We start from the raw sequence: 63,627 nt of genomic DNA on the forward strand, positions 1-63,627 counted from the left end.
ATCAGGACTTCAGGACTATAGACTCTACTGTGACAATATACTGTATGGTATTATTATTTGCTCAATTTAGCAAATTCATGTTGATTTTATACTTAACCAACAACATAAGTAGTTGTGCTTCGGCAAAAAATGCACTAGGAAAGTTGTTGATGGATCATGGCTAGCTATAGCTATACACTGATGTATAGCATTTAAGTATATATTTATTTATTTATTTATTTAGAATATACTATAGGAAATGTTTTGCTCATGTAGCTACTTATGCTTTCCAAGTGAAATAAATGTCTCATTAGCTATGCCAGGAAAGTATTACTATGACTTATAGCTAAGTTGTTCAAATGATCATGATACACAATGAAATTTAACTTCTATTTTCACATCAGAAATTCTTCATTCAAATGTAAAGTCTTAGCCCACTAGCTATGTGTTTCCAGCCTTCTATTCAGTAACCTTGAGAAAAGTAACTGTCAAAGTTTTGAGTCATTGCATGAGTGCTTCAGACTACTGTTTTTTAGTGATCATCTGGGAATGTTTAAACTATAAGGGTTTCTACTTGCCAATCTAATTTTAGTTATGGAAAAGTTTAAGTTTAAGCTCACCGAATGTTGCCGGCTTTCCATACCCCTGTAGTGTTCAGTGATAAGGAATTTGAAGTTACTAGACTAGTCATTAGAGGACTACATTTGAATTATAAAGTTAAAGCTATGGCCCATCTGCATGGACTATAGTAGTTAATGCTACTGAAATTACTTTGGTTACAGAAGCATTAGTAACAGTTATAATCTGAACAGCTATATAATCAAGGACAAAACTAGCTATAGTTAGAAACATTTTATTAGTGTGGCATATATACCTAATATATACCTAATATTAGAGTTAAGAGTAGTGTGACTGCTCTATTGGAATCCCTGAATGCTCTATTAGAGTATATCGATCTTTTGCAGTAAAAAATAAGTGTCTTGCTGGGACACGTGCACTTAAGCACCTGTAATATTAATAATAGTCCTCATAAACTAGGGTTTCAGGTTTACCATGCGGGCGGGTGACCAGAAACTAAGGTTTGACTTGGTGTGGCCTAAATAAACAATACAAGAAAACATTAAACTGACATATGCCACGCTCTTTACAATAAGCTTACAGTTACATATAAAATACAAGTAAACAATTTTGTCTTGTGTAGCTGGCATGGCGAACTTTCTTTGTGTTGGTGTCAGGCAATTCAATACTTTTTGCCTTCACCTGGCATAGCTACTAGGCTCTAGTGGCTTGGCTATCTTCCTTTATCTGGTTCATCTGGCTTGCATACGCCTACAGCATTGTGTAGCTATCTCCTGAAAGTTGTGTATGCATAACTATAGTGTGTCACCCATCACTGTGCCATTGCTACATCACTGATGAACCTTACTTAGCTCTAGTTGATGTTGATATGCATTGCTGTATATTGGCTAATAATTTTTATCTGCATGGTGATGTTGCCTATAATGTATTGCTGCATACAATACTGCAATAATGTATAGTTCTCTCCTGTATGTTTTGTATACATATACTTTGTACACATCACTGTGCCATTTATACCACACCAATGATGTACTGGCACTTAGCTACTGGTGGCCTTTAGTTACGATGCCACTATTGTGTTATATCTGTCACTACTGTGACATATTGAGTTGATTTGGGGATAATGCATTCACCACCTAATAGCCTCACCGGGGGGCTGTCACGTTGGTGTATGTACTTGGTTGTATGTGACGCGGTCCTAGATAAATAATAATAATAATAGCCTTCACTCGCGTACCTCACAAATGTCTGACAAGCAACGGTTGTTAAGCATTTTACGAAATACGCCATAACGCATCACGCGTGCAATCCCTCTATAGGCAAGTCGTTCACAGAATCAACAACGCGGTGTTGGGTGTTGGGTGTTGATTGGGGCCACGTCCTCCCAATGGTCACTACGTCATTGGCCTACCCGTTTGAATGCCGTATATGGATAAATTGTTAATGTCAGATGACGTACCTATGATCAGTACTCCAAGTGTTGACGAAGGTGCTGAGGACGACTTGCCTATACGAACTGGACCAGACCCTTTTCTGCGCGGGCGCTTATAATCTCTAATCGATAAGCCCCTGCGCTGAAATAGCGGTCTGGCCACACGAGACTATATATCTATAATCTTGGATACTGTAAATTTTTTTAACAGAACAGAAGTAATATACTGGGAATAAACACAAAATACAGCTATAATGCAAACTACTCTACAACTAAACTACAAACACAATCACAACAGGGGTTTGGAGAAAGGAAAATCAGAGTCCTCACACTGCAAACCGACTGTAAATTGAACGATTCAAACAACTAGCTAAGCTTCCTGGCTGTGGTCACTTAGCATACATAGCTACTGACTAATTATTCAGACCCTTGCATGTATGGGAATAGCAATCTCATTGTGCTTATTCTATAGACGATATGCACACTTTATTACTCGAACGAAAAATGATCAATTAAGCGTAGACGGCACAAAACTCAACGGTAACTTAAAAGCGGAAGTCCAAAAGAAGTGTATGGCAAGCGAGATGGCCTGTCCTTAGCTCGAGTGGTGAGTTATTGCTCGAGCCGCATTTGCTTCCCATACTTTTGTATGGGACTTCCGCTTTTAAGTTACCATTGAGTTTTGCGCCGTCTACGCTTAATTGATCATTTTTCGTTCGAGTAATAAAGTGTGCATATCGTCAATTCATACAATCTGAGTAGCGATTAACACTTTATACTCAAGACTATCATCAAACCTAGCTCTTACATTGATATCGATATTAGGGCTGAAACAAATACTAATATTCGGAGAGTACTCATTAAGGATTTGGTATACTCGGATAGTAAAATTGGTACTCGAGTACTCGTTAAGATCACGTGACCCAGCTCACATGATGTATTTGTCATCAGGGAGTGACACAATGAAGGCTGTAGAGTTTTGATTAGCATTTTTTTTGTCAAGGACACTAGTATCAATACTTTAATACAGTGTGTGTATCATTGTTGTTACTTGAAAAGCTGTGAACTGGTTGGTACAAAACATGTCAAATGGGTATGACTAAAAATAGCTAGTATTCGTGAGTACTCAATCGTTAATTCTATAGAGAGTACTCGAATACTAAAAAACCATGATCGTTTCAGCCCTAATCAATATACTACAAAGCTGTATGTTCCTGCAGCTGATTGTTTAATTGCTTGATTATTATTTTTTTGCCTATGTGGTAACATGCACCCATGCTTTGGATGTGAGTCATGTGAGTAGCTAATTATAGCACTATAGGCTTGAGTCATTGCCGCAACTTTACAAAGTTAATTAATGTATAAAATATATAGCAATAATTATTTCCAGATAACATGTATTGCACATTTAAGTAACATCGGCATTAGTGGTACTGTTCATCATAACGTCAAGAGTTGATAATGTTTAAGTGGTTGTTTAGAATTAAAAAATTCAGACCAGTACATTTAGACTTCCCGATATTTCAAGAAGTTAAGCATTTAATTTTTATAGCCTAGCAATAGCTGTACAACCAACATCAAATATTTTATTGTTTCCAATTAGCTAGAAGAGTTTCTAACATGCAATTACACTGTAAAGTAGCTAGTTGTCAAAGCTTGCGCTCCATCAAGTCTGATATCATTTCCAGATAGATCCAATTAGTGTTGAGTTTATTTGAAGAGCCACTTAATACCACTTTCACCAAGGCTGTTGTCTTTTAGTAAAATGTCAGTTTGGGAAAGTAGCAGAATCAATTGCTCAGATGTGGCAATGTATTTTGAAATTGTGGGGGTTAATTCTCCTGTCTGGGGCCATTTGCAGTTGAACAAATTTCCACTGGCTAATTTTGTAAGTAAATTTTCTCTTTTATTTCCAATGTCTTGTGGAAGGAGCAAGCAAAGAAGTCATTTGAAAGAGACGATAGAATATTATTTGACTTTAGGAGGATGTCCTTTTATGCCTGTGGTTGCCTTATTATATTGGTCTTTGGTGCTCATTCATATCCAAAAAATGGACAGACTAATAAGACTATGATTTTGATTCTATGATGGGTGACTACCATTAAATAAGGACTAGTTGATTTGAACTTTGAACTATACAACCTTCTTAAAATGATGTTGGCAATAGGAACATCTGAATTAAATGTTAAGGAACTGCAGGTAAATTGAGCAAATCCATACAATTTAGTTTACTAGCAAAAAGTTTGCCAGAACTGCAAATACATGCATGTGCTACACTGAGAAATGCATTTTGCTGCCATAAATTCCTGCATGGTTAGGTGCAAAAGGCTGAATGAATTCAGCAAATTTCTCAGCTTCAAACTATACCCAGGCTATGTTGAATATCTAATGACTTTGGTGGACCTTTTAGTTGGGTTGTCTGTGATAGTTAGTATAGTGTGTCAGCAAGGTGTGAGTAATCTTTTGGCAATTTTCCAAAGTACGGTGGGACATTTCAGAAGACTATGTGCTAAGTAACTATTTCAGCTTCTTTCATTGTTCACTCCATATTAGAAGTATTGTTCCATTTCCCTTACTAATTTTCCAATGTCACAGTATACCCACAAACTTTTCAGCAATAAGTACACCAGTATATATGAACCTTTCAAAGTTGCCACATGTAGCAGGGTTGCTGCCTGCACAAACTTTCCTTGTACCCAGTGTGTTGTCAAACTGAGCAACAATTCTCCAGTTGTGCGTCAAGCAACAGTAATAAAACTGTAAGCCATTACATAAGGCGGGTGTATTTTTTCCATTTTCATCCGTCGTGTATCTTTGGTATTAAAAATTGTTTGAAAAATACTTTCTTATAGGAATGACATACTGTGGCACAAGTGCCTTCACAAAATCCTCCACTACTGTAAACAGCTGACAATCCGATGTGATCATGCATTCTTCCTAACTTGTTACACAACAAAACTGCTTTGTATCATTTAAATCCCACTGCCAGTGCTTCCACCATGAAGTGTTAATTGATGCAAACCACCATTGCTTGTGGCTGTACTTCCCTCTATTCTAGCTATTTCCTTTCATTCACTTCTGTTTAGGAAGCTTAAAGTGTTCGTCGGGATGCTGTGACCTCAAATATAAAACTAAATTTGAGGTATTGCATGATTTCATACTTCCACCACCTTGAGATACTTATTACACACAGCATACTTTGTCCTCTAATAAAAAAAATTGAAATGTCATACTGGTGATCTCCACATATGGGTCTCAGTCGATTGATTCATGGAGCAAAAATGTTTGACAAAGTTGACACGTCTGCATTACTGGGTATAGTAGAAGTGGAAGACCTAGAGGTGTCATAATGTAACGGTGGTGTCATAGGGTGTAGTATCTATGGTGGTGTTAAGGACTCTGAAGACAAAGATGACAAATGAAGCCATAATCACAATAAATTATTGTCAAGTGTAGAAACACACTGACGTGATACGTGCTGATAGTATCGGTTTAATCATCAACTTCCAACTGATAACCAGTATTGCTTAATGGTTAATATTTTTGGCTAATATTTCTGTCGATCCAGTTATCAGTATGTCCCTAGTTGGTTAGTACCAGGGTTGCAACATAGATTGTATATTGGTACGAAGAATATACGATCTATGCTGTAACGAATCTAATATTACATAATATTATTACAAGAAGTAACAACGTTACTAATCTCGTTAGTAATCCACTAAGTAACACCTAGCCACAATGAAGTAATGAAGCCTACAAAATATGCACATTGTCCAACAACGCAATCATATCACGTGATAAGGTGATAGTTTCACACGTGATAGTTTCACACGTGACAGCTTAAGGCTGTGGACACAAGGTAATATGTAATATTATTATAGTTACTTTATGTAACTGTAACATAATAACTAAATAGTTCAGTAATATGTAACTAGTTACTTTTAACTTGCCCAACACTGAGCATTACTAACCTGAATGACCCACATGCTCTGACCCAGATAATAGTACGGGTCAGACTCTGATCTGACCCGAATTAGAGATGTATGCTATAACAGACATTCTAAAAACTTTTGTAAGAGCAACGCATAAAACCCAGTTGGGCAACTTGTAGCATTTTATACACTGCATAAATGAATGAGTGATCACTCAACAATGTATATCAACATAGGTGATATAATAGTGGTTATCCACTCTATACTTTTAAGGTGTGTGGTATCCAACCACCAACAATACTGTTGCAACAAGTTAAATGCTCTAGTTGAACAGACAATGCATTTATAGAGCAGTCATGTAACTCAAGTCAAAACTGCTCCCTTTTTCAGTATATGTGACCGAATTTTGGAAAATCACCCATATGGGTGCATTTGACACCTAAAATATTTAATTATCAAACAACAAACTTTATAGTGCAAATCTACTTGTTAATGGTTGTAAGCCATTCTCAATACCTTAAATTACAAGAAAATTATTTAAAACTGTGTCCTGCCGGCTTCTAGTAGTAACCCACTAAACATGAAACTTCTAATTATTTCACGCACGCCCACATTGGTGATTTCCCAAAATTCAGTCACATATATGCCCATACACTGGCAATTATCCATTTCTGGGGGTTTATGCTTCCATGAGTTCCATCATCACCAACAAGCAAGATGCCACAATCTATGCACACAGTCATATATATATATACATTATAATCCAGATTGACAAAATGTGACCTAGCTGACCAAACCCATGCAGACCCTGGTTGGTGCCTGAATCTACATTTAAAAGCATATACAGCTTTGCAATGCGAGTTTCACCTGCATGGCTAGTATTATTGGCCAATCTTTGGTAGGATATATGGTAGCTCACAGCAGGACAGAACCCTAGCTCACCTCATAGCTACTCACCAAAAACTTACCTTCGTGCAACTTGTGTGTTTGATAATAGAGTTACGATGGGTGACTGCTTGACAGTAATAAAAAAATTTCTTGTTGCTGGACGGATAGATGGATCATAGTATCATCCTAGTTTCAGGACCTAGTAGGAAACTTTGGCAGTATAAAACATTGGCGAACTTAGCTAGTTGCCATTTAATGGAGCATTTGCATTTCCTTGGTAACACAATTGGTCACCATACTCTTGTACCAAACTGGAGATGGTATCAATTGACTTTAGTCAGAAACTTGGCAAATACATGAGCAATGTAGGCAAGAATAAGATATTTAAATAAGATATTGTATCCCAGCAGAGCAGTTCTGTATTGCCAACTAAATCCATCAAAGTCTGGTGGTGTCATCCCTGAGTATTCTCGTAGAAGTTAAGGATGGTCTTCTTAGTATTTGTTGTCTAAGAAATCTTTAGAGGAAGGTCAATTACCCACCGCATGGAAAGAAGCTGACGTGACACCAATATTCAAGAAAGGGTCTAGATCTCTTCCCACAAATTATCAAATGGTTAATTTAACATCCATTGTGTAAAATGTTGGAGCCAGTTATTAAAGATGCAGTGAAAGATACATTCTACAGAATTAATAACAACTTATTTAGTACAAGCCAGCATGGATTTTGACCTGGACGTTCCTGTGTCACCCAACTGCTGAATGTGATGGAGGACTGGACTAGTGTTATGGAATCAGGTGGGTCAGTTGACGTAATCTATTTTGACTTTCAAAAAGCTTTTGATCGAGTTCCTCATGGTAGATTATTATCTAAATTGATGGTTTAGAAGAAAAGTTGGTGGATTGGATAAATAACAGAAAGTAAAGAGTTATATAATATCCAGGATTCTATTCTACTGGGACTTATTCTTTTTGTTATATTTGTTAATGACCTTCCAGATGTGGTGTTGAATTTGTTATTTCTGAATGCGGATGACACAAAATTATAACAACTTATTATAAGTTTTGACAACCGTCTAATTTTGCAACGAGACATGGATAACCTTCTTGATTAATTGGAGTGAGAGATAGCAGTTGTTCTTTAGTTTTCCGAAATGCTTTGCTATGTCTATAGGGCATTCCGACACTTCAATGACTACTGGAGATAGTGTTGTCCCTGACATATGGGGAACTAAATTTAAGTGTTTTTTTTTACACCTGATTTAAAGTTTATAAACATATCTCTAATATTGTTCAAAAGACTAATGCTTTTACTGGAATCTTAAAGAGATCACATGAATATCTTGACTGTACCATGCTTCGACAGTTTAATCCATCCTCACCTAGACTATGCCTCAGTGATTTGGAACCCTTACCAGTTGGGTGATATACATCTGTTAGAGCAGGTACAGAGATGAGCAACATGACTAGTCTTGCAACTCAAGAATGCCCCATATAGAGAAAGATTGAGCACTCTTGATCTACCAAGTTTGTTATATATACAGAAGATGCAGACTGAACATGATAATGGTGCATAAGATGGTGCAAGGCATAAGTGGATATCCCTTTGAGAATTTCTTTGCCATCAATAATGACTGTATATCTACAAGAAACAATGGGGTTTAAACTATATAAACAGTATAGTCATCTCAACACCAGGAAATAGTATTATAGCTTTTCTCAAAGAGTGGTCAATGATTGGAACAGCCTCCCAAGAGATGTAGTACAATCACCAAATGTTTTTCTAGTTAAGAAAAACCATTATGAACATTGGCAACAGTTTTGTTTTGTCTTTATCATTTGTACAATGTTTTACCAAAATAATTATATACATGGCTAAACACTGATTTTACCTGCCAAAGTATGCCAACTGTGCTAATGTTTTACCTATTACATTTTAACCTAGCTCAGCCCTATAACTCTACTGAACATTTCATATACCTGTAACTTCCTGTAGGGTTAATTCAAATTGTAAAATTGTGACCAGATCTTGGAAAACCTACCTTTTGGGCACAAGCAAACTTTTTGGGAAAACTCAAATGAAACTTTCGACACTCAAATGAAACTTTCGACACTTTTTTTAAAATTCATTTTTTTTGCACATTTGGATAAAGCAACTATTAAACCTTCTTGCTGTGAAGTTTCACACCCATAGCTTCTTTTTCCTAGGAGATATGGATGATTATATCAGACCATGTAGTAATTTCATATGCGTGGGATAACAAATAACTTACAAATTAGGTGATTTGTTCAGCTGCTGGAATGGCAAAAACTTAGTCTTAGACAGTGATACATGGCATTTAATTGCAGAAAAGTACCAAGAATACTTCATTAATCTATCAGAAATGTCTTTTAAAGTATTTTAGATGGTAAGAATGGAATTATTGGTAAACAAAGTGATTTGTCACCATTAGTCATCCTTAATCACTCACAGAACTCAATACATTACCATTAAAGTTAGTTTGTAATGTACAGGACAGAAAATTGGCTATATCTCAGGAATGCTTAAAGATATTAAGCTGAAATTTTAACACAAGATAGATAAGCACCCAGTACTGTACCTCATTTAAGGTGGCGCTGAAGTAATTATGTGAAGCCGTACAATGCCCATTTGTCACAATTAAAATTAGCCCACGCGCTTAATTAGCTATTTTAGGATGGTGGAGAACTCCGGTTGTGAACCATGTAGTCCAAGTTTAAAGGGTGCTTATGATAGCCTGTAATGTTGTAGCGTAGCATGCCAAGTTCCGTGAAATCACCCGCTTTAATTTCGTGGCTATTAAACTCTGAACTTACGAGCCGATTTTAAAAATAACTCACCCCAGAAACAACCTAGCGCTAAGCCGCCTTGGCTCTTATGGTTTCTCACCTTGGAGAACAACTCTATGGAATCCTTTTTAACGATAACAACGTGGAAACTGGTTAAAATGCAAACCCGCATTTTTCAACAAGTGATATCACGCCCGTCAACAGCGAATCGCGAAAAATCTTTCCATAGCCCTGTAAAGAAACGCTTCACCAGTGCCTCTGCCACATTTTGAGGGTCTATGGTACATAAATATGGAGTTATTTCACGAATTGTAAGACAGTGTAACTGGCCAGGGCACGCTCCGTAAAGCAGTAATCACGCGATGACAGCTGGTGTTGTTCACCGTGAAGTTACCAGAGTTTTGACAAGGTGATGAAGTTAGTACGTGAATATCGTTACTTGTATCAGCAATAGTAGCCTGACAGTCTAATAGAGTTGGTTTTTTCAATATTTCGAAGCGCTTTGCTTTGTTCTACTAGTTTTCCGTGTTTTTTCGCGCATGGCCACAAACATGATGTCCCATTAGCCTTGTAAGGCTTCATTTGATTACTTCAGCGCCACCGCTATAAAACAGAAAATTGACCAATGTGCCAAAAAGGTAGGTTTTCCAAGATCAGAATAGTGCATGTAGTAGTGTTGTTTTAGAATTAAAACTAAAATAGTTTTAGTTAGGCATTTTCAATTTTAGTTTACTAATTATAACTAAAACTAGCATTGAAATACTAATCAAAACTATAACTAAAATAATTTTCAATTACGGAAACTAATTGAAACTATAACTAAAACTACGTATATAGCAAAAATAATATTAGTTTACACTTGTAAAAGCTTCATTGTGACTGAGCCTGACAAAATGGGGCTTATAGCCGGAAAATACATGTGTTTGCTTAACAATGTGTATCTCCATTTCCGTGTAAGCTATAACAATTCTGTAAGTTTCAGTAAATCTTCATAATTTTCTACATAAGTGATGAAAAGTTGTAACTATGATAGTTATCTTGTCCACAGAAAAAGTTTAAAAAAATTCAAACTTTGAAATAAATATTGCGGTCAAAATTTGACGGGGCTGTAAGCCTCATTTTGTCAGACCGGGTCACACATTACAGTCCATAGCATGATTATTAGCATCGTGTGATATCAAAACAAAGTTTGTGTGTCAGTATTCTCAGCATCCCTTACATACAAATACTTTTTGGCACTTGCTTTTTTGCTCTACTGCAAGCTAGCTGGATGTAGGAAGTTGTTTGTTGCAAACCTATAAATTCAGGAGCATTGGGGTTCTGCTCAGCTGGACACAAACACTGTATGCAAGAAGGACCACCTGCATCCAAATGATTCAAGCATCTTTATGCACTGCCATTTACGAAGCGTCTATAGGAAGAAGGAACTACATCTAAGAGTTGTACTGGTCAATTGATAAACCAGTATTTTATATTTTAACACCTGTGAAGTAATGCAAGACGATGACATTTACTGGTTACAGCAAAAAGAATTGTATGGCTATATTGGTGTTGGATATTTTATCAATACCAGCATCATTTGTGCCAGTGGAACGTGTATTTTCTACTGCAGGAGAATGTATTACTACAAAGAGAAACAGACTCACTAATCTGAACTTGGAAACTGAAGTGTTAATAAAAGACAACTGACATTACTTTGTATTGTAATAAAATAGAGAAGTACTAAAACTAAAACTAAACTATAACTAAAACCTCAGTATTTATAGTAAACTAATTAAAACTAAAACTAAATATCTCCAAGATAACTAAAACTAAAAGTAAGTAAGCTCAGCTAAACTAATCAAAACTAAAACTAAAATATTTTTCTATACTAAAGCAACATTAGCATGTAGGTAAATATCACATAGGGGTGGAAGGTGGGGGATGTGATGGGGTGGGGTGGGAATCATGCAGCCATGTTTAAAATAGACAAGGATGACAACCATGCATGACAACTGGAGATTAGATAATCTTTGATGAAAATTTCATATTATGTTCTAACCCTCAGAAATAATTATTCTTAACAGGCGAGACTCTTTAAGCACTATTAGGGTCGGGTTAACCTTTGAACTTTTTCTTCATATGGATGCGTGTAGTACTTATATAAGTTTCTTCTTGGTTTACATTTATAATTAGGTAGAAATTAAGATAGACAGGTACCTGGCAGCAATTAGCATAGTAGTCCAGATCTTATGGCAACCCAAGATCAATTTTCCTGGCATTTGTAGCCTTTAAATTTTATTTTAATAAACACACAACTGCATACATGGCAATAACAGTGTTGCCATAATTTTATTGTGAATAAAGTTCATAGGATTTAGGATTTTTTTTGCCTGGTTTGTGAACCTGAAATGATCTATGAACAATATCAGCTTCTGCATTTCATATATTCAGTTTACACAGATAAGGCAGTACCCATACCTTCTGTGTGGGAGGATAGCACAGTACGAGAATGATTTAGGCAGTATATGTTAGAGCAAGACTGAGGACCTGCTAATGGGGTTAGCTATGCCACAACTAGGCTTACTGTAGAAATCAGAAGGCTAGGCAAGCCAAAGCTGGGAGAACTCAGACAAGACCATACTGCCAGTTATTTCTATGTGTGGATGAAAGAGTATTAATTTAACAAGCTGTAATGCTACAATTTGTTTGTTATGCACCAGTCATGTGACGTATATAATAGTTCAAAGTGAAGATATCTGCTGTCAAGGTATTTGCTAGCAAGCAAGTATACAGCTAATGAAGCAAGCTGCAATGAACAACATAATCATAGATATGCACTTCCATAACACTTTAAAGTCATGAAAGTGGGTTCGTTCATACCTAACACGTATAATTGTCAACTGGCCACAACTATCCTACAGTTTCACCCTAGACTACAAGGGTCTGGTACCATGCAATGCAAAAGTTTGGCTGCAACCAAGGTCACCAATCAGACTCAAGAACACTTCTGACATCAGGTATTCTATATACGTACTTTGTGTGACTATAACTCACTTCGTTCCTTTCATTATCTCTTTTACTGGTCAACAACTTCGATGTTTGTTTACAGCAATGATACTAGCTTAGGAAGTGCTCCATTGTCAATGTCATACATCATGATTATGTGTTATATAAATGTTATAATTATCACATCTCTTGCAAGACAACAACCCTACATTTGAGAGTACCCAGATGCAAAGTACTCGTACCACAATGTTTTAATACCATCTGTGTATAGACATCGTGAGACGCAGAAGAGGGAGTATGGCGATTGTGTCTGTGAGGTGGAATCAGCATCTCTCACTCCATTGGTTTTTGTAACATCTGTGAACAGAAGCAACCACATTCTATCACTCTCCTTTCTACACGCAGTGCCTCAGCAGTTTGGCATGGCTTTGCTGTACCCCTATATAGTGAAAATGTGTATCCAAAGAAATCATTACATCTCTTTTTTAGATGTTTCCCTAGAAATGGGCCTCACAAGTAGCCCTATAGGGACTACTAGTTATCCCTTTTTGTTCAGATACTTGCTATTTGTGCTGATCACTCCTGAAGAATAAGCAACAAATGTAAAAGATTTTAAGAAGAGAATATTGAAATATTGTTGTATTGACCCAGGTACTAGTAGCTAGCTACTCAGCATCACTGCTGTTTTCTTTATCTACTTTACCAGTTAGGCACTGGGAGCAAAGCCTGTACACAACATTGTCTCTTAAAATCACCAAATGATAGCTAACCTCTGGATCACTGAACTTAATATGCCCACGGTAATAGCAGTGGGTTTTGGCATAAGTCACTCTTAACCTGTGTAGGGAGTGTCACTAAAAGGAGGAATAGAAAATCAGATGGAAAATAAATCAAATCAGCAATTTCCTACTTATAGGGCTATATATAGTTGTTTATGAACCAATCTGAAGTGATCTACTGATCACTCCTGAAGAATAAGCAACAAATGTAAAAGATTTTAAGAAGAGAATATTGAAATATTGTTGTATATTGACCCATGGCCAGCTATTGTATAAATTGTGTAATTGTCTGTATCTAGCTGAGCATAAATACTCCATTTTGGAGGTTTGCACAATCTATAAATAAATAAAATGAGGTGGAAAAATTGACATTTGGCTTTGTACATGTATTTAGCAATAGAACACTTAAAGAGCTTCAGTCTTGTTCATTGTCACTAGTACTCTCCTCCTAGCAAAGTTGCATTGACTGTCTGTTTCATAAACACTTAGCACTATTGATTGTGGATTCAAATTCAAGTTCCAGCAAAGTTGGCATATTTAGTGACCTTAACTGAAAACCTTGTTCATTTACCCTTCACCAACATCTTCACCTGCTAGCAAATATCAACAATGCAGAAAATATACGCACTATAGAGAAATGCTCTATATCCCATTTCCTATACCTCCTTTTATATAATAAATCCCATGCACAGTGGAGCATGCCATTATTCTTGGCTGCATGACACATACCATGCACGTGCCTTGATTTTTATATACAGAGAATGTTCAATGTGACATCAAACAGATACCCTCAATAGTATTAATTGCAGAAGCAAATGTCAACTTATTTGAAAAGTTGCTGCTCAAATTTATTTTGGGTTGGTTGGTAGGCAAAATAAAAATGCTAGTTTCCAAGATCAGTATAGGACAAAACATTACACTGTGTCAAATACCTTCTAGTTACAAGCCACAACTATTATAAATGGATATAAACAATAAACACAGCTAGTAGTTACAGTAGTTGATACATAGCTCAATTATAGCTATAGACGGCAGTGAAATTTTGGTGTAATTTATTAGCTATTAGGTCTGCAAATAACATTACTACTTTTGAGATCAAAATTGTACCCACTGACTGCTCTATTAGAGTATTCCGATCATTTTGCAACAATTACAAATTTATTTCTATGCATTTTTTCCTTTTCTTAATTAAATTCTGGGCAAAATTTGGTTGGTCAACAACTTCTCTAATAGGCATGGCCTTACCCATAATGCTCAGCTTAATTGATTAATTGTAAAATATAAAATACAGAATTTCTGGAATGAAAAGATTCTATTAACATAAAACGAAAACACCAATCACTTCTGTATAAATCTATAGTCTTAATTAATTATGATCAACGCTTTCTTGACAGTAGTTGATCAGGACCATAACAGCTCATTGCAGGAAAATGGAATAAGCCACTTAAGGCAGTATGTGAACTTGGAATACTACAAGAAAACGATTGTTTACTATGTTGCTTTATTACTGGTACCCACTTTAGATCAACTGTAAGATCATCAAGAACTGAGTTATAATTAAAAATTTCTGCCAGTACTTTTGCTCCAACTTCTGTTATATTGTTTTTGGACACATTGAGAATTTTAAGAGTTTCATTCATTTTCAAGCATTCAGCAATTTCTGTCACTCCAGCGTCTAGAATTCCATTAAAATCGATATAAAGTAATTCCGAAGTATTGTTGCGACACAAAGCAGTGGCTAGTGCTAGCACACCACTAGTTCCTATTGCATTGTGTGTTAAAAATAACTTCTTCAGTGTTGAATTCCCTTCAATTGCTTTGGAAATTTCATGTGCACCACTGTCACCAAGTTTGTTGCAAGTCAAGTTCAATTCAACTGACATACCTTCTTGGATAATATCACGAACAAACCTACTTAATTGTGATGTTAAGAGGCACTTTTTTTGCTTCAAATGATTCGATGCAAGTTAATTTTTCCTTATTTTAAGCAAAAAAATTGATAAAATTTCCATCCCAACATCATCCAAGCTGGCTGTTTGAAATAAATAATATTTCCACTGTTCAAGACATTTAGATATAAACAAACACAGGGTTGCTAGGAGCAGTGTATGTGTAGTGCAGAAAAAAAGAATAGTCTGGTTTTTGAAACAAGAAATGGTATGTAGTTCTTTACTCCTCCCTTCTATAAGACACTGGAAATGGTAAAGGAACTGCAAGCAGTACTCAAATTTACTGAGTGAGTAATCACATTCAGTAATAAACTGCAACCGTGCATCAGAATCCACTCCCACAATTCCCAAATATACCTGCCACATTAAAGCACCTGATGTATCAAAGAGTGGTGTGACATTCATAGGTAAAAATGACTGTTTAAGCAGCTCTACCTGCATTGTAGTGGGACATTGAGAAATGTGCAGTGCTGCTAAAAGTTACAGACAAATTGCTATACACAAAAATAATCATCTTGTTATGATATTATTAGCTCAGTATAATGTACAGTGCAAGTTATAATTGTATACATACCATGCAGGACTACTGGTTTGGACTGCTGCTTTTTGCTTACTCACTGGCAATTAAATTGTTTTCAACACACTTGTCTGTGCTAAATGTGAGTGCAACATGTCATAGCTAAGGAACTTTTCTGCTTACTGCAAAATGAGTTTTATCTAGAAACTGTGTTATCTCTCAGAAATGCCATGGTATCCTATTGTACAGATAAGATAATAGCTATATGTATCATATGTAGCTTCAACAATATGTACATAGACACAACAGTGGTACAACACATAGTCCAGTAACATAGCTCACTGCTAACTAGTATTCATTACATATACAGGTGTGTTTATTGCATGTTTGCCACATTGTGCTTCAACACTGAACCTAACTATTCATGATCAACAGAACATATCACTTCACACTACTCAGTTAAATCATGAACATTACTATGTACTCTATCAATATGTACATGGTGAAGTGAAAAATCATTTAATTTAACACATGTATAAAATTCTTACAAGTCAAAATAAATACATGCTACTTTGTACGCTCATCTGTGACTGTACAAGTGCTTGAATACTGGCAACATTTTTGTATAAACAGTGTGTCATTGAGGCATTGACACATGAACACGACACAGCAATCAGTACAACAGTCCAGTATTAATGAAGCTGTCTCCATGTTATAAACTTCATTTGTAGGAGAAAGTAACCTTCATGAAGTTATGCAGATTGTAGCAATGGGTATTTAGAGTGGCATAGAATATGTGGTGATATTTTTAAAATGCTTGTAGACAGTACCAGTGCTGTTGAAATGTTTGGGGTATACACTCGTTGGATCAAGAACTCTAATGAAAAATATATCTCTGTAATCAAATCATGTATTCATGTTGCCAGTGACACACTTGATATGATATACATATCAACATTTTATGATATGGTACTATAATTTCACTAAAAACCACATTTGTGACCTGATCTTGGAAAACCTACCTTTTTGGCACATTGGTCAATTTTCTGTTTTATAGCTTAAATGAGGTACTGGGTGCTTATCTATCTTGTGTTAAAATTTCAGCTTATAGCCAATTTTCTGTCCTGTACATTACAAACTAACTTTAATGGTAATGCATTGAGTTCTGTGAGTGATTAAGGATGACTAATGGTGACAAATCACTTTGTTTACCAATAATTCCATTCTTACCATCTAAAATACTTTAAAAGACATTTCTGATAGATTAATGAAGTATTCTTGGTACTTTTCTGCAATTAAATGCCATGTATCACTGTCTAAGACTAAGTTTTTGCCATTCCAGCAGCTGAACAAATCACCTAATTTGTAAGTTATTTGTTATCCCACGCATGTGAAATTACTACATGGTCTGATATAATCATCCATATCTCCTAGGAAAAAGATGCTATGGGTGTGAAACTTCACAGCAAGAAGGTTTAATAGTTGCTTTATCTAAATGTGCAAAAAAAAATGAATTTTAAAAAAAAGTGTCGAAAGTTTCATTTGAGTTTTCCCAAAAAGTTTGCTTGTGCCCAAAAGGTAGGTTTTCCAAGATCTGGTCACATTTAAGTTGTTATACAGAAAATATACCTATATGACTTATACTTATTACTGTTAGAGTTTCACTTATACACTGGTAACTGCCATCAGTGTGGCTTATCTCCAAGTAAATACAAAACATACATATCTCTTAACACAATACCAGCTATTGCTATAGTGATCAACCCAACAACATTTGTGAAATAGATATATTTGCCTATTACAAGCACAAAGATGGAAAGATCAGTGAACATGATCTGTACAATGAGTAAACATATATTAGTGTCATAGCTAGTTGTTTTACCATGCGTTCAGGCAGTATACAATATAGCTAGCTACAATGAAAGTTGCAAAATTCATTACTTCAAGTTTATACATGCACCAGTTGGAGAATTTCTCTTAAATAAGATGCATTATACAATATGCCTAATGCATGCCTCTGGAGGAAAATCATTATACACAAAAACATCATCTTGTTATAATATTAGTATAATGTACAGCGCAAGTTATATAATTGGATACATACCATGCAGGACTACTGGTTTGGACTGCTGCTTTTTGCTTTCTCACTGACAGTTAAATTTTTTCAACACACTTGTCTGTGCTAAATGTGAGTGCAACATGTCATAGCTAAGGAACTTTTCTGCTTACTGCAAAATGAGTTTTATCTAGAAGACTGTGTTATCTCTCAGAAATGCCATGGTATCCTATTGTACAGATAAGATAGCTATACAGTGGCGTATCTAGGATATTTAAAGGGGGTTTCTGAAAGTTGCAATTGGTATAGCTGAATAAGGCATCTGGTGACATTTCTCTGGAAAATTTTTAGATTTTAGAATCTCTGTGATCAGATCTTAGGCTATTTTTAGTTACAATTACAATAATCAAGTTCCAATGCTTTAAACTGTAAATACTATAGCTAACTATAGGGAAAATATGGTGACTACAAGCTGTAGCTTTGATTGCTCTATTGGAGTAGTTACATGACTGCTCTATTAGAGTATCTCGATCGTTTTTAATGCAGTGGAAGATGAAAAGTGAAGTGTTGTTGAGGGTTTAATAGCTATAAATGGTGTTAGTTAACTACAATTGCATGCATGCTACTGAAATACAGTGGTATATAGTTGTTTGTTATGACAAATTGTCAGTGCAACAATGTTTATGTATTTAGACTGCCACTGAGCTAAATTTAAAAGGGGGTTTCTGTCGAAACCCCAGAAACCCATCTGGATCCGCCATTGCTATATGTACAGTATCATATGTAGCTTCAACAATATGTAGCTACATAGGCACAGTATAGTGGTACAACACATAGTCCAGTAACATAGTTCACTGCTAACTAGTTTCCATTACATATACAGGTGTGTTTATTGCATGTTTGCCACATTGTACTTCAACACTGAACCTCACGATCAACAGAACATATCACTTCACACTACTCAGTTAAATCATGAAAATTACTATATGTACTCTATCAATATTATGTACACGGTGAAGTGTTCAACTTTAATAAACAGGCATATCACAATTTGTTCGAGGTATTATAAATGTGTTGGTCTTACACTGATTGTTACAAATTGTTTGAACTGTCTTTACATTTTAATTAAAATCATTTAATTTAACACGTGTATAAAATTCTTACAAGTCAAAAAATATTTAATAAATACATGCTACCTTGTACACTCATCTGTGACTGTACAAGTGCCTGAACACTGGCAACATTTTTGGCATAAACAGTGTCCATTGACACATGAACACAATACAGCAAACAGTACTACAGTCCAGTATTAATGAAGCTGTCTCCATGTTATAAACTTCATTTGTAGGAGAAAGTAACCTTGATAAAGTTATGCAGATTGTAGCAATGGGTACAGTGGCATAGAAAAATATGGTGATATTTTTAGCATCATTAAAATGCTTGTAGACAATACCGGTGCTGTTGGAATGCTTGGGGTACACTCGTCGGATCAAGAAGACTAGTAAACACAACATTACAGCCATCAGAAAATGTGGCACATAAAATAAACCAATGAGATTAGGTGGTAGACAATATACTACCTTTTGACGGTACTGACCTTCCACCAGCAACAATTTCTCCTTTGCAATGTTATTGTTATGGGCAAGTGTGAACACCACGTGATACATTGTGTTGATAAATATCCACCCAATGGATATAGCTATAAAACTATTGTCGGAAATCAACTTTCCAGGTGTTCGTCTAAACGAATGAAATATCCGGTACAGCCTCCAACTCTTCAATAATGTCGTATTGAGAACTAGCAGTAGTCCAAGATCAAACAACCATTGTGTTGTCTCACACAGAGTTGAGAATATCACCATGTCATGTTCTGCAATTGTTCTAACTACAAGTAGGATTCCACCTAACAGTAACAAATTGTTGCCAGAAAAAATGACGTAATTTAGCTGAGGGCTTGATGCTTTAATTGAGTAAAAACTTTGATAACGAAAGTTGACTAACAAGGAGAAGCCGTTCCACAGAAATCCTATTACTAAAAATACTAACATCAATATACCAGCCCATCTTTGAGCTAATAGTAATTCTGTCACAAATACATCTGAAGGTGGATTGTTCGCCGACCACAATAAGACACTATCATTAAGGTCTAGAACACCCAGCATTGAATTATTTCTTGAAGGATGGTAGAGACCAATTCTTTTCAGTACTCCATTTTGTACTTGATCAATTGTTATAGTAAAAGGTCGTTTATGAGCTTCATCAAATGACACATTACCAGAAGCACCAGCAAACTTTATTTTTGATAACTCTTCAATTATTGTTTTAGAAATATTCTGATTTCCCAATGAAAAGTTAGCTAAAGTTGAATTGAATTGTGACAATATTTCCTCAGCTTTGTGCAGTGCCAGCCCCAATGTCCACATGGAATCATAAGCAATTGTAGCCCAACTATTAAGCAAAGAGTCATTATAAATTTCTCTTTTCTCACTGGCGTATTTTTCAGATTCCTTGATATACGATTGATAGTACTGCTCAAATGTTTTGTTAGTAACATCAATTATGTCATTATCATAGCTAGTCCTTAGTGGATAGTTAAAGTGAATCATTCCATGAGTGGCTTGATGTATTTCTTCAACTGTACAGTTATCTGTTGAAGTGTTGTACCAATTGCCTCTATTGTTTTGCACTATCCAGACTACATTTGGATAAGTTAATTTGTGCTGGTACAAATAACAAATCATTTGACCAATGAATCCCCTGACCCCATACAACATACCAATTCGCATGCCACTAGAATGAATATCTTCTCTAAAAGCACGCTGATCCTCAAAGCTACCCATATCACGGTTAGTGCCACCAAAGTACACTTCTTTGGAGTCCTTAATGTGAAACTGTATGCCGATACGGAGTGTAGTGACTGCAACCTCATTCAAGATAGTACCAATAGCAGCATTGTGTATGCCGTAACGTTTCCACTTGAACCTTTTCACTAAACTGATTATTGCTAGGGAAGTAGACTCATCAGTAGGTACTGTCCGATAGAAATAAGGATATGAACTAGTCAACGATAAAAAAGGTGAAGTTGCTCCATAGGACAATTGGGGAAGGCGAATATCGTCTCTTCCAGCAATGGACGCGATGGGAATGGTAGAGCTAGAACAACCAGCTCCTAGAATGGCCACTGGTTGAGGGTGGTCGCTGTGTATAGCATTTCTCACAAACTCCCTGACTCCACTGTCGCGTGCACAACCTGAGTCGGCTTCCATCAACTCCAATCTGTACCCAGGTAAAACACTATTATTGCGGTTAACCTCGTCTCTTGCCAATCTCGCAGCTGGTATGACATATTCTCCATTCCAAAGCGATGATTCTCCGTAGGGAAACAATCCAAGCACTCGTAACACAGGTAGCGCGGCAGTCGTTCCACTCGAGGCTCCATTGTTGTTTCTACATGACCCTTGGCATAAGTACAGCCCTAGTATTGTCACTAGTAGCAATGGTCTCTCAAGCGCAAACGTGAAGTTACGCATTCCTAGCTAGATACTTACGATTTGAATGATTGAAATGAGCACGTGAGCACACCCATAATCTGTCGCGCAAGGCAACCGCTGAAAGATGATGCCGGCGCTACAATTGCACCATAAATACTAGAATACATAATCTAGTATCTATTACACGTTGAGTTATTTTTTGTCATTGGTCTCTTAGCAACCAACCTATCCGTGGGCATATAGTATTACTATACTATCCGGCTATGAAATAATCTATCGTGTGGGCAGTACTGAGTTATTGTATGAATGGGCACAACCTCTTAGCTATCATCAAATGCGTCTTTTCAATCAGCTATATAGTATAATCATAAAATGCTTTGCACATAGCTACACTTGACTAGTCTCGCGTGGCCAGACCGCTTTTTTCCGTATATTGGCTGGGGAAAAAACTGAGGGTCTGGTGCAACTCCAACAACTGTTTACTTCTGAGCCGTCCCCAGACACTGGGGACGCTAATTGAAGAGCTAGCATATAAACAATTTGTCTTGCCTATTTTAGAGTATTGTTCCCCAATATGGGATCCATATCACCAAACCAAGTAGAGATGGTCCAACATAGAGCTGCTCGTTTTGTCACAGGTCAACCATGGAGACGAAATAATAGAGACAGCATCACTAACATCCTTGAAAACTTGCAATGGCCTACACTACAAGAACGTCGCAAATCAGCTAGACTAGTTTTACTATATAAAGTACTACATGATTTATTAATTATACCGAACTGTTATCTCCCATTTAAATCTATTGTATTACGGACCCGACACTCACACAACTTTAAACTAGTACCTTACCAACCAAGAATTGATGTATATAAATATTCCTTCCTCCCAAGAACTGTACCAGAATGGAATAGATTAGATGCTGAGATTATTGAGACTGACTGTGTTGAAGAATTTAAGCAAAAATTAGCCCCTTTTATGTATATAGTTAAGTAACTTATCGTAATTGTATATATTTTTATAGTTTATTATTGTAATTGTACATATGTATATAATTAAGTAACTTGTCGTAATTGTACATACTTATATAGTTAAGTAACTAATTGAAATTGTACACATGTAATTGCACATCAGCATTATACCCCTGGAGGGTCCTGCTGATTAACAATAAATAATAATAACATTGGCCGCAAAGGAGGCGCCGATGACGTCAGTAAGTAAACTCGATATCTGTTTATCCTTTAAACGTATCTTAATTAGTTGCTCCGATCAGTGTCTCTTTTATAGCGTCTTGAAAGTTCATCCTCATCGTGTAACAAGACTCACAACCGGAGCAGGAGTGTAGGAATACTTCATAGTTTTACTGACGTCATGGCACATCCTTTGTGACCCGGCAATGTTATTCAATTAGCTATAGCGTCCCCGGAATCTGGGGACGGCTCAGAAGTAAACAGCTATTGGAGTTGCACCAGACCCTTTTTTCCCCACCCAATACACGGAAAAAAGCGGTCTGGCCACGCGAGACTAACACTTGACTTAGTCTCGCCCCAAGGTCTGGGGGCGAGACTAACTACACTTGACCATAGATTAGGCCACTCCAATTTGTTTTTATGTTTCTGGTCATCTGAAGTTTAGTTTTAGATGCGGGCGGGCGGAATTCAGCAACAAAGCAATAATGAAGTGACTGCTCAATTAGAGTATTTTTGTGATTTTCTGACTGTTTTATTAGAGTATATCGATCCGTACTAAGCACTATATGCTCATTTCTTGCAGGTTTTCACTGACAAAAGACATATAGTGACACGTAAGCAGTTAGATTTAGCATATTTGTAGCAGCCCAATATTTGTTTCTGAAATCCAGCTTTTTCAAAAATCTGATGCGGGCATATTCCCCATGTATTTCTGAAATTTCACTTTCTGTAAAGAAGGATGCGGGCGGTGGACCAGAAACATAATTACCAATTGGAGTGGCCTTATAGGTAGGGAATATTATTATTAATGTTTTACAGCACATAGGTACTGAAAGCCAATGGAAAGTACTGCCATATATAATCTATGACTTGACTAGTACGCATTCCAGCCCAATTTTTAAATTTTGGTATTTTATATGCTTTAGGCGGCGGAAGAGGGGGTGCTCCAGCACCCCCAACTTAAAGCTGTATTGCGCAATAGTCATCACGCGAACTCCTGCAAGGTTTCCAGAACCTGGTCAATCACAATCGAGATACTCTAATAGAGCAGTCACCCCAATAGAGCAGTTACCCTAATACAACAGTCAAGCATGTATTGAAATAGATACCATTATTATTGACAGCTAAATCCACCAAAAACGCCTCCAAATTCAATCTCCTGATACCTAATTTTCAAAATTTTCTCGGGGGGCATGCCCCCGAATTAGCATGCTTTGCACACTTACTACTACCAACAAAAATTTTGGGCACCCCCAACTCTAGCACCCTTCCGCCTCCTATGATGTCTGTTACAGACAATAGATAGAGTATTGATTGCTGATCTCAGAAATATATAGTTTGTAGGGTTGGAATTAGCTACTTTGGCATGCACATGCAGTGCTTAAAAACGTTTAAAAAGGTACATTTTTTCTCTGGGGCTCCCCATACATTTTAAAGGGAAAAATGGTACAATTGAATCAGGAAGCCATCTAGCAATCTGGACTGTCTTGGCACTCTTGCAAACTGTTCAAGCAATTTGCTTTTAGAGAGGTTCGACAGAATTATTTTTCTCACTGTGTAGTGAATAACTGGAACTCCCTTCCCAGTGGTATTGTGGAGGCTCAATCAACTGATGAATTCAAGAAGTTGTTTGACAACCTGAACAATGACATTATGTTTAGCATAGATTTATTGTAACATAGGATCAGGATTTACAGGCTTTGCCTTTTTTAATTCCTGTATAATAATAATAATCTTGAAACTGCAGTTGCTTCTAGCTGTACATGTAATGAGAGTGACTTCAGGTGTTATTGGATCTCAGCGATCTTGGTATGCTCTGTGGTGAGCAAATAATATGTTTCACCTACTGTACACTTCTCAATACAATGGTGTATACTCATGGCAAGTGGCTATCTCAAGTTAGTAAAAACATCAAGTTAACAATTTATAAAGGTAAACAACTAAAGTGGAGGCGCCACGATGATGCAACAATACCTAAGGTGGAGTTGTGGTTTTAATTATGGCATTGTTATGCTGACTTTGAAGTGGTTTAAACTTTTGAGCTGATGACACAGCCATCAGAAAATTGCTCTGGAGTTGAAAATCGCTAACCCAAGCAAAGTAACTATGCACCTTAAAGTAAGCACCAGTGACTACCTTCCACCAAACAGTACATTTTTAAAAGTATTCTACATACATTACAGGGCTTGAAAAGATTACAAAACAATGCAAAACTTACTTATATGTAACACACACATGCACGATAAAACTAAGATTTTCATGATGATCAGCATGTGGACAAGCCCCTCTGCAATTTTCATCCTCTTTGGATTTCAGAAGATGGAGCAATCCCAAGTTAAACTTTATTTTGTGCCAGGGGTCTATTGAGGAATATACGGAGAATTTTTATATTAAAAAATCTCGGATACTGGAATGCCTATGACCAGTGTGGCACTAATGTGAATTTCCTGTATGTTGTGTATATATATATATATATATAAATGGATCCTTGTCTGTAGGCTTCTTGTGCAAGAGTAAACATGGAGACTGGTGTTTGGCCCCACTTTATTGTTTGCCTTGTATGTGAATGAATAGCCAGTTTCCAGCTCCCTTTTGATGTTTGCTGATGATATTGAACTATTCGTTCACCTGAGGACTGTTTGCAATTAGCTACAGCACAAGATATTCTTGGCGCAATGGTCTAAAATGGCTTTTGTTGTTTAATTTGACAAAGTGTAAAATCCTACATATTGGCAATGGTATACTACTATATAACTGTAACCATATTGTATATACCCTACATGCATGGAGTTATGCTTGGGCTCATGGAGTGTGATTTGGGAATTTGCATGGATTCTAAATTAAAATTCCACATCTAGATGGATTTTAAAGCTAATTAGGTTTATATGATTGTGGGACTTGTATCACGATAGTTATGATATATTAAATACGTTAATGTTTTCACAGGACAAGTTTTATTCAGTCAATTTTGCTTATAACAATGATATGACAAAGTTTCATTACCATGCACATGTTTCCAGAGAAATATTCTCATGTTTTGCAAATATCAAGTCACTTTTTACTAAATAATTAATTTTGTGTTTTTGCAGGGGCATAGGAAGATATTAACTTATGGGTGCCCAGTGGTAAAGCTGAAGATCCAATAACAAAACAAAAAAAAGGGTCGCGAGTGTGACTGGTCATTGACTGCTCTATTAGAGTATCTTGATCTTTTCAGTAATATGTAGTACAGTGTGCTGACACCCGTTAGTTACACCACTGGAAATATTTGAGCACCCATGCTTCCTATGCCCCTGTTTTGTATAATATTATGATATATATAGCTTTTTCCTCTATTGTGATTATCATGAAATGTTTCTATCATGATTATCATGATATACGATATTCATGGCATCACTACTATAATGCACTGGTGTTTGGGGATCTTGTGCATTTCAGTGGTGTGGGTTGTGCGGCAGATAAGTTGCTGGTCATTGAGCAGACTGGAGACAATAGGCTAGGGCTGCACAATTTAAATTCAAAAAATTGCTATTGATGTTCAATGTGGGAATGCTGCATCTGAGATGGTGACCAGTCCATCATTGCAGGGTTTGTTTCTTTACCCAAAATGGTAGCTGGCAAGTGACCTACACTATACAGATGTAACAGTTTGGTTGGTTATTGTTGCTATAATGGTCTGATATGATTCAATATTAAACAAATAATTAATAAATAAGGTCTATGTATTAAAATTTCCTTAAAATAATCAATAACTGTAGATGCATGCATAGTTGTTTTTTCAACACTGAGATACAGAGGCTAAATAGTTGTGACCAAAAAGTTAGTTGCAAATTACTTTTGGTTAGATGTAAATGGTGATTTGGCTAGTTGTAAGTCAGACTAAAATAGCAAGCTGCACCACAGAAAGAATAAAGTCAAAATTACATAAATTATTATTATGTGCTGTCTCTTTTAGTCAGGATTTGACAAGAGTACCTCAAGATCATCTTGAGATATCAAAAGTTTTCCATTTGTGATTGCCTTACAATTAAGCTTATAGTTACGTACATATATGGTCTTTTACAGTCCACTATTGATATAAAATAATTGCCTTAAAATCTACTATATATAACAATAGTTTGAATTTGCTTGCTTTGGATGTGAGTACTTATAGCAGCTTGATTCATTGCCACAACTTTATATAAAGTTGTTATACATATACATATAGCACTATACATAGCTTATAATGGCACATTTAAGTAAATAGTTCAGGAAATGACATGTGCATTATAGTGGTGCTGTTGATAATATCTCACCAGGATCATCATAATGTTTAAAATTAGAATTAGAAATTTCAGACCAGGATGGATCTAGATCACAAATTTTTGTCTCTCTATATAACCACAGATAGTCCACCATAGGCGGCGGAAAGGGGGGGGCTAGGGGGCTAAAACCCCCCTTCGGTCTGCTGAGGGGGGGCTTAGCCCCCCCCTCAGAATGATATCACACCGAAATTATCTTTCTTGAAGACCGTGATAAAGATCGAGATACTCTAATAGAGCAGTCACTCTAATAAAGTAGTCAGTGTGTAGCGAGCTATGTAAGGATTTTTATGTAGTTTATCAGCTAGAAATGGTAGCTGGTGAGGTGAAAAACTCTTGTCAGTTGGTTGTGACCTTTTTTTTTTTTTTTTTTTTTTTTTTTTGGTCTCACCTTACCAAACTATAGAAATAAGTCTGGATCAGCCCAGCGGAGCCCCCCCTCATATCAACTACTTCCTCCGCCACTGTAGTCCACCCCTTTTCACTTAAAGCTTTATGCAAAAGGGGTGGGTGCACAGGCATGAAATATACTGCATGCTTTATCACAAGAATACAATCCTTGTTGATCTTCAATGTTTGAAAGTACTAAATAACACCGTAAATGTTCTCCCCGCAAGTGCAGTTACATCATTTTCTGATATGTCAAGAAGATGGAGCATTCTGTTGATCACCAACCAAAGCTTGGACTCCACCAGGTCCAAAATCATTTCCAGATAGGTCCAGATCTCTATTTAAATGTTGAGTTTATATGAAGAGCTGCTCAATTAATGTTTAGTTTCTCAGTTCTATATACCAGATTTTGAAATTTTTTATCTAAGTCTTGCTGCAGGACTGGAGGCTACTATCTTTGCTCTGCAAAGAGCTGAATCCAATTGCAAGAGCTCTACAATATTATAATAGAGCATAAAGAGATTATATTAAGAGTATTTCTAGATTATATTTTATTACAGACGTGGTGACTTAATATTTCTTTTCAAGATGTTGAATGGTTACTTCAATCTGGATCACTCCAACTTTTTCGCTCTTTCCCACAATACACAAAGTAGAGTCCATGCATATAAATTACTTAAGCCTCCTGCCCACCTTTCATGTCGGGTCAACTATTTTGGTACTAGAGTAATTAATGACTGGAACAATCTTACAAGTGATATTGTAGGAAATTCTTTATTAAGTAATTCTAAATCAGCTATGATAATTACTTTTATGACTATAGATTTATATAATTATATTCATAGTTAATTTTTGTTTATTGCATCTAATTTATGTATGTGTATGTATGTAATTGAATGGGTGTACAGGCTTCTAAGCCTCAACCCAAATCACATCATAATCATCATAATCATAATCAAGAATTACCTCGCTTTTAAATGAAGCTTCTAACTGCCATTGTTTGTCATTTACAGTGTGATTAGTGCAAGGGTGTAGACAAAAATTCACTCGAATTCTTGCATGCAAACCGCAAGTAAACGCCTATTCCATTCAACTTAAGCGTACCTTTATAACAACTTTTAAAGACATCATAACCACAAGTCATACCATGTGGTATAGAGCGTGAGGCTTTGAACTGATAGGGTGTCAGTTCAAATCTCCATTGTATTGCTTATTTTCTTTTTCCAAACCTTTTGGTTAGCTACAACTTTTTTTCAACAACCTTTTTTTCTACTACATTTTATTTTTATTTTGGCAGCCTTTTTGGTAACAGGTTTTTCTGTTATGTGTTCTTACATGCTATTTTTCTCACTCTACAGTGAAACCTCAAACCTGTGTATATTAGGGACCGACCAAAAGTGTCCTGATTATCAAGGTTTCCTGAATTTTCAGGTCAGTTACATGCTAAAGGATACTTTAGGAGCATTACCAAGTGTCCAGATTATGCTCATTTTCAGGTGTCCTGATTAACAGGTTCCATTGTATTGGCTGATACTAATTAGTATAGTGTAGTAGCTAATTTTACTGTACAAAGGTGATGACAATAGGTGATAATAGTCAGTAGTAGCTTTCAGTAGTGCTGTAAATGTAGGGATCATGGAGATTGGAGGTGATGACAATAGGTATAGGTTGTAGTGTAGTAAAGGGAACAGGAGGTTGTATTGTTAACATACAAAGCTCAGCCTGCACCATAGGCATGTACATTATGTTTCTTTTTGTTGTCAGTAAGTTAAATGTCATATAATTATATGGCATACATGACAAGTAATATACTAATATCACATAAGCGCCATGTGGTAGACATAGTAGGCATGCAAGCAGTACAATAATTACTGTTGTCTTTGCTTATGTAGCTACACACAGCTCTACTGTTTAATATTATCTGTATGCCCAGTGTACTTGCAGGATGGCCTCATGTTCTTTAAAGTGACATGCAACATAGTTATATGACTTTTAATGCATGGTTTCCATTGCATAATACACAATATGGCAACTTCTGCATTGTAGGGCAGGTACCAATAGATTAACGTCTTTGTGGCCAATCTTTAATCAAATGATGCTACATGTATAGCCTGCATAATAGGACAGGTACTACTAGAACCATCCACATTGTTCACACCTGTGTGTTATAAGCGTACACATTACTACAGTGTAGCTACTGCAGTTCTGCAGGTTCAGGAGTACCTGCATGCTTCCCATGATTTTGGTATACTTTGCAAGATGTTGGTATTAAAAATGATATCACCATGCATACTACAGGACACGAATGGCACTGATGTTTAATGCTTGGTTGTTACTATAATGTGGTCCCTGCACATATAGGGCAGGTACCAATGCTAGTTGAAAATAAAAGAGAAACTCATTCAAAAAATCTTCATATTTCATTTATAACTAATGAAAATTTGATTTAACTGCAAATTGAGGGGAATCAACTCTTACACAATTCCAAAATATATGTCACATCTGCGCAATTGAGTTATTCAGCTATATAGTTCATCTTCTCCATCTATATATGTAAGACCACTCCAATTTGTTTTTATGTTTCTGGTCATCTGAAGTTTAGTTTTAGATGCGGGCAGGCGGAATTCAGCAACAAAGCAACAATGAAGTGACTGCTCAATTAGAGTATTTTTTGTGATATACTGACTGTTCTATTAGAGTATATCGATCCGTACTATGCACTCTGCCCATTTCTTGCAGGTTTTCACTGATAAAAGACATTATAGTGACACGTGAGTTTGTAGCAGCCCAATATTTGTTCCTGAAATCCAGCTTTTTCAAAAATCTGATGCGGGAACATTCCCCATGTATTTAGTGTATTTACGAACTAGATGGGAATTAGCTCAGAAAGGAACCAACAAGAAATATGTCAAACTGAAAGGAAACAACATTTACATCAATAGTAAGCTATTTGGCAGAATCAACAGATCTAGTGGCTCTTCCTATGTGATGACCCCAGCAACACCAGTACCTACCACCTCAACTTGAAACACTTATAATAATGTACATAACTAAGTAGTAAGTAATCTCAACTTTACGTATAGCTATGCATGTAAATATGTAGTGTATGTAGTGTAATGTCGACAGTGGCTGTTGGTACCTGTTACCTTCAGATCCTTGGTGTGTTTACACCATAAAGCTTTAAATAAATAAATAAATAAATAAATAAAATATTGTACTTGTCCTTTGAAAAAAAAAATCAAGTAGGTAACTACAAGTAGCTGCTGCATTCATTATTGCATAAACCAAACACAGTGGGTTGAAAGAACGTAACTGTGCATCAAATTATTGAAAGGTGGCATGTATTGACTGCTAAATCGGTCCTCGTATTTGCTACAATTGTTTTGGCACTTGCTACAGCGGATCATTTTGATTTTAGTACCTTAGTATATTCTGTTGATCTTGCGTTTACCATGTCCATCTTGACACCTTAATTAATTGTCACGCTGTGTATCTTGTATTTTCAGAAACATTTAGTATATGTTTTGCCACAACAAACAAGCAAACTTATTATGTTTTTAAATTTGCAAGTGTGTAATTTTTAGCACTCAATACAGGATGTGCGATAATGAAATTTTTGTTATTGCGATAATGCACCTCATACTTGACTGTACATGTAAGTACTAATTAAATACTGTAAATGTCTCTAATAATTATCACTGTGTCATTCATTATGCAGTTGTGCTTGCTTTATAGCTATATCTGGAAACCAGTATTTTGAGCCAAAAAAATTAAAAGTATTAGTAAGAATTACACCTGGAATTGTAACATTGTCTCATTTCAGGTTGGCCACATGTAGTTTACAGAAGTATCCAGAAATATCCTGTTATCACGATAATGCGATAATGAAAATTTTCTCGAAAATGACTTTTCATTATAATCAATTATTCATAATTATCACTCAATACAATAACACAAACAATTTACCATGTGGTACTTGTCCACCACTGTCTAGCGATGGTGGTTGTTTTAGTAAGTTGTGCAGGATTCCACATTTCTAACATCATTCTACCAATCCTAACAAAACCCTGCACTATCACAACATTTGAGTTGGAGGCAACTCATGGAATTCAACCCCATGAGTCTCGCATGTGGGTGCGTATCCTCCTCCAGCCTGACATGTATTTTTATATTTATTATTTATTAACTTTTGTTTGTTTTATTATTATTGCACTGCTTATATATTCACAATACACATATTTTGAATGTAGTCTCCTAGATCTAGGGGTGGGCTTTGGGTGGGGACAAATTTTTCGATCTTTCCATGTGGCCATCTGTGCACTCTTTTTTGACGCATAATGGAGTTATCCTGATTATAATGATGTTCATTGTTTCCTACCTACTTTGCATTGTGGAACCCAAATGATTTACCTTATTGTATCTACCTGGTCATCAAATACAAGCTGTCAGTAAGTAACGTTATTGCATACCTCCCAACAGTAACATTGTTTAAACTCCATTTAAATACATCAGTGCAACTAACATATAAACTGACTTACATATTTGCATCTAAATCCAATGGGTATAAGTGCAGCAGTGATATTTTTGGCCAGAAAAGACCAAATGATCATATTTAGTACTATGGTATTTGTTTTGAATGGTACCGTATGGATAACTGAAACTAAAACTCTTGAAATCTAAGATCTAAAACTATAACTAAAATGTATTGAAGATGGCAACTAAAACTTTAACTAAAACTATAAAAATCTAACATCTTAAACTAAAACTATAACTAAAATATATTAATGATGGTAACTAAAACTAAAACTTTAACTATCTACAGCTATAACTAAAACTAAAAGTCAAATGCCTTACTAAAACACGGCAACACTACTCAGTAGTATTATTGTCCAATTTTTGGTGGGATGGGTTCCAACCCTAGCTCATGGCAGGATAGGTAGCTATTTGATTCCCTCCAACCCTAGTTACAGTGTGTTTGATAATAGAGTTATGATGGGTGACTGCTGGACAAATAATAAAAAAAACTTAATTGTCTAGATGGATATTTACCATGTTGTGGACAGCCTAAGTTTATAACATTGTTAGTTGCCCTTTAATGGAGCACTTGTATTTCTTTGGTAACATACTCTTGTACCAGGCTGGAGATGACATCAACTGACTGTAGTCAGAAACTTAGCTGGTAAATATGTGAGTAATTTAGATGAAAATAAGACATATCAGGTGGTCATGGCTGAATTACATAATTAGTGTTTTGAAGTACTTAATTTGTGCTATAGTTAAAGTTTCATATTATAATAAAGTTGGAGCGTGTGTCAGTGGAGAGGAGGTTAGTGTACCTTTGCTCATGCAAAGCATAGAATGCAGTGCTCCATGTATAGTTGAGTGTATGCTCCCTCTGAGTCCCTCAGGAAAATGGCTACCACATGAGTTGGTGCTGCACGTTTTCATATTTAGTGGAGAATTGGAATGTACAGTAACTGTTCTATTAAAGTATTTGAGTTTTGACTATTAGAGTATCTTGCAATTGAATCTTGTGTGTAGATTTTTTTTTTTTATTTGGGGGGGGGGGGGCTTCTGTATACTGAGTTATTCATGGTACACTGTAATTATAGCTTTGACTAAACTGGAATGTATTGCAATTTTGATTGTTGATGGACTACAGAAGAGAAAAATAACCACCACAAGATTATGATACTTTAATTTAAATGATAGACTGTATATAATAAATGCACACATGTATGTCGCATAATGCACATAAAAATTCCAACTTTAATTTGACTTTATGGCTTATAATATTCTGCGGACTGCATGGTGCAGCTTGCATACCATTCCAGTCTGACATCTAAAGTTGTACAACTAGCTAGCCCACTGACCACCCACAATTAGCCTGCATGGGTAGTAAAAGTCTTTGTTGCTGGCCATGAATCACATCTTATTTACTGACTGAATACAAACTAATTACTACATGTTCTTGATTGTTTAATTGCTTCATTTTGACTCTAATTCCTGTGGCAATATACCCATGCTTAGGATATGAGTAACTATAGCACTAGGCTTGAGTCATTGCTATTCTCTCTTTGCTGCAACTTTATAAAGTGAATGTGATATCTTTATAACTGCTAAGTAGCTACATTTTGTATCAATAAATCTTATAATGGCACATTTAAGTAAATAGTTCAGGAAATAACACTGGCATTAGTGGTACCATTGATAATATCTCACCAGGATCATCATAACGTTTAAATGGTCGTCTAAAAAACCAACACCTGGGTGAATCTAGATCAATAACATTTGTCTCTCTATAACACCAGAAACGGGCATGAAAAAAAGACAGTTTGCTATACTGCTTTATCACAGGAACACACTCCTTGTTGATCTTCAGCATTTGAAAAGCACTATTACGCACAAATACTGCTGCAAATATTCTCCCTGGAAGTGCAGTTATGTAATTTTCTGATACGTCAAGAAGCTGAAGCATTCTGTTGGTCAACAAAGCTTCACCAATTGCTATACAACCAATATCTAACATTTTATTATTTCCAATTAGAAGACTTTCTAACATGCAATTACACTGTAAAGCAGTTGCCAAAGCTTGAGCTCCATCAGGTCCAATATCATTTCCAGATAGGTCCAGCACTCTAAGTGTTGAATTTATTTGAAGAGCTGCTGATATAGCATTGATACCACTTTCACCAAGGCTGTTGTTTTTTAATATCAACCAAACTAGTTTACCTTCTTGAATGATGTTGCCAATGGCAATAGCTGAATTAGATGTTAAGCCACTGGAGGTAAGATCAAGTGATTCCATACAGTTTAGTTTATCAGTACTCGCTAGCAAAAAGTTTGCTAAAACTGCAAATGAATCGTCAGCCATGCAACTAAAATCAAAATCATAGTCTATCCATTCCTTATTAGATACAGATATGAACGAACACAACAAACCAATATAATAAGGCGACATAACATTAACCACAGGCATAAAAGGACATCCTCCTATCAAAGGCAAATATATTCTATCGTCTCTTTCAAATGGAGAAATAGCATCACATACTTCTTTGCTTGCTCCTTCCACAAGACATTGGAAATAAAAGAGAAATTCAGTTCCAAAAAACTTATAATCAGCCAGCGAAAATTTGTGTTCAACTGTAAATTGGCTCCAGGCAGGGGAATCAACCCCCACAATTCCAAAATACATTTGCCACATTTTAGCAATTGATTCTTTTACTTGTCCAGACTGTTGTTTCACTAAACTAAACAGTAAGTCCTTTTGGATGGTGGTGCTACATTGAGAAATGAACTTTGCTGCCATAAATTCCTGCATGGTTAGGTGCAGAAAGCTGAATGAAATAGATTTTCCAACTTTACCTTTAGGGTAATACTGGACAGCTTGTATTAATCCAAACCCATTAACAGCTCCTGGAATGATATTAATTTCTGGACAGATTTGTTTTACATCATCTAGGGTAAATATAATTCTATCTTTGTACAAACCAATAACAGCTAATTCGGCTAATTTATCAACTATTTTGCAGATGGGCTCGGGCAACTCATCTATTTCTTGAATGGGACTTGATAAATTTTTAGAGGTAGAATTTCCATACTTCTGTAAATGTCGGTATACTGTGTGAAGGACAAAAAGTTTATTTAATTCAGTTAGTGTTTTGGGCATGTAACCTTGCTTAAATAAAAACAGAATGACTGACAAATGAAAAGGAATAAAGATTAGGGCATTTAACAGAGGATTCTGCTTGAAGTACTTGTCAAATGCTGATCTTTTCTCAGGGGATGATTTCAGAGATTCTGTGATGTACTTGTCACAGTCAGCACTGCCAAAACCAAGGACCTCAACTCGTCGGTCAGCTTTGTCATGTAAAGCAAGTGAGGCTATTGGTCGAGATGTTACCACGATGACAGATTTAGACAATATCCTGTGATAAACCAAATCAGTTAAAAAGCAATTTTGTAATGCATCTGGATACTCATCTAAACCATCAATAAGAAAAACTACTCCTTCACCATTTAGTTGTTTCAGGCACTTTCTAACAGCAATAACCTCATCATCTTCTAAGTAGTAAAAGTATTCAACTAATTCTTTGATTGTGCCAACAGACTGAAAATTAATATCTCTAAGATACACAAGAAATAGAATCTTAGCTTCTTTCAATAGGGTCCCATTAGCCCAATAATATGCTATTTCTTTAAGGAGAATTGTTTTTCCTATGCCAGGTGCTCCCTCAATAAGGACAGTTTGTGGAAACTTCACGTCAGATCGATGTTGTGGATCTGTTATAAAAATGTCTGCAATATTTTTGGTAACTAGAGCAGCTTTTGTTATCTTGTCTATAGCAACGGGTCCAGCTTTTTGGCGTTGCTCAGTAAGCATGATATCCTCCTGAATTCCTAACCCTTCATGATGCATCATTGCAAGATTAACATGACATTTAGAATGGTTGGGTGGCCATTCCTGTTCTTCTGGAATATATCTTGTCACGTTATATCTGTCTCGCAAATACTCAACAAAGGAGTCAAACACACTTTGATGTCCTGAGTAAAGCAAAAATCACAACACTTTCAACAGGTATGTATTACCTTGTATGGAGGCTGAAGCTGATGATGGTAAGTCAACATAATCAATGGCACTAAAGAGTTTTTCCCAGGTAGCATCAGAGTCGCATTCTAGCCATTTTTCCCACAACACTTTACAGCTCTTACTGGAATCATTTGGGTAATCAGCCTGTATGATCTGAAGCTGCTCTACTTCCATATCTAAATACAATCCGATATCCTTCCAATAAGCTGCATATATTGGAGTAACATGCTTGTATAAATCCTTCAGCTTTGGCCTGCTCTCTCCTATAATATCATGTGCAAATATAAGGGTAAACAAGCATACTAAATACTATAGTATACAGACTGCAATAACAGTACAGTAGTATACTGTGTAAGTAGGGAACCCACAAAAACAACACACACTATCTAAAACTCTGTCTTTAAAAATCTCCATAGAGACATCTTATGCAACGAAAATCTCCTTTAGGGAATAATATTAGTCCATCTAACATCAAATACAGCATTAACAGAAAACACATATAGGTGGCCAGATGTAAATTTTTTTTAAATTACCAAACCTTGATTTTTCGCCTGCTTGCCAGCCTGCCTGACCAAAGTTGCAAGGCTGGAGACACGCATGGCCACCATTTTACACCACAATAACAAACTCACCAGCGGCATGTGCTGACAAGTGTGTTCCCTCTGTGCCTTGTCTTTCCTTTTCTCTTCAATCAGGCTGTTCATCCTCTTCTTCATGCAGTGAAACCATATCAAGGCGTTAATTTACCATATCAACACTTTCCTTGAGCAGCATATTTAGATGCCACAAAATCATTTAAAGCATTTATGCTTGGTAGACACATGTAATTCACGATTGGGTCAAGTTAACTGATTAATTGCCATCTAACATTCCTATTAATAATCTATTTACATGATCATGATGACTATACCCCCTTACTATTAGTCTATAGTTGTATTTAAAGTTAACACAGTGAAAATATGAAATAGAGACACCCCCTGTAGGTGAAAGGCCTCTAATACAGCAGTCACCCTAATAGAACAGTCATACATGTATAGCTGTATGCTATAACAAAAAAACAAACTATGGTACCGGTTGGCTGATAACACTATACTGTTCCGACATTTGTATTCAATTCCATGTCATTAGTGTGAGAGGATGTGAATATTCAAACCAAAACACTGATGACAATCATGATGGTGGAAAATTCATCAACACCAACACCGAGTGCTTTAGAGGCTTACTAAAAGATATCTACAACTACCTGTACTAGTGTGATTTTTTTTTCTGGTGCTGGTCAGCAACCAAAGCAGTACGCCACAACCTGCACTAGAAGAAAAACTACTCAATTACCCCTTGGGTTGAAAGCTCATAATGTTTACAAGCACACAGTTTGATGTATAAGAGAGAGAGACCTCCCAATTAACTAAAAATTATTAACAATTTAATTATTGAGCTGCAAATTGTTTTTATTCATCAAACTTTATGTATTGTAACTTGATAAATCTGTGCATGTATATACATTATTTTGGTATACAATCATTCCATGCACATCCTGCATGCACCAATGTCTTTCCAGTGTCTTGCTTAATGCTCAAACAAGTGGGATTATCATACCAGGGCAAAATCTTAGAAACATTTTGGTTCAATTGGAGATAAAACATTAATACCTTGTCAGCAACCTCAAGATACTGTAAGACACATGCAGTTAAGACTGGTATGGAACCTTTTGTGGCATAGTCTGCTATGGTAGGGTCCGCAACGTGAAAAATCGATATCTTCCAATCAACTACCTAACTATTGTTATGTGTTAGGCTAAGTGTAACTTAAATAACACCAGCGTGGCACCCAAGTTTGTCACTTTCTTCTGGTAGAAAACGATACAAATGTCTTAAAATCACGTGATTTTTCGTTGTGACAGTTTGTAGGGTTCTTCATATGCCACGATACTCACTCTCAACATTGTTCAAGTAGTCTATCATCAACTCAAAGTATTGGTGGTTTGATTTTATTGGTCAGTTTCTGGTGGCAGCATGATCTTCTGGCGACAGACAAAATGTTTCTTCCTCTGGAGCACAGGACAAGCAGAGCAGCAACTGCGCTGTGGGTCAGCAATGACCAGTACTAGGTAAAGTACCTGCATGCGGAGTATGGTTATAAATGAAGCTTGTTAGCCATCTGGCTGAGCCATCTTATATGCTGGAATTAGGCCAAAATGATGCAATTTTTGCAAACAAATACCAGAATGGTTGATACATCAGTGAGACAGTCTCCAACAGCAAGGATACGAAGCTTATTAACACCTAACAATACGACTATCTCGCCCAGTAAACGCATAGAGCAATCCAATGCATGAAATAGGCCCTCATGTGATCAAAATTCAAATCGCGGAAATACCCATGAAATCACTTTCATTCTGAATAGGAACCATGCAGTGTGCTCCTTTTGTAAATATTTGTGTTAATTGTTCACTCAGGCATGGTCTGGGCCAGTGCAGGTGTGTGATGGCATCATAGGGAGAGTCTTAGACTGCTGGGCTAATCGAGATGCTGAACCTAATGCACACAAACTGATTGTCACTTGATTCCAAGTGATTTTAAGGTCATTGGAATAGATTATGGTTGTGTTTTCTGAGATTTGAATATCGATCATGTGAGTGCCTATTTCATGCATTGGATTGCTCTATGCGTTTACTGGGCGAGATAGCCATATTGTTAGGTGTTTATAAGCTTCGTATCCTTGCTGTTGGAGACTGTCTCACTGATGTATCAACCATTCTGGTATTTGTTAGCAAAAATCGTGTCATTTTGGCCTAATTCCAGCATATAGATGGCTCGGCCAGATGGCTAACAAGCTTCAATTATAACCATACCCCACATGCAGGTACTTTATCTAGTACTGGTCATTGCTGACCCATGGTGCAGTTGCTGCTCTGCTTGTCCTGTGCTCCAGAGGAAGAAACATTTTGTCTGTCGCCAGAAAGCTGCACAGATCATGCTGCCACCAGAAACTGACCAACAAAATCAAACCACCAATACTTTGGGTTGATGATAGACTACTTGAACAATGTTGAGAGTGAATATCATGGCATACGAAGAACCCTACAAACTGCGGCAACGAAAAATCACGTGATTTTAAGACATTTGTATCGTTTTCTACCAGAAGAAAGTGACAAACTTGGGTGCCATGCTGGTGTTATTTAAGTTACACTTAGCCTAACACATGACAATAGTTAGGTAGTTGATTGGAGGATATCAATATTTCGCGTTGCGGACCCTAGCTATGGTGTAATGTATTTCATGAACTGGACTCACGGACTGAGCTGGAAACAGCTTTTAAACAATTATCCAGGCATCATTGATCTTTTACAACACTGGAGACACCACTATTGAGCTATAACCTGCTGGTACTGCTCTTGATGACTAGCGAGTGCACTAATTAATTAGAATACACTTACGATTCTTGCTTACGATACACATATACTAGCAGTGATAAAGCGTGATAGAGGCTTTGTTGTAGCGTAGATGTTTTTCTTTGTTGCTTCAGTACTTAGCGCTAGTGTTACAGCTGTAATGATGAGCCAGTTTATTTGCATAGACCCATCACCTCGCCCAGTGCTACCTCATAGTGCTAAGAATAATTATTGGTTCATCTCTACAGCCCTAACATTAGTGCTAAAGCAACAAAGGAAAACATCTATGCTACAACAATAGCCTCTATCACGCTTTATCACTGCTAGTACACGTGTATTGTAAGTGTACTCTGATTAATTAGTGCACGTGCTAGTGTCATCACTTGTAAGGAAGAGCAGTACCAGCAGTTGTAGCTTGATAGTGGTGTCTCCAGTGTTGCAAGAGATCGATAAGGCCTGGATTAATATTTAAAAGCTGTTTCCAGCTCAGTCAGTTCTGAATCACATCACTTGTCTGCCCTAGATATTTTACTTGGTGGAAGATGATTCTGCTGAAAATAGTCGAAGTGGTGATCATATCTCTGAAATAGTTAGGGCTTATTTATCAGATAACATTCCTTCCCATGAATCTTCTCTACAATGGTGGAAAGTTAGTACTTCACGTTACAGTTTACTCATACCTTTAGTTCAAAAGCAGGGGCAGAGGAAGTAGTTGATATGAGGGGGGGGCTGGGTTGACCCAGACACATCTCTGGTTTGGTAAAGTGAGAACAAAAAAGAAAAAAAAAGGTCACAACCAACTGACAATAGTTTTCCACCTCATCAGCTCAGTACGCATTTATGGCTGATAAACTGCATAAAAATCCTTACATAGCTCGCTACACACTCACTGATTTATTAGAATGACTGCTAGCTCTATTAGAGTATCTCGATCTTTACCACGGTTTTCAGCCCCACTCCACGAAGGATAATTTCGGTGTGATATCATTCTGAGGGGGGCTAGGCCCCCCCCAGCAGACCGAGGGGGGGCTTCAGCCCCCTAGCCCCCACCCCCCTTTTCACCGCCTATGTTCAAAAGTATTACTATTTCAACTCCATTGGAGCACATCTTTTCCTGTGCTAGAATTATAGCTAACCGATTGCGATCAAGTTTAAACCCAGAACATGCCGGTGTTTTTAAACAAAAATAATTACAAATTATTATAAAACATACACAGATTAGATAAGTTATAGTTATATCCCGGTACGAGGGTGATATCATTGTTATTACACGAGTCCGAGGCGGAGCCGAGGACGAGTGTAATAACAATGATATCATCCGAGTATACGGGATATAACTGTTTTATATCCCAGTGCGCGGGAGTGCGCAGAAGTTTACGGATAATAAATTAAGTTCCGGTTTGAGTTCCTGTCACTGTGCTCAAGATTTCGTCCGAATTGTGTGGAGATTCTACTTCGTAGCCACAAGAGAGACCTTACATACTGCCTACAAAACTGTAGCGAAGGGCGGTGTTATGAAGCAGTGGTTCCAGGTACGATTCGCCTTCGTCAGAAATTGGTATAGTGGTATCGCATGGTGTGCAAGAGAAAAATAAAGACCAACAAGTGGCTACCATAGTCCAAGATAGAGCGATGAAGCTAGAGGAAGTTAGTTCTTCACCATAGTGACCGTTGGGAGTGATTGCTGGAGCGAAAATCGTCACGTACTATTCTTGAAATTTGTTAAACTATCGTATTGGTAACTTGTAGTGTTATTGTGTAAAGGATTAACAGTTTTCTTGTAAGATTTAGGTAGTTTTAAGTGCTGTATTGGTGTGTTTTGTATCAATATTTCCTTATTTGGCTCTTTGTTCCATCGGTAAACAATGCCATTCGCGGTTATTATGATGTCACGAAAGAGACTGAGTGGCTCCGCAACAGGGTGATAAGTTAGTTATCACTGGGTGATAACTAATATATCGTACAGTAGCAGCGCCGCTCTGTCTAGCTGTATGGTAGTTATAACCCAGCGCGGCGCTTTGATACTCCCACGCACTGGGGTTTAATATAAGTTTCAGCACAGTGACAGTAGTTACATGTACTTATGCATCAAGCAGTTTTAGTCACATTTGACTTACCATGTATGTGTGCTCAAAATGATTACAAAAAAAACTAAAATATTCTTATGTAAGTGGTTAGATTCTGGTGAATCTGCAACATAGAGTTAATTGGTATGCATAAAAATAGAATATTCAAATATTTGGTAGTTTTGATTAAAGGATATTCAAATAGCAAAAATCACTATTTGTTTGGGTGCAATGTATTTCGCAGACTGGACTCACGGACTTGCAATTGTAACTTCAACAAACAAATGATCAATCATGTAATAGACATTTTGTCTTCACATCTTGAATTATATGTAGTGCATCTTGGTCTGGTGACATTTGTTGCTGATGCTTCTGCAAAGCAGTATTAGCAAGTTCACACTTTTTGAAATACTCAACTAATCTTCGAGCCACACTAACCACTTGCTGAATTTTATTTATTTCCAGGCCAGCCTTAATACATAACAAGTATAAGAAAAAATTTGGAATTTTAAATTAGATTAGGGACAGTGTATAATGCTGCAATAAAAAGTACTGGATCAGAGTAGTATGTAATGTCCAAATACTGTAAAACAATAAGAAGTGAATATCCCTACTGTGCTGCTTTTTTCTTATACTTGTTTGTGAAATTTTTTTGCAAGCTCATGACCATTAAATATCTGCTGAGTTAATCACAGCACGATTATGACCCATATAATAACAACAGATCAGTGGGCGTGGCTCTACATAAGCCTGCAGACAATAATGGACGTGTGGATTCGTGCATGCCTACAGACTGATGAATGGGCGTGGAGTAATTTACGTAAGTGGGCGTGGATCTGTGCATACCTACACACTGATGAATGGACGTGGCTACCATATATCATAGATAATCTATGCATATATTACAGACAGTAATTTACGTAAGTGGGTGTGGCTCACCAAAGAAGCAGAGCTACGCTATGACGTGTAGTAACACATCCACATTTAACTTAGCATGTGGGGTCAGACACAAATAATCTGTAAAGCAGGACCTGGATGACCCAACTCGGTTTAAAATTGTCACAAAATAAACTATATTTATTGACTTACACATTGCTATATAGTTCGCTGTGAGCCTCGAGTTGCTCCCTCTGATCGATATCAACAGCGAGTCACGTACGTGTGTGTTTTTGGTACAACCGGCGACCACATGTATTCGAATGGTTTGATGAAATATACACTGGTATGGAAGCCGTACTGTAGTCTATTAACACTCAGCAGTAGAACCTTGACTGATCGCCATGGTAAGGAAGGATAAAAGGTAAGACAATAGTGCAAGCATTGTATGCTTATCAATATACCAAAGGTTTTTTCTTAAGTGAACTAGAAACGTTTCTGCGAAAGAATTAAGGCTGTAGCTGCAGCCATTTTCTTGCTACGCTTGACTGAAGGTGTCAGGCAGGCAGGCAGGCAGGCAGGCAGGCAGGCAGGCAGGCAGGCAGGCAGGCAGGCAGGCAGGCAGGCAGGCAGGCAGGCAGGCAGGCAGGCAGGCAGGCAGGCAGGCAGGCAGGCAGGCAGGCAGGCAGGCAGGCAGGCAGGCAGGCAGGCAGGCAGGCAGGCAGACAGACAGACAGACAGGCAGGCAGGCAGACAGACAGACAGGCAGGCAGTTCCATCTCAGTCCACGAGTCCAGTCCGCAAATCCAGTCCATGAAATACATTATACCGAACATTTGCATTTGAATATTTCTCCCTCATGTTCTCCAATAACTATCAACCAGTCCAGTGATATATCATCTTATAATTTCAGCAAAGGGGATTATATGAAGCTTAAATCCCTCCTTACTGAAACTGCCTGGACAACAGAAAATACAATATTTACATGTCAGTCTTGGGACTTGGGGGAATTATATACAACATCTTAAGTCTGCTATAGAATGCTCTATCCCGAGGTACCATAAATCTGAATGTAGAAAATAATTATTACTATACAATAATAATCATTAAGTACTGGATCTTAACTATAAGAAGGAAACACTATGGAAAAGGTCCTGTACGTAGAACTGGTAGATCATCTTAGGTTTACTCAAACAAGAATTCTCTTATAAGCCTTACTCGAGACTTAAGATCTAAATTTGAGATGAAGATTGCCAGGAACTTATAAGCACTGAAGGCACACTAAGTGAAGAACAATCCTTGGTAATACGTAAACTCTAAGCAGGGTCAAAGTCAAAGCCTCACTCCCTACCCTGGTTGATGTACCCAAGGAAATCATTCCATCTCTTTTTGGTCATCGATGCTTACCTGGGACTCACTAGTGGTCCTAGGGACTATTCAAGGGCATAGGTAGGGGGGGAGGGGAGTTCGCATGAACCCCCTTTCAGAGACAGAATTTAAAAAAAATTAAACATTACATCAAAATCTTACAGCCCTGGTCCTCTCCAGTCACATTGGTGCTCCTCTGTACTACTATTGAGGGTCGCATTGCATTAATGCTGAACTATTGCAAATCATCGAGATTTATTGCATCACGTGATCAATTGTGCATGTGATGGACTGTTGGTTGGTTGAGACATATTACAAGGCAGCAGCTGCAATGAACTTGAGTGGTCGTGTTATACATGTGTCAGGTTAGCACAAACTTTGATGTATATTTACCTGATGAATGGTTTGTTTATTTGTCACATGTTGCGGGCACGTGATGTCTCGAATATATCGGAGTACAAGCCAAGTCTGAAGTTGCTGACCATCAAAGGTGCTGTTTGTGCATCAAACTAGCTAAAACCTACAATGTTGTTTATGCAGCTTATAGAACTATAAACCTATTGTAATGCTAACTAATCTTCTCAACATACTGACAGCCAACTTCAACTTCCTAGCACACGGATGCCCTCCACACTGGAGTCCCTTAGTTGGAAATACTTTCTTTCAGGTATACATTATTCTTGGCTGCTGATTAATGTTACTGCCTAAGCAAGGGCATAGGCAGGGTGGTTCGGACAAACCCCCCTTTTCAGAGATAGAAATTTTTAAAATGAAAAAATCACACCAAACTCACAGTCTTGGAGCCCTCCAGTAGCTACTTGCATGCAGGCACGGCTCTACGCTAGTCTTAATGGGCAAATCCTGTATTCATCAGATAATGCATCATGTAATCGACCTCGCACGTGATGGCGACGTATAAAATGGAAAAGGCGGGAGGACTGTCGTGTGTTATAAGGGCAGCAGTACCATTGTAATACAATATGAGAGATCGTGTTACCAATGTGTCAGGTATGCACTAACTCAGTGTGAATAGTTGATGTATATTTACATGATAAACACATGTTTGTTTGTCACATGTTGTGCATGTGATGTCTCTCGAATATATTGGAGTACAAGTCAAGCCTGAAGTTACTGACCATCAACAGCAGGACCAAGAAAAATGTTGATTTTTGAAGCCACGGATTCAAGTGTGGAGAGCTTCGGTGTGCCTGGAAATGAAAGTTGGCCGTCAGTATGTTAATTTCAGGTGATGCCTCGAAATACTAGTCAACTCTGAAGTTAGTGGCCATCAAAAGGACATGCAGGACGACCAAGAACAATAATGCTTATCTTCGGATTAAAGTTCTGCAAAATCAAGTGCGGAGGGCCCGGTGTATCAGGAAGTGAACATTGGCACCAGTATGTTATCTGGAAGTAAAGATTAATTAGAAATACAGTAGTTTTATAGTATCTATGAACTGCATAAACAGCAGTGTGTAGGTTTTAGCTAGTTAGATGCACAAACACACTATTGCCTAAGGGCACAATTTGTGTATGCATCATTTTCGTTCAAACATGAAAAACCCAGGTATTCCCCCAAGACATCTTCAAAATCCGAACCCCCTTCCAGATAATCCTGGCTACACCCCTGCCAAGGGCACATTTTGTGTATACGTCATTTTTGTTCAAATGTGGTCTAGGGGGAAGCACCCCAGGCATTCCCCTAATGACATTCCACTTCAAATTCAAAGAAAATCCTGGCTATGCCCCTGCTATTAGTTATCCCTCTTTGTTCACATGTCCAGCACGCTTGCTTTTGTGCTGGGGCAGAGGGGTGTCACGCAAGTATACGCTATAGGTGGATCTGTGACCATGGTCAAAGTCTTGATTTACCGAATTTTGCCTTGACCTGTGAGCCTCTTTGACCGGTGACTTAGCGATGATATTTCAGTACTTTTTGATTGTGGGTTGGAAATTTTTATCCTACTTGGTACGAATCTGATACAATGGCCTTGACTTTTGACTACCGTGGTCGTAGATCTACCTACAGTGAGGAGTACCTGTGTGTGTGTGTCACCCCCTTGTGAAGGTGGCAGGTAAGTGCATTACATCTAGCCCGGGACAAAAACTTGGCTCTGTCTTTACCTTGTATTTTACCATAATCACAACCATGACATAGTTTAAGTTAATAGTTTGCCACGCACTAGCTAGTAGCTACTCACCATCACATTGTCTCTTAAAATCATCAAACGATAACTTCAAGCTTGAACGTTTAGCCATTAAGATCGCCTCTGGATCACTGAACCTGATATGCCTACAGGTTAATAAGAGTGACGTGTACCTGAGAAGGCCGAGGAGAACGCAGGCACGTAAGTAATGCACGTCTCTGCTGAAACCCACAAATATGTCCAACGCTATAGCGCAGGCCCGGCTGGCTCTAGTCTCGCTTTTTTCTTTGTGTGTGGGCGGGAAAACCACACACTGGCAAAGAAAAGTAGTGGTCTGGCTAGCTGCATGCATGGCACGAGACTTGGTCACGCATACCTGTCTCACCTGGACTGAAATGGGTTGGACTCTGGACTGCATATCCTTTCAATGTGTACTGCACTCTCCCACGTTCATCATACTGCACTAGTGAACACTCTAATTGAATGATCAGAATTTGACAGTACAACAGATTTAGAACACCAATAGATTATCATTATAACTTGTGATTATAATATCATTATATGTATGAGTCTGTACATTAAAATACATACCGAGTCTACCACCACGAGTACTATTCATGACTTGCATAAGCATGTTGATATGTTGACGTATAGTGAAACATTGGTATGGGTAATTTCTATAGGTAGCCACTGTAATCTCCTGAACTGTTTGTGATTGTTTTATTAGAGTCTGAGGTAGTTTATTGCTTGCAGCTCAGTATAATGTAGTCTCTCAAAGCCAGATCCTTTTCTTCCTTTTGTCATTACTTTTCTTTGCAACCCAATTAATGCGGACAAAACAAGAAAAGGATCTGTTACCCCACCAAGACCCCTCCACCAATGCTGTACTACTTAGTCATGGTATTCCCTTGGAACCATCAATTAATTAACTTCGGTAATAACTACCAGAAGTACTTTACACAAGTCAAGCAGCACTTTGCCAATCCAATGAAGTTTAACCACATTTCACAAGGTTTAACTTCTTCCGATATCAGGCATCAATTCAGGTGGAACAACCTCCCTTCCCACTTAAATGACTACATTAATATTGTTACTGCCCAATATGAGCAATTTTGTAATGCTTACTGTGTAGTGTGTTGGTGCATGTTTGCAATATACTCTCAGCTGCAGTACATGCAGAGACATTCACATCTCTCAGTCTACTGATCACTCCGCACATTTCCTTGTCTTCATGGTCTGTGGTATAAATCTCCAAGCTGGCATGCTTGAAAAGTATATTATACTTTCAATGATTGATTTCAGACTTCATTATAGAGTTTAGTTCTACATCTTTGAAGTGCTGTTGGCTATGCTGCTTATTACTAGAACACACTCCTTGTTGACCGTCAGTATGTCAAAAAGCAGTCCAGCATTTCTGCTAATTTCTTTGCTTATGTTGTTATACAGATGTGACTCATGATGTTCTTTGAGTGATTTATTACCTTTCAAAGCCTCACCAATAGCCTTGTCTAATATCACATTATCTCTAACATTAAGGATTTTTAATGTGGTCTATACCTGTAGTTATTTACCACATTAATGAAACGAAATCAAATAAAGCCAATCACAAAAAGGTACTGTTAATATGGATAACGTATTTTCTGGTACCGTATAAGATGATGCCATTGGTACTAAGACCATGCACTAATGTAATGCTGATACCATAAATGCTAGAAGCCACAATTTGCTACTTCTGCTTATCTTTCATATGTTTCATTCTAGAACACACTTGAACACATCTCGTGACCTTAGCAATTAATTTGTAGGTATACAGGTGCCCCTTGTCTGTATATTGTCTTTAGTCTCGTCCCCAGCCGCCCACGCGCTTGATCACGCGAAGGTCGTCTGGTGACATCAGTCCAACTTCTTGGCCCAGGAAGTGCGCATTAATAAAGTACAGACATGCCAACTCTCACGCATTAGGCGTGAGTCTCACTCTTTGGCTAGTAATCTCACGCTCTCACGCCTAACCCTTTGTTTCTCACTCTTTCAGCTTAGTTCTCACGCATTTCTCACGCCTGATCTGCTTCGTAATTAGCCCTGTGCTTAAAATTGGGCAGACCTGTGCTTATTTTTGTACTTAGAACATTAGTCTGGCGCCGCCCGCCCCTTCGCATAAAGTAAGGGTCTGGTGAAATACAGATACTAAATCATTTCTAGCGCCCAGATTCGGCGCTAGCCAATTAGTGCATGCCAATGACGTTCACACAGAAATCGCCTTGGCAACACAATGCTTTTGTTCGAATTGAAGTGCAATCATCTGACGTAACAAGCATTACGTGCGCTGTCTAATTGAATTCCTTTTGAAATGATTAGGTATTTGTATTTCACCAGACCCTTACTTTATGCGAAGGGGCGGGCGGCGCCAGACTATTAGAACATGCGACTTTTTTATTTTTTTTTGGTCTTCACTGCCAAAAATCCTGGAGCTGCACTTGAATCTGGTCCACACTGCTGGTAGTGTTTGAGGTCTCACTCCTAAAATTGTTCAGAGGTTGGCATCTCTGAAAGTATACGCCTGAAAAACTAGCTTAGTAGTGGTCTAAAGGTCTTCTTCGCCGTTGATTGTTGTTCTAAGTCGAATGTTAAGAAGGTTTTCGTACATAAAGTTTAATCGGCATTCATTAGTCACTCCAGCAATTTTTATAAAGTAACACTCCTGTAAGTGAATGAAAAGTTTATTCATCAAGTTTGAATGTAAGCATGAATGATCACAAGAAACATGTTTGTAGCAATATTCCACTAGGGCCAAGAAAGTGGGCCAAAGTCACCAGACGACCTTCGTGTGATTGAGCACGTGGGCGGCTGGGGACGAGACAACATTACACAGCTTCTACAGTCTATTTCAGGTTGGTTGTCCACGTTAGCCAAATGCGAAAATATCACGTGAATAGAAATAACCAATGAAATTTCACACCAGACGGACAGCGCTAGTTTAAACTGAAGGCTGCTGATCTCATTGGCTACTTTCAAGCACGTGACTTTTAACACTTTGTTTTTCTGTAGTCAACCAACCGGAAATAGACTGTAATAGTTCTTGCGCGACAACAAAAACAAGCGAAATCACGTGCATAGAATTTCGACCAATCAAATCGATTTATTTTTGAACTTCAAACTATAATTACCACACGTGGCTTCCGCTTTAAATTTGTCGACGCGCAAGAACTATTAGAACCTGTGTATCTTCAGGTTTCTAAAATGTGTAGAAACTTTGTCAACACATAATTATAACTTGGAAGCTTTGTATACAGTATAATTATGTATTTTCAAGGGGATTTTATACCTGCATAAGTACTTTTCTGAAGAGAGTATGCTCTCAGTGGCACTAACTCTTTTCAGAGTGAATTTTGCTTTCAAAGTAATGCACTTTCCCCGGGATGTTAAATCCTCTAGGTTATAGGAAAATTCAGATTGCATCGTGGTTACTTTTACCAGTGTATGTAGTATTAACGGAAAATGGCTATACCAAAGTTGTTTTGGTTTTGGTAGCTAGCATACCAAAACACCACTGATAGGAAGACATTACAAATGACCAGTTGCACACACAACACACACACACAACACACCAGTATAGATGTGGTATGCATACATAGTATCAGAAACTCAATCACAACGTGCATGGTGCTAATTAGCATTGATTTATTATACTAATATGTACATGCATATTCGTATATCAGTAAAAGCATTCAAGCAACAACAATTAATGCTAGCAATATACCTTTATATAAACGTACAAGATTTTTTTATTATCTACAATTAAACTTGTGGATTATATCTAAGAAATATTTGAGCTCTAAATCTTGTAACGTTCTTTCTGATGAGTTGTGAAGCATCATGTATTGTTGAAGACTTTGTCAGAATATTCTATACAAGCAAAGTAATAAAGTGATATAAAGTTCAAGAAAAGCTTCTAAAACCCATTTATAAAAGTGTGTTATGATAACCTTACATTGAGAGTATCCTCAACCAGTTCCCACTGTTTCTTAATTGCTTCCTGTTGATGTTTCTGTAAATGGATCACACCCAGAAGTTTACTTGAAGCACAGTACATTTCTGAAAACAGCTTGTAAATAGGTGTATATAGGTGTGCTTGAACCATACCATCACAACTGCAATTATGATGTCAGTCATGGGTGAAACCTCAATCTCTTGATCTACTTGCATGTTACTCTCAGCATGGAATTGTCCATTTTGAAAGTAAGATAGATAAGTCCTATTCCTTATAACATTTCTAAATTTCTATTAATGAAAAATGACACTTTGCTTTCTATTAATAAAACATAAAGTACAAAAGAATCCATACCAATCTGTTAAAAAATGGTGCAGCCTAAAAAGCTTGGGTGAAAAAGTTGTGAAATCAAAGGTGTCAGCCAAGAATGGCTGCAATAATGTTAATGCTAATAAATTTTAATAATGGCTGTGTTCAGTTCATTGTTAAAATTCATTAGCATTGACAATTTAACATCATTGCAACCATTTCTTGGCTGACACCTTTGATTTCACAACTTTTTTCACCCAGGCTATTATTTTTTTCACATCTTGGCTGTTTTGTGTGAATTTCACTTCTTTTTGTAATTTATAAGAGCAGCCTATGGCTGATTTTGCACTGTAAAAATTAGTAGTGAATTTTACTACTATAGTCATGGTATGTTCACCTGAGTCCCCACCAAATATAGTAATATCAAGAAGTGAACATGTGTTCACTCCCAATGGTTTTGTACTGGAACAAGCACGTTTTCATGCTATAAACATGTTTGCGCCCTGAATCATCCATACTAAATGTATGGGATATTTTTAAAGCCTCATAACTCCCTTGTTCTTGCTGGTATCAAAGCACTTTACTTTTTTGATTAACAGTTCCGGTGTTTAAAGGGCTTCACAGCACTATACTAAATGTTTGTACAGCTGGCCCATGTAACAAGTGTTATTTAACAAGAAATGAAGGCTCAGGTGAACATGAAGACTATAATTTCTGCCACAATGCTCACTATTTAACAAAGTGTAAACCTCAATGATCCCTACTGTACAGTACTACCATAATGTAGCTACATGTATAAGAGATCATCACCCACTTTAGCTATATATTATGGTAATAACTATATGGGTTAAGTAGGGATTACAGGTGATGATCTCTTATATGTGTACAGCACGATAGTAATGGAGGTTTACACAAAAACATTGACTAGAAATTAGCCTCATAATACCTTTAGGGTGCCTTGGCAGTTACAATCATACCCAAAAGTGTCCTCAGTACGACCCAACACATTGTTACAAGATCCCTATATTCCTATACTAGTGTAAACTTATTAATTTTCCTCGTGTTTGTTGTATCACAAGTCCAAGTGATTACCCAATATGTATACCCAAGGCCAAGGCCCAAGGGAGTTGGTACAATACAGCATGTGATACAGTTGATATTTAGCACGTCTATACTGCAAGCTAATATAGCCTTCTGTGGGCAACCACTCACCCAAGCCCATACAACACTAATCACTGGATCTATTAATACAAGCATCCCTGAAAAATTCAGTCATGGGTTAGCAGCAAGTAACAATGTAACAGCGTTTGTTAACATGAACAGGTAAAACTGTTGCATCATAATAAAGACATGAGGGGTAAGCTTTGCTAAAAAGTGGTTATGTCGTGTTGATTTTTGCATTTGTTTAGTTATTGCCTGGCAGTTCTCTGTGGGGGTTAGACTCTTCTTCCTATACTCCCACTCCCTGCAGTGTACTCAGTGCTGCAGGGCTTTCTTGTTAATGCCCTTGTCTGGGGGCTGTGTGTATGCCGTGGTGTTAGGCTCTGTAGGTTAGTTGTTTTGTTTTCTCCTTTGTTTTACTTCTAGCTAGAGACGTGAGGGTCAGGCCCTAATGGCACTCCCTTCCACCGGGTGGAAGGGAGTGCCATTCATTAGGGCCAGATAATAAAGACAAATTAATGAAGAGTGCACAAAGGTAAATTCACATACCAAGTTTGAATCTGATTAATATCCAAGAAGTTGTAAGCATTTATTCACATAGAAAAAGATCAAGGTTGTTGATATTTAGCTGGTCATAGCAATTACAAAAAAAACAACTTAAAAGTATAAGAAACAAAGAAAAATAAAGTGACATAACCAGGATTCAAACCAGGGGCCTCAAGATTTACCACTGCACTGCCGGTGCTTGTTGGCTACTCCTCTTGTTTTTGTTACAAATATAAATATCATAAGTACTTCAACTATAGAATTTTCATTTATAAAGCAGAATTAAATGGGGTGATCAGCCAATATAGCAGTGGTTCAGTGGTTAAAGATGAGTGTGTTAGGTATGGAAGTCCTGGTTCAAACTGTGGTAAGTTTTATTTGACATTTTGTGTACCTTTTATGATGATTACCACAATTTTACACTTGTTTTGGTTTTCCTTTATAACTTTGTACTGTAACTCTATTGCTTTTCAAAAGGCACTGCTACAGTGATCAGCCTATGTACACCAAATTTCCCATTCTCCCTGTAGCCATGACAGTAATTTGATCTTTTGGCGTGGATACTTAGCCAGTCACCGGTTATGGTACAAATATTTATTTATCCAGTCATTTGTTCTCTGTATAAACATTAGGAATTCGTCCCTTCATGTGCAGTTGTGCCTGAAGGCATGAGATTTATTACCCACCACTAAATACTCATACCCATCGTTTTCTACTAGAAGAAAGTGACAAACTTGGCTGCCACACTAGTGTTATTCAAGTTACACTTAGCCTAACACATGACAATAGTTAACTCACTGCTCTTTGCCAACCTTCAAAGATCTCTGATACATGCAATGTACATACTGGGTATACCAAACATGTAGTACCTATCAGGCAAAAGGGACATCTAACAAGCTAGTTAAGTTATGCTTGTTGGAAGGTATCAGTCTCTGCAAGTTAGTCAGTTCGAACACTTAAATTGTTAAAAAGTCTTTACAGCAACTTAACAAAAGGGTCTTCGGTCACAATGAAGGCATATTTAGGCTACCCAATACTGCCAAGGTCTCATGAAGGTTTTGTGGGGCTGTTTCTGGTTGATATTTGTTCATGGGAAAGTGTAAACCTTCTATATGATTACTCATTTTAAATGCTAGTTAAAGCACTGCGATGAGCTAATGCAATTCGGAAAATACTGTATAGTATGAGGGTGTGGTCGAGAGAGACAATTTGGCTTGAGACCACACATGAGTGCTATGTTTCCTGTAGCATGATACAACTGAGGAGAAAGTAACTGTTTATTATGATCTGGAATGCCACAATGACAATGACAACATTAGTACCTACTTGTGATTAGCAGAAGGTAATATAATTTGTGGTGATTGATGCTGAGTTTTATCACACACAAGTTGAGATACAGACAAGGAGCACTTAGCTATTTGAGTAATGGACAGTTTTCACAACTATCTAATTGTTGTTCATGAGTTTGGCATGGGCAACAACGCAGCAAGGTTGAAGGTATCAACATCAAGTGGTCACTGAATCTAGCAAAGGATTCTCTGGACTTACAATGGTGGACAGTTAAGAAGACCGATTCTTTAGATATAATTTATAGAACTTTGCATGGGCAACATCAAATAAAAAGGTGTCCTTTATTTTCCATGAAATACAGTTGAGATGTGAACTGTACTATATTACCCACCAACAAAGCCTATGAAGCCTCAAAGCTTACGGTTATGGCAGCAATTAAAATAAAGGTGCTAGTAGTTTGCTGTCAACAACTCTCAGGATAGTTGGGCACAGCCAACATTATACTGGAATTCAGTAATCAGCAGATTAGTCCACAGAAAATTACTTACAATTATTATACTAATTAACAGGCCCGTGTACACTATGAGGAAGTTGGAACACTAGCGATAATGTGCAGGACTACTGTTAACACGATGACCAAGGTGCCACATTAGCATGTTTTCTGCACTAGGTTTCAATCCACTATAGGAAGTTTCACAAATAATAAATAATTGAAAACGTTGCCTTCTCATACTATAAGCACTCAGCGCTTGGCCTCAATGCTAATAAAAAGCACTTGCACTTTATTTTCTGTATAGCACTCACAGCAATGCTCAACATAATTATACGTATACACAAAGGAAAATAAAGCACATTGTTACTAGAAAATATAGCTCACTTTGAAAAATCAGTATAGTAAAGCATACTTCCGTAGATGGTATCATACATTAAAGACCAGTTATGGTTGGATAGCTATATGGATCAAATCTAAACAAGTATAAGGAAAAATTAAGAATTTTAAGGATCATAGAAAAAAAAGAAGGAAAACAAGGGAGGTCACCTACACCAGATATGCTAGTGGATATTTAATCCCTATACTTCAGTCATGGGTATAGAATGAATTAGAAATTAAATGTTCACTAGTATACCTGCAGGTGTAGGTGGTCTTCCTTGTTTCCCTATACTTTTTTCTTAATTGAACATTAAATTCCTAATTTTTCCTTATGTTTATTTGTTCACTTTTTTTTGTAAAATTGTTATGACTTGTGAGCCCGCACATATCGCATCAAAAGGAATGAGAATACCACAGTTAATGTTTTCATCTGAATGCATGCCCCAGCTATCAATTACTGACTCAAAAGTAAAGTGGCCATCACGCTTTGCTTTCAGCTATATTCAGTTCATTACACAGCGCTACAAATGAAGAACAATAGGAGAAGCCGAGCCTTGCGATCAATCCAGTCACCACAAAAATATATGGACAATTTGTGCGCCCCAACTATCAATTACTGACTTGGAAGTGGCCATTATGCTTCACTTTCAGCTATGTTCAACCCGTTTCATTGTGTTACAAACAAAGAACAGTAGAAGCGCCTCTGCAGCCACCATGGAAAATACAGAAGATTTTAGTTTACAAACGTAGGGAAGCCATTGCTAGCTACTGTAAATCAACACCTTTGGCTGTCAGCAAGAAGAAATGGGACACAAAGGAAGACAAAGGCAAGTCCATGATGTGTACTGTGGATGCCAAAAGGCACCTCTCGGGCCAAAGCAACGTTGAACGGTGAATAAGTCAAGCCCGTGGCCTTAGCCGTTAACAAATTATGCTTCTCTGAAGGCATTAGTTAAGTTAGTCAGTCAGCCAGTCAACAGAAAATACTTTTTTTTTTTAAACTTATAGTAATTTTTGGAAGCGTTTCAGGTCATACTTAGTTATACCTAACCAATAATGCCAAGGCACCATGAAGGGATTCTGAGGCTGGTTTTAGGGTGATATTTTTGACCAGAAAAGCCCAAACCTTCATGATCCCTAGTATACAGTACTACCGTACTGTATGATGTGTATGCTATGTGTGATTCAGACAGTCACTCAAATAAAAGTTATTGAATAAAATAGCAGCTAAAACTTTGTAAATAAATTGTTTCAAATTTTTACTCATTCTGTTATTCCTGAAGGAAAGGAAAAAGACAGGTCCCAAAGTTGGCATAGGTTTGAACATGCAAGAAGTCTACATAAAACAAAACAGAAGAGCTGTAAAGAGGAAGACCTATAAAAGCCAGGGTGAAAAAGTAAAATCATAGTGCAATCAATCAGTTCAAAATGACTTTGCAATGCTGTCATTATTGACATTTAGCAACTATTTGCACTTTTTGCTGCACCATTTTATCAGCTTGCCTGTTTGTTTATAGTACCGTTACATCAAAATAGAATCTGTCCAGTACTCAAGAAATATGATAATTAGAGAATAAATTAGCCTCCACATACAGTAGAAATGCATGCTGCTTTAACTATATACAATTTTGATTCATATACAAAGGTTATGCATGCAATAAATTGATTAGGCCACATAAACTTTACTATAGTTTCTCATCACATATTGATTTCCTTATCATATCAATGAAGCTTTGGTGCATCAGTGGCTGATTAGGTAAGGCTAATATGCAATTTTATAAATCTAGAGCAGACTATAAAAATGCAATCTGAGTCATGTGAGCTATGTAATTCAGTTTTCTCATGAGCTTATGCGCCTTTGGCGCTTATAAGTTCCTGGCTTTCTAGTTCATATAAATCCACCAGAGTTAAAATTGGTAGATGAGAAACTATTATGTGGCCACTTTGTTATTAATTTTTCTTACCGTGCTCTTTAATGCAAATGGACAGTCATCATTACCACAATCCCATGCTAAATAACTCAAAATAGATTTAAGTTTTACTTCTAGATGGTCAATACATGTCATTTCCCGAAGTGAAACAAGAGTCTCATTGTATGGTGCACTAAATGATGGCAAAAATGATAGAATAGGTGTGTTTTCAAAAAAATTAAAGAAGCAGAATGTTGCAGGTACAGGGTGTATGGGAGGTTGGTAGCACCACATATCAAGACTCTTTGCACAAGATAATTTGTCCTTATTTGTCACCAAAAAATTTCTTAAGGTAGCCGTTCCTGTATCATCTGAATTGGTTGGTGTTTTTCCACTTCTGAGGAGATTCAAGTTTAGATATGCACAGAGTTGCGATATGATAAGGAAGAACCACGAAAAACAAAATGTTAATCTTGCTGTTTCTAAATGATGTTGTGCATACTTCTTTTACCCTTTCATCAAATTGGCAATTGAAATGGTAACATCTTCCACAGTTACTTGGTGAATAGTCATGTTCAGATGTAAATTGTGTCCAAGCATTAGCGTCCGCCTCCACAATTTCAAAATACATATACCACATTAAAGCATGTGAAATATCTTCTGGTGTTGTGGTGTCTACTTCTGTAAATGACTGCTTAAGCAACCCCACTTGTGTTGTAGTGGAACACCGAGGTAAGTATGATGCAGCCAAAAATTCCTGAATGGTCGCATGCAGGAAACTATAAGAAACAGTGCTACCAGCTCCTCCTTTTGTAGGATAGTGCTGAACAGTTTGTAGCAGTCCATACCCATTAATAGCTTTCTCAATTTCAGGACAGAATTGTTTTATCTCACTGTCACTAAATACCAGCCTGCTATTTTGTAAACCATAAAATGCCAATTTGATCAGTTTTTCAACTATATCATTAACAGGTTTTGGAAAATCTGAAAACTTTTCTGCACTAAGCAAACCATGTGTTTCATCTAAGTTTAGAAGAATAGTATGAAGGATGAAAAATTCAATCAATTCAGTTAGTGTTTTAGGTAAACCTCCTATGTCAAATATAAAGAGCAACACAGATAAATGGAAAGGAACATAAATGATGCAGTTCAATAGCGGATGCTGTTTGAGATACTTTTCAAGATATTCCTTTCTCTCAGGTGAAACTTCAAGAGATTTAGTGATGTACTCATTACACTCTGTGCTTCCAAAGCCAAGTATTTTAACTCTTTTTTCTACTTTGTCATGGAGTGAGAGTGAAACAGTTGGTCGTGAAGTTATCACAATGATGGACTTGGATAAAATTTTGCGATATAGTAAGTTGACTATAAACTGATTTTTGAGCACACCAGGATATTCTTCTAAACTATCAAAGAGAAAAACCACTCCTTCACCATTTGATTGCTTTAACTTCTTTACGGCAAATGATATTTCATTATCTTCTAAGCAATCAAAATACTCAACTAGTTCCTTGATTGTGCTAACTTCCTGAAATATGGGATCCCTCAGGATCAAGTGGAACAGGATTCTGGCTTCAGTTAGTATGGTACCATTAGCCCAGCAATAAGTTATTTCCTTCAGGAGAACTGTTTTACCTATGCCAGGTGCTCCTTCGATTAGGATACTTTTTGGAGGTTTGAAAGAAATGCCAGCTTGATTGAAAGGATCTGCAGCAAAAATATCTGCAATATCTTTTGTAACTCTACCATTCTATGCCATCTTATCTACAGCAGTGGTTCCATCTTGGTGACGTTGTGCAAAAGATGTCACCTCCTCCTGAGTTCGACATTTGTTATGATGCATCACTGCAAGGTTGATGAAACACTTTGGTTGGTTAGGTGGCCACTGGTTTTCATCTGGGATGTACCTAGTTACCTTATATCTGTCTTGTAAATGGACAAGTAGAGTGTCAAAACCACCTATGTGAACACAATTATTACATGCATTGTACACACATATTTATACAGGTGCAGGTTAGCAGGCAATATATAATATTTGTGGTTATGGGATAATGGGATGTGTGGTTGGAGTGTACAAGCTGGATGCATGGTTTAATTTTGTTCTGCAATATAATTTAAAAGCTTCTACCACCAGACTACCCATATAAAATGTACTAATATATATGCAATACCTTGCATATAGTTCACACAAGTATACTTTAATAAACAATAAGAAATGAAATAGTGCATGCTATAAAGAGAAAAAAATACAAAAGTTTCATTTTCTAGGGAAGAAAGTCTCATATCAATAACCATCTTATTCACCTGCTTATGGACAGTTTGACTATGTGTGACACATGTATTTGTTTACGACAGGGTGCATGTAAAAATGTCTTCTTCATCTCAAATGCCTCCATATTTGTATGTGTAGGTAATACAGTTGAAACTAAAGTTTCAACCTATTATGTAGTGATGGGTGATATTGATATTTTGCCATATGATTATTGTCATGAACAAATATCACAATTATCGCGATTATTGTCTACTCAACTCTTGAATAAAAAAACTCTAAACACATCATGAATTGTTAATAAAATGGTAAAAATCAACAAATATTTCTCTGACTACCACAATTATTGCACGATAATTGCTGATTTCAATTATCACTAGTCAATGAAAAGCACACGATATCGATTATTGCCAATAAAATAATCACGATTATCACGATAATTGAATAATTGCCCATCCCTACTGTTATGGTGAGCAGTTTTTGAAATTATAGCACTAGACAGCAGGAAGAACAAAGAAACCATTTGTACAGCAACTATACTGAAAATGAACTATGCAGACACTTAAATTTAAGGCCAGTGTACGTACATATATACGTTGGTTTACATAGTTGGAATTTAACATAGAATGGTCATGATAAATTGGCAACCCACCACGGCAACCCATTCCTTGGAGACATAAAAAGAAATTTGGAAATTCTATGAACTATGCGGGGCTTTTCTGAGAGAGTCACATATGCACAAGTACAGTGGAACCTCAAACCCCTTAGGACCAGAGGTGGTCCATAAGTCTGAAAAGTTCGCATCTTTTGAAACTGTGTATAAATAACCTTAAAATAGCATAAAGTATTTTTTAAATATCAGTATTTTAATTACCCTAATAGAACAGTCACTACTCTAATAGAGCAGTCGTTTCCGTAGTTCGGTTAACTGAGAATCCGGATAAATGGGGTCCGGATAACTGAGGTTCCGCTGTATACGGAAAAATTAGGAATTTTTAAAGTTTGACATAGAAAAAAAGTGGAGATTATCTACACCTGCAGATATAATCCCTACAACTTTATACTTGTTTGTTTATACATTTTTTGTAACACTATTATGACTGGTGAACCAGCACATACCACATCAAACCCAACTATCAATTACTGACTTGAACGTGAAGTAGCCACTTTCAGCTATGTTCAGCCCATTACACAGTGATACAAATGAAGGACGGTAGGAGAAGTGCCTCTGCAATCAATCCAGTCACCACAAAAAATACATATGATTCGTGTACCAAAACTATCAATTACTGACTCGAAATTAGAAGTGGCCATAATGCTTTGTGGTATGTTCGGCTCATTACATAAAGAATAGTAGTGCCCATTAATTGAAGCCCTATATGAAGCCATTTTAAAAGTATGTGCAAGGATAGAAGCCGGTCAACCATTTTAGTTTATTGATACTCATCCTCGACTCAGATGATATATAACTTTTAAGTAATTGTTCATTGGGCTTATAGAATGCTTTAATGGTTATGCGATGTGCAAACGACTAAACAAGTGGAATAAACAACATTATTGAATCAACAGGTATACACTAATAGGTGGTAATTTAACTTCACATTACTTGTATAACACTCAGTGGTAGATCTAAAAGGGTTTTGGTAGTTTCAACAGAAACCCCCTTTCAAAATTTCACTTTTAGAAGTGATGCTGGCTGAGTAAGCCACTCTTCTGCTGCTGTACATAGCTCTTTAGTCTTTATCATAACAGTAACATTTATAACTTACAGAAAGTCTTCCTTTTCATCTCTGAGGTCAACTAGATCAAATCCACATGAATGCACAGCAGCTCATCTGTAGTCTCGTGTGACCAGACTGCTTTTTCTCCACACAACGCTTATTAATTGGAAATTATAAGTGCCTGCTCCTTTTTCGGAGCTGGCACTTATAATTTCCAATCGATAATCACCATGGGAGACTAGCTCATCTGCTTACTTGATAATTATTTTTTCAAGCGCTTGTTTCTGCATGTGTTCAAAAAATAAGGAAGAGACCCTGGTGAGAACTTAACCATTATCATTTTTTGATAAAAGGGCAAGTAAGGACATCTAAATGGTAGCACAATGGTGTAGCTACATAGCTAGTATCTATGGCTATGCTAATGTTATCTAATGCAATGCCGGGCTTTATGGCGAAAGAAATGCAACACACCTCCCAGAAACCCCTTTCAAATACCCTAAATCCACCACTGACACTTAATATTTTATTGTATACGCCACATGAACATCCAGAGATGGTGCTTGGTTGTCAAGACAACTAATGGCATCAAACAAATCTTGCCATGTTGTATTAGGAGTTGCCTTTAGCCACTCTCTCCATAGCTCTTTACAACATCCTTTGGTATCACCTGCATTTATGATGTCAAGTGGTCCTTGCTCAAAATCTAGAAGCACTCCAATGTCATACCAGGATGCAGCATAGTTGGGGGTAACATGTAAGTACAAGTTCTTCAGTGTTGGCCTCTCACTTCCTGTCATACAGTACAGAAATACAATCAAATATCATAACTGCTAAAGTGTTTCACTTGCAATACATGTGTTTATATAAGGTAAGTTAAAACCGGGTGAGGCCATCTGGGTTAGGTTTTGTGACTTTTGTCCTGGGAATCAGAATGTCATCCACTTAATACCTGTAAAATATCCACCAAATTCTGCATTGGATCATGTGCATTTATTACATGTGGTATATAAAAAAATAATATTATTTCCTTTTAAAATGTTCAGAATTGCTGGCAAGTATCAAACAGTACAGTAGTACAATTTAGTAGGGTTCCCCCTTAAAATGATGGGTGCTGCCCAAAATGCAACCATTAAATAAATCATCCTAGAATTGTCATACATGATGAAATCACCTTTACAGAATAGTCTTAGTTCATCTAACATCAAATTCAGTATTGAAATCAAGAAAACGATCACAGACAGCCAGATATTGAAAATTATCCAAAATCCAATTTTTAGTCTGCCTGCCAGCTAGTCAGCCAGCTGATCTGACCACAGTCACAAGGACAAAGCAGCACACAGCCACCATTTCATGCCACAATAGCAACTCACTGATGGCATGTGCCTTATCTGGTTCTGATGAAAGTCTGCCTTCTGCGCTCTTTTATCCTCAATTACATGGTTGTCTTTTTCTTCACACAAGGAAACTGGAATGCATTTAGACACCACAAAACTTATTTAAAGCATTTAAGTGACTGTAAGTGGGGTAGATGTATGTACATAGCTGCAATCACATTATCTGATCTTGTCTCTAAATGATCAGAACATGCCAACACACTGTTAATGATCACAGCACACCGTGACCACGCTCTAGCTGCAAATTTTGATGTACAAAACTAGACACAGCAAACCACATCCCTTAATCTATTGCATGACAAGGAGATTGAGATACTCTAAATAGCAGTCACAGCCACATGTGTATAACATAGCCAGTAGCTATAGGATTCTAGCAACAAAAAGCAGTGAAAGAGGATATATGAATGATGGTAGCTATAACAACAAAGTTGTGTAGGAATATCCAGCGTATCTATGTTGTAGTCATTCATTTTTTTTATCACTAGAACCAAACTTTAAATTAATAGTATTTTGGAGAAGGAAGTAAAGCATGGGAGCAGTTTTGAATTGAGTTATGTGACTGCACTGACTGTTCAATTAGAGTATTTCAATCATTCAGAGTTGGATAACGCACACCTTGAAAGTATAAAGTAGATAACTATTTCATATCATCTATACAAATGGTCTGTACTAATTTTCAGTGATCACTTATTGGGAAGTGTTAATACAACATGAAAAGTGCTACGAGCTGTCCAGTTGGAGCCTGTGTTTGTGTCATGTATTATAAAGCCTGTATCAACACACACTACTCTTGCAAAAGAGAGAGAGACGTCTTGTTTTGTTAAGACAAAATACAACTTAAGTACAGGGGTCTAGATTCAGGGGTACCATGCACTGAGCGGACAGTACAGGAGCCCTGGGAAGACTTACACTGTCAAATTACAATACAAAAGTAGATTTGATTTATTATTTTATACTCACAACAATCGGCACAATGCCGTTCCTCCTTGTTGGAGTGATACAAAAACAACAACAACAACTAACTAAGCATACAAGAATATACAAGATAAACACAAAGCAAGACAATAGCATACATTACACCACCCACACATACAAGTACACAAATAACACTGAATTACATAGTTGACAAAAATGGCTTTTCACACAGCCATGAAATCTCTAAATGAATGAAGTTCTTTAATATCAGATGGCAAAGAATTCCACAAATGAGTGGCTTTGTATCAAAAAAATCTTTGCGTAAATGTTAAATTACACCTGATCGTGTTGGCAAAATAAGGAGCAGTCCTAGTGTTGTAATTGGTCATGTTACCAAACTGAATTGGAGGGAGAAGCGGAATCCCTCTTGTGGAGTGGTACTGATGAAAAATAGTACTGGAGGCAAAGCCTGTTGTGCTTGCTGGTGACACTGAATGAACTGATTTTTTAAATTTAGCATCAAGCCAGTTGGCAATCACTGGCCAAGGAATGAAAACAACATACGTCCACAAGTTACAAATGGCACATACAGCTATATAGACACAAGTTGCAAACGCATGGTACATACAGAACAATTACACATACTTAAGTATCTTACTGCCTGAGCAAATAGCTGTGTGCTACAAGTGATGTAATAAATGGCTGGATGTAATGTTGTTTAAATGTACAGTTCCTATTCCGTCAAGTATAACTAATCCACACTGCTGAAATTGACAAAGATGAAGAGACTTGAGTATGCTAATATTTGATATTTGAACAGTTCAACAAATACAATCAGGCAAAGCATAATACAAATGAGATGATACCAGTGAGTTCATTAAAAGCTTGATGATTTCATCAGGAAGTTCTTTCTTGTAGCAAAAGTAATAATTATAGCATGCAGAAAGTTCAGTTTAGGCCATATGTAAATATCCATAAAGTGGTCACGTGACCAAAAATCCCTTCATATAGAATTTCCACTGCAAAACAAGATGATACCTCAGTCTTTTTTATTGTTTCTGATGATTTTCACGCAGGCTGACCTTAAGATAAACCAAAAAAGTGCTAATATATTATTAAACTGTCTAATACTTTCAACATCAGTGCAGTTTTAACTGTAAATACCCAAGAGGTGGTCACATGGCCAAAAATCCCATTACAGCTATAAAGGATGTGCTATAGCACTACAAGATGTAGGAGTCTTCATTATGTGACTTCAGTCACCCCAAAGTGCAGTGATTTTCTAATAAGCTGCCTAATTTAACTATTATGATATTTTTGGTCATGTGACCACTTTTTGTATGTTTTTGTGTGTTAAACTTATGCTGATACCCAATGCTACAAGGAATTTAATAATAAATTAGCACTTGTTTGCTTTTATCTTAAAGATCGGTTTGTGTGAAAATTACCAGAAACTACAAAAGGAAGCACCTCCCAGTGGCAGATCTAGGAATTTATAAAGGGGGTTTCCAGTTTAGAGGGTGGACATATCCACAGCAT

General features: G+C 37.1%; 3 protein-coding genes across 3 annotated transcripts; all 3 read right to left on the reverse strand.

The window, feature by feature from the left end:
• Nucleotides 1-19,025: 19,025 nt before the first annotated feature.
• On the reverse strand, nt 19,026-21,444 carry LOC136248968 (gamma-aminobutyric acid type B receptor subunit 2-like). Its single transcript, XM_066040844.1, has one exon. The coding sequence runs from the start codon at nt 21,434-21,436 to the stop codon at nt 19,112-19,114; it is 2,325 nt and encodes a 774-aa protein (XP_065896916.1). The 5' UTR covers nt 21,437-21,444; the 3' UTR covers nt 19,026-19,111.
• Nucleotides 21,445-33,203: 11,759 nt separating this feature from the next.
• Nucleotides 33,204-45,969, reverse strand: LOC136248966 (protein NLRC3-like). Its single transcript, XM_066040840.1, has 3 exons — nt 45,769-45,969; nt 35,866-36,129; nt 33,204-35,820 (listed from the first exon to the last, which is right to left on the reverse strand). The coding sequence occupies exons 1-3, from the start codon at nt 45,824-45,826 to the stop codon at nt 33,440-33,442; spliced, it is 2,703 nt and encodes a 900-aa protein (XP_065896912.1). The 5' UTR covers nt 45,827-45,969; the 3' UTR covers nt 33,204-33,439.
• Nucleotides 45,970-49,380: 3,411 nt separating this feature from the next.
• On the reverse strand, nt 49,381-60,576 carry LOC136251715 (protein NLRC5-like). The gene is made up of 6 exons (XM_066044147.1): nt 60,447-60,576; nt 57,600-57,748; nt 55,844-57,539; nt 49,855-49,992; nt 49,703-49,806; nt 49,381-49,617 (listed from the first exon to the last, which is right to left on the reverse strand). Exons 1-3 carry the CDS (start codon nt 60,574-60,576, stop codon nt 56,157-56,159), a joined length of 1,662 nt encoding a protein of 553 aa, XP_065900219.1. The 3' UTR covers nt 49,381-49,617; nt 49,703-49,806; nt 49,855-49,992; nt 55,844-56,156.
• Between the last annotated feature and the right edge of the window lie 3,051 nt (nt 60,577-63,627).

Source organism: Dysidea avara, chromosome 3 (assembly GCF_963678975.1).
Source record: "Dysidea avara chromosome 3, odDysAvar1.4, whole genome shotgun sequence".
NCBI classification, from domain to species: domain Eukaryota; kingdom Metazoa; phylum Porifera; class Demospongiae; order Dictyoceratida; family Dysideidae; genus Dysidea; species Dysidea avara.

Coding starts and splice junctions, on each gene's coding strand:
- LOC136248968 (XM_066040844.1), bottom strand. CDS start 21,436: ATGCGTAACTTCACGTTTGCGCTTGAGAGACCATTGCTACTAGTGACA.
- LOC136248966 (XM_066040840.1), bottom strand. CDS start 45,826: ATGGCTAAACGTTCAAGCTTGAAGTTATCGTTTGATGATTTTAAGAGA. Junction 36,130..45,768: donor TTTTAAGAGACAATGTGATG/GTGAGTAGCTAC, acceptor ATGATATTATAG/GAGAGAGCAGGCCAAAGCTG. Junction 35,821..35,865: donor AGCTTCAGCCTCCATACAAG/GTAATACATACC, acceptor TGCTTTACTCAG/GACATCAAAGTGTGTTTGAC.
- LOC136251715 (XM_066044147.1), bottom strand. CDS start 60,576: ATGACAGGAAGTGAGAGGCCAACACTGAAGAACTTGTACTTACATGTT. Junction 57,749..60,446: donor ACTTGACATCATAAATGCAG/GTGATACCAAAG, acceptor GTGTTCACATAG/GTGGTTTTGACACTCTACTT. Junction 57,540..57,599: donor AATGTCGAACTCAGGAGGAG/GTGACATCTTTT, acceptor AAGATGGCATAG/AATGGTAGAGTTACAAAAGA.